At 53.5% G+C, this 62,705-nt stretch overlaps 3 protein-coding genes across 15 annotated transcripts; all 3 read right to left on the bottom strand.

Moving 5' to 3' along the window:
- Positions 1-2,828: 2,828 nt before the first annotated feature.
- tmem82 (transmembrane protein 82) lies at positions 2,829-6,301 on the bottom strand. 9 transcript variants are annotated; one of them, XR_013657144.1, is made up of 7 exons: positions 5,801-6,301; positions 5,538-5,724; positions 5,168-5,344; positions 4,930-5,069; positions 4,619-4,806; positions 3,032-3,128; positions 2,829-2,953 (listed from the first exon to the last, which is right to left on the bottom strand). XR_013657144.1 is itself a non-coding variant. In XM_078949749.1 (7 exons), the coding sequence occupies exons 1-6, from the start codon at positions 6,040-6,042 to the stop codon at positions 3,066-3,068; spliced, it is 1,017 nt and encodes a 338-aa protein (XP_078805875.1). In that variant the 5' UTR covers positions 6,043-6,133; the 3' UTR covers positions 2,829-2,953; positions 3,032-3,065. The 9 variants fall into 9 exon arrangements, 6 of the variants coding, with proteins under 6 accessions (XP_078805875.1, XP_078805876.1, XP_078805872.1 ...); XR_013657145.1 differs by having other exon boundaries at positions 3,053-3,128; XM_078949749.1 differs by having other exon boundaries at positions 4,930-5,344; positions 5,801-5,870; positions 5,949-6,133.
- A 43-nt stretch (positions 6,302-6,344) lies between these two features.
- Positions 6,345-9,455, bottom strand: mad2l2 (mitotic arrest deficient 2 like 2). Of its 3 annotated transcripts, XR_013657146.1 has the most exons (9): positions 9,155-9,455; positions 8,959-9,077; positions 8,800-8,871; positions 8,628-8,728; positions 8,458-8,552; positions 7,524-7,857; positions 6,789-6,862; positions 6,614-6,706; positions 6,345-6,534 (listed from the first exon to the last, which is right to left on the bottom strand). XR_013657146.1 is itself a non-coding variant. In XM_078949751.1 (8 exons), exons 1-8 carry the CDS (start codon positions 9,192-9,194, stop codon positions 6,469-6,471), a joined length of 660 nt encoding a protein of 219 aa, XP_078805877.1. In that variant the 5' UTR covers positions 9,195-9,455; the 3' UTR covers positions 6,345-6,468. The 3 variants fall into 3 exon arrangements, 2 of the variants coding, with proteins under 2 accessions (XP_078805877.1, XP_078805878.1); XM_078949751.1 differs by lacking the exon at positions 7,524-7,857; XM_078949752.1 differs by lacking the exons at positions 6,345-6,534; positions 6,614-6,706; positions 6,789-6,862 and having other exon boundaries at positions 7,576-7,854.
- A 4,845-nt stretch (positions 9,456-14,300) lies between these two features.
- Positions 14,301-27,877, bottom strand: LOC144993860 (solute carrier family 35 member E2A). Of its 3 annotated transcripts, none has more exons than XM_078949742.1 (8): positions 27,037-27,877; positions 23,181-23,316; positions 22,983-23,110; positions 22,677-22,797; positions 22,559-22,612; positions 22,418-22,490; positions 22,077-22,222; positions 14,301-15,663 (listed from the first exon to the last, which is right to left on the bottom strand). In XM_078949742.1, exons 1-8 carry the CDS (start codon positions 27,308-27,310, stop codon positions 15,435-15,437), a joined length of 1,161 nt encoding a protein of 386 aa, XP_078805868.1. In that variant the 5' UTR covers positions 27,311-27,877; the 3' UTR covers positions 14,301-15,434. The 3 variants fall into 3 exon arrangements, with proteins under 3 accessions (XP_078805868.1, XP_078805869.1, XP_078805870.1); XM_078949743.1 differs by having other exon boundaries at positions 22,077-22,126; XM_078949744.1 differs by lacking the exon at positions 22,077-22,222.
- Positions 27,878-62,705: the final 34,828 nt, after the last annotated feature.

Genomic DNA, 62,705 nt, shown 5'->3' with positions numbered 1-62,705 from the left:
ATCTTTCATGTCTGTCTTGTTACCTGGATGTCTGATGTAAGTTCAGATCTAACCCAAGATCTTCAGAACAGTAGAAACCTGCACAGAAAAACTCAAAAACATTTTTCAGATGTGATTGGTGAAAAAGTATGGGATGAATTGTAATGTTATATAATCGAGCAATGCTTAGAATACAAGATAACTGCACATGAGCAAACATTAAGCTAGGAAAAAACATGTTTGTAGAATTCCCCACTAAACGTTTTGGGTTCACCAAACAGCAGAAATACGCTGTTAGAATTTTTACATTTCTGAAATTCTGCAGGTTCTTGGGGTGAACCGTGTAAAATCACGTGTTGTTTTTCTTCTGTGGCCCTGAATGAACAGTTTGATTAAGTCTCCCGTGTCCCAGTAGAAAGCCAAAGAACATTAGCCAAGAACTTTGGACTATTTCAAATTCCACTGTAGGTTAATGAGTAACAAAAGATGTCCAAAGGTCAACAGAACAGTGATGAAAAGCGCTGGAGGGAGATGACCTGTGAGGAAATTTTAAATAACGTTTTTTCTAACAGTTATGTCCATTTTCTCTGTGTGAATTAAATATGTTTAACTGGGATTGAGTGAAAAGTAAAGTCAAACTGAGAACGTTACATTTTATTCCAATACACTGACTTCTCATAATAGCAGGAAGAGCGGTTGAATGTCACCAAATGCCACGTTTTTACATGAAAAACATCATAAATACAAATGTTCTGGAAAAGCTCTGTTTCCAAGGCGCGCAGTTACTCTGCTTTTGTTACTATAAATGGAACTTCCAAGTTAGAAGTGCGCCTGCGCTGAGATGCGGTCTCGGGGGAAGTGAAGTATTGTGCGCATGCTCGTCGGGCAGCTAATGTGCCTAGAGGGGGAGGGATGCGGTCGGTTCGTCCGCGGGCTCAGACCGGAGAACAGCCGCGCTGCAGCGGATCGATGCGCCCGGACGTGGAAGACTTTCTATGAAAATCTCTTAATCCAGTAGAAAAAGATTTTAATATTTGATGGATCAACAAAATACTGACCTAGATGTCGTCATCCGTGGTTGTCGGCGTTGGATTACGACGCAGTGGCCGGGTTTCTGAGAAATGTTGGGGATTAAATAAGGCATCATGGGTAATGTTCCGTCTGAAGATGCGTCTGGGTTTCAAACAGCATCAAACATGGACATTTGCGGTGTGGATGTCGTCGCATTAAAGCCCAGAAACTGATGATCATGCAGGATTTCTAACGTTTTAGGACTCAGTTGGTAAAATGTCATCCGAGCGGCAGAACTCTCGTCTTTCTCCGTCGCCATTTTGTATGAAAACTCCGTCCGCCATTTGCTTCAGCTCCAAAACGATGGCCGCCTGAATTCCTTCTACTGCTTGGAGCGACAGCAATGTTGAACAGAAAGTCTTTGTGTTTAGGAAATTGGTTGGAAAAGGGACTTCGGGCTTTTTCTCATTTAATGGACGAACATGATAATTATGTTCATCGGATTTTTTATGCAAATATAATTTGGTCTGCCCATTAAAAGAAGACATACAAACCTAAAATCCATTCTAATTAATTCCCACTGAAACTCGAACTCAGCAAATAATGTTGCAAGAACATTCTTCAGAAGGGACGCCTCTCTGTGGAAGGTTATGTTTGGGAACAATAAACTAACAAATACTTTCTTGTGAGAGATTTTAAATAATTTATACAACCCTTCCCCGATAAAAAGAAAATATATTATGCAGAATTACACCACTACAGATGCTAAAAGGATATAAAGATATTTATCATGTCCCGTCTCTCACAAAGCAAAAGACGTGACCTTTAAAACATTGAATATTTACTCTTCCAATCACGTCAGACGTCCTCGCTGGAACTGGAACAGTGATGTCCGTCTTCTGTGGACACTGGAACATCTTTTCTTTGAATGTTTGCATGTGAAACAGTTTTGGTCTCCTTTTCATAATTGGCTGAAAACATAAACCATTTAAAATGGAATGCCATTAACATTAGATTACAATTAATTGATACAAATCTGGACTTTCTGATCAACGTATTGATTGAGATTTCCAAGCATTTTGTACATAATTGTAAATTCTTAAAGCTCACATTAATGTATGATGAAATCGTCTCAAACTATTCTCCAAATCTTTAAATGAAACACCAGAATGCCCAGACAGTCTAATTCAAACGTTTGAAGTTGGGTTTTTTCCGTCTGCCTTTATCGTTGACATTGACGGATACGCTGGGATTGTTTGTGAAATATTTGCTTCAATAAAAAAAAGTGCACTGTATGGGGCGTTTGCCATTTTGTGGTGCTGTCGAATCCACAATTCCAAAATTCAGTCCCCTACAAATTTCCCAGAAATCTCTGCAAAAAACCAGTGTGCACCAATGATCACTAGATTGGGGAATATAGACCACAATGCATTTGGTTTCAACAATTTCTGTCATTAAACCTGTTTAAATGTATTTTTAAATAAACCATCAAAGTTTCCATCAACATAAAATGCCTGTATTGATTAGATTGTCACTTTGTGAAATCAGTGGCATCACATTTCCTGTTGAAAAACAATGAAAAAGGTAGTGAGCACGCTTTTCAAATCCAGCCCATTGGATGGTCCCACACCATATAGTTCTTTAGTAGTTTGGGATGGAATTCGGACATCACAGCCCGCCGACATCAGGCGAGACCGCATGGAACCTGGTCCCGTTTAGGTAACCATTCAGTTAACTGTTTCACTTATCACTTGGAAATGCTAACATCTTGGTTGGACTTTAGTCTCAGAGATTTTAAATGTCCGTCAGCGTAACTCCACTATAAATTATGCAGTCAGTAGAGTGAAAAAAGTACATTTAATGCAGAAGCTGATGGAAACATGAAGGAACCCTGAGTGTGAGGAACCTCCCTCACAGCAGAACCATTCTTGTAGGAACTGACAGAACCTACATCCATCCAGAACTGCAAATGACAACCAGAGATGATGTGACAGTTCACAAAACACACTTTTTCACAGGACAAGGTCAAAATATTTCATACTTTCAGCAAAGTTTTCCTGACATTTTTGAAGATGCTACTTGTGACGTCTCTGTGGTCTTCGTCGATGGTCTTTCTCGACACAGAACTCTTCTCCATTCTGCACAGACACAACAGAGAAGATGTGACCGTTTGATAAATATGTATCCGTTAGAACGTTTCCTTTTCAAATATATTCCTTCATGACCCGCTAACAGCTGTTTATTACACTGATGGCATTCTTCATGTTTGGGACCAAACCTGAACACGGGAAGACAATTCTTTACACACATTCACTCTTTGAATGAAATAGCCCCCACCCAAAGAGAGCAGCGCTCGCCAGGGTCCCGGCACAATGCGGGGTTCAGGGTCTGACCCAAGGACACGTACGGGTAAACAGAAGCAAGTGGAGGTCTGACACTGAACCTCTGGGCCACGCCCTTTAACCCCATGACGCCTGAGTTTGTTTCCAAATCCCTCCTGTTTGTCTTTCAAGTAGAAGCTAAGTGCAGGTCATTTTGGAGCCAAAGAGTGTTGATCTACATGACCCTTGACCCCTTCATGCCCATTGATGCAGATGTGCATCTCACATGACCTTTGACCCCTTGATGCCTGTTGGAGGGGTTAAATTTTCCCTCCGGTCAAAGTGCTAAAAATGCTTTCAGGAGTTTTTTCTAGCCTGAACACTTTATTGATTGACTAATTTGGTTTATTTAAACAGTTCCAGCGATAAAAGCAAAGAAAAAAAGACAATAAAAAGACGTAGATAGAATAAATCCATTGAAGAAATGAATTCATAAAGCAGCTGGAAACCCCAGAGTGAGCTTTGAGCTTCATCCAGGGGTGGTCCACAGTTACTGCCAAAGTATGTCGGCACCGGCCTGTGCCCGTCCCCAGCCCGGATAAAATAGTGTTTTCAGGAAGGGCATCCGGCGTTAAAACCTCTGCTGAAGCACCCGTGCGACGCGGTGAAAGCTGATTGGCTGGGGCGACCCCTGGAGGGAATGCCGCCAGGTGAGCAACAACATATGAATTCATAAATTATAGACATATTTGCACTTTTATATTCAGTACACATACCTGTAATTTATGAAATGTAATGACAGGAGAAGGGAAGTGATGCATTTCCACCCACATTATGTTTAACTCATCTTTTTTACATCATTACTTTCATTTGATTCTTAACATATCAGACTTATTGATACTTTTTCAGTCCACGTTTGTTTCAATGATCTTCCAGTTTGTTGGCATTCCTGCTCACAGCTTTCCACTTCCAGCTGACGTTGCTTTAAAATGTCTAAATAACATCAAGCAAGCCCGCGTCATGATGCTGCCGCCCCTGTGCTCTCCTTAAGATTCAGAGTTTTAACAAACCAAGCCGTCTTTCTGGTTAATTCCTTTAAATCTAATCTCAGATAGAGAAAGGCCACTCGTGAAGCAGGAGAACATGCAAACTCAGCCAGGATTTGAACCGGGACCTTCCCACTGTGAGCCCCTGCAGCCGACTAGAAGCAGCGACTGTTTTTTCTGTTCATTCTAATTTAGATGGTTTCAACCTGAACCGATCAGAAGGTAAGAAGTCCTCTGTCATCTGCTGACAAGGTCACCAACCTCTGATGAAGCTGCATCCAGCAGGTCCATGGTGGGAATTAGACAGCTAGCTTCACCCAGAAAACACAGACTGATGTGAAGCACGTCTGCCCACCGTCCCACAGTCAGCATCAGGACCATCAAACCCCCGAGACGCACCACCACCGTGTTGAGAAGAGCCTGGCTGCCCGGCAGACGGTGCTGCTCCTCTGCAGGACCAAGACATGAGAGGCTGAACATCAGGCCTTCAGTTCAAGACCATTTCCTGTTACTTTGGGACGTTAGAGGGATTTCGTACAAATGTGCTGCAGTGAACGCACGGCGCTTCTCACCCTGCATGTACACAACCAGCAGTGTGTAGCAGATGGTCAACGGTGTCCAAAACCTGAGCGCCTCGGTCGCAGACAGAAACTGCTGGTTGATGATGGACACCGCGGCCAGCACAGCCACAAAGAAGGTGATGGATACAGCCCTGGCCAGCAGGGGCAGCAGAGAGCCGCCTGAGGTGAGCAGGCCGATGCAGACGCCGCAGTATCCCTGCGAGCTGTGCAGGTCGTACAACGCACTTACATGATGCAAAAGCTTTGTGGCCTGCCGGGACAGAAACCAGCTGAGAGCTGCAGCCAGGAGGAGGCACAGCCAGCGCTGGGCTGCCCCCTCATGGAGGAAGTGCAAACTACAGGTCAGAGCGCAGCCCACAGAGAACTGGCTTTGCGGGAGTAACTGCTGCAGAAAAGTCCTGGGCTCCTGCAGAGAAACAGGGGTCGTCCCGGGCAAATGTCAGACGCATGTGGAGGAAATAACCCAGAATCAGACACTGCCGAGCCACTTCACACCTTAAAAACGTTCAGATGGATGAGACTCCTTCAAAATTCTGCACTTCCTTAAACGTCCAGCAGAGCTCTTCCTAAAAGCTCCACCGTGACGTCATACGTCTCACCTGTCCAGCAGTAACCAATCCAGAAACGGCTCGAAGGCTGAACTCAAGCACCACCAGCGCCGCCACGCGGGACCCCACCACAGCCAGGACGCTGGTCACCAAAGAAAACCTGAACAGTCCAGGAAGTCCACTCTGACCCGTCCTCAGACGAGCAGCGGGCGAGCTTCCCCCCTCCTTTGCTCTCCAGCTGAGAACATTGAACCAATGAGAGAGAACCACAAAGAACAAACACCACACGTTCAGATCAAAGGAAACATCCTCACGTCTCCTCTAACAGGAAGTGGACTCTCAGCAGGGAGACCAGCACTGAGGTCCCGCATGCGCCCACCAGCCCTGCAGGACACAACGTCAGACCTTTAGAGCCCATGAAGGACATCCTGGCATCAGGACCAACAATCCAGGGACCCCAACCTTGAAGAAAGCCGTCCAGGGGATTCGTGTCCAGAGTCAGCCAGCGTGGCAGGAAGTAGGAAGTTGGAAGAAGCGACGTAAGAAAGGAAAACATCTTCTGTTTCAGAAGGTAGCAGCTTCAAAGCCGCCGGTCATCGTGTTCTCCGTTCTCACGCTCCTCTGCTCTGCTTTCAGGAAAGCTGCTCTTACTCTGCAGCAGGAGTCCAAAGGTCAGAGCTGAGTCTGGTAGCAGAGGTCACTGCACTGTGGCAGCGGCTGACGCTGTCGCACAGCTGCAGTCTGAAGCTTGATCAGTTCTCTTCAAAGCCTCTGCAGCTCCAACATCAAGAAGGTCCTTCAGGCCCACACATGCAGAAGAATGTGAATCCTCTGGTAATGAAAGTGAAAACGAACCAAAAATGTCTCATTACTTTATTGGAACATTAGTCTCTGATGCAGCCGTCATGTCCGCCATGACTGTGACATCATCCATCCCAGCAGATGTGTCACATGCTGGAGGGTCTGCAAACGTCTCCATCCGTCACAGAACATCCCTGGTTCCAGACTGCTCCGTCTTCTGGGCTCGTTCTTCCACGTAGAGCTGCATCTGTAAGAGACAAACAGCAGGAGGCGCTGAAGGCCCGTTTCCCACCAGCTGTTCACTGCAACTGGACTGAACGTCTCACTTTGACGATGTCTGAGGTCATGGACTTGAGAGGAACGAGTCTCGGCTCCTTCATGTGGACTTCCTGCTCATCAGCAACGATCCACGGGAAATCCTGGCGGGACAATTCCACCCATCAGCCATTGCAAGCGGGCGCCACAGCCAACGGATCAGAGTTCACACAGCTTCTCACTGACCTTCATGACTTGGACCTTCTCCATGTTGCGCGTCGCAGCATCTCTGGTGTGCACGAGCACGGAGAACGAACACCCTGCCACAAAAAGCACAGCTTCCAATCAGTCACGCTGTGACGCTAAAGAACCGCAGCCCGGTCCAAACCCCCACCACTCTGAAACCACCGAGTCTAGAAACAGAGACGTTAAGGATGAGAGAACAACCAGGGAGACCCGGCCAGCATCACACCGGCTGCAAAGACAAACAGCAGATCTTTAAGAATGATAATTATGATAATAAGTTCATTCATACGTGGTGATGGTAGCTACTGATGCAGCCTCTGACAGAGGCGTGGCTGCCAGTTTACAGGGACATTCATGCACATTCACACACCAGTGGAGGGAGGGGGGATCGAACCGCCGACCCTTTAGATCATTGGCCGACTGGCTCAACCGCATGAGCCGCCGCCTTCATCATCTGGACCATCGTCTCCTAGGAAACGCCGTTTTTAAACCATCACAGCTATAACACAGAAAATGAATGTGGGGATCCGCTCCCATCCATCCATTTTCTTAGCCCGCCGGGGGCCAGGGCCCGTCCAGCTGTTGGGCGGGCCGGGGGCCAGGGCCCGTCCAGCTGTTGGGCGGGCCGGGGGCCAGGGCCCGTCCAGCTGTTGGGCGGGCCGGGGGCCAGGGCCCGTCCAGCTGTAGGGCGGGGAACGCCCCAGACAGGTCGCCGGTCGGTTGTAGGTCACTCACCCCGGTAACCGATGAACCGGTTTCTGGAGTGTGGGAGGACGCTGGAGAGTGCCCACGCATGCACAGGGGGACCCTGATGGTATTTGAACCAGGGCTGACCGCTGCACCACCGTGCAGCCCATCAAATTGTTGGTAAACAGAAGCAAACGTGTTTGAAAAGTTTTAAAGTAAAGGAGTCAGATAGGAAACTACAGAACCTTCCCTTTCAAAATAAAAGCCATGTGCCGTGTCCAAAACTCAGGCGTGTTCAAATCCACATGGATTGATGGTGACAGCTGCTCGCACACGTCAACGCCGCTCTGCAGGAGGCGACTGAACCGCTGCCAGACAGCTGCTGATTAAAAACAGGAGGAATTCAGCTTTCTGACTTTATTTAGAAAAGAGCCGTTTCCTGTCGTGTTTATCCGCCGCGGTGCTGGACGGCGTCTGCTTTTGACCTTTGGCCTTTAAGGAACAGTTTGAAGTTTCTGACTGGACTAACGTTGGCTTAAACTTCATCCTTATGTGTTAAAGCCACAGAAGTTTGGGGTCTTCATGGAGAACCAGCAGTTCACCTCTCCCTGAACCCCTCACCCGGACACGGGCCTCCGGGCGGAGGCTCCTCTGCCGCGGCGTGGTCGTGTCCACCTGGTGCTCGTCCTGTGAGGACCTGAGCTTTTTCCATCCATGTGTTTCTATGGGATCTTCCTGACTTCACAGCAGTATTTAGTCAGGAATGTTCTACACTGGTTCTTTTAAATGTATATTTTTCCTTTTTGTAATGTTTAGAAATCTGTTTGAGGAGTCCAGAGGAAATCTGGATCCTAAATGTCTTCCTTAGTTTCTTTAACGTTTGTTCTCCAGCTTGTGAGAGAGCATGGTGGGATTTTTAGTAGGATTATGAGATTATAATCCACCAACACGATGCTTTTTCAGCTGCCTGTAGGAATCTGACCTGGGGGGTTGCTGCTCAGAACGGCGTCGCACACGCTGATCTTCAGGATGAAGGCCCTCAGCAGCTGCTCCACGTGCGACAGCAGACAGTCCGAGCTGCGGCGAGCAAACGCAGGCGTCACCATCAGAGACGGCGGCTTAGCCACAGTCAGAGGAAAAGGTCAAAGAAACCTGATGGAGAGGAGCGGCGGCTGCGAGATCTCGAAGACGAATCTCTCAACGGGACGGTGGTCTTTGTCCATGATGACCACCACCACTTTCTCGGCATCGTTCTGGAAGGACAGCAGAACGTCACGCCTCCTGCAGGGCGCCTCCTCTGCGGCTGCAGCCGGACCGAGCCTACCTTCTCGATGAGCGGCTTGATGCAGAGCAGAGTGTCCTGGATGTACTGGTTCAGGTCCGGATGGCAGGACATCTGGAGGGGGGGGGGGGGGGGGGACAGAGAACCTCCCTGAGGTCAGAGGACAGACGTCCTGAAGCTGCCGGCCGGCCGGCGTCCTACCTGGACAGGAACGTTGTACTTCTTTCTCTTCTGGAAGATCCCAGAGGGATAAACTTCACGGACGTAAAGGATGAGATGAACAGCAACCTCCAGGAACTCACACAGAACATCAGCAACCACTGAAGAGAGGCAGAGCCTGTGAGACCCACTACTATGCCCCCCACCCACGTCCACGGAGGGGCGGTGTGGACCTTACCTCGTCCAAAGTTCAGGTCCTGGCGCGTTAAAGTCGTCATGGTTGGTTTAAAAAAAACGACGGTGTTTCTTCTTCTTCTTCGGCTCCGGTACCGGGGTTTAATGCTGACAATCAATGCTCTGTGTCCAATCCACAAAACTAAAGTAAAATGATCGCTTCAACAACTATTTCTGGAAGTTAAAAAAACACAAAAATGTGCTGAAAGTAACGACATTTGTACAATTTAATCAGTATAAAATTCGCCACATTTTTTCGGCTAGACTCTTCACTCCTCGCGCACAATACTGACGTCACTCTCGGCGCGCGAAGGTTGCGTCACTAAGCACAATAGACGCATTATGATTGTGAAAGCTTTGTTTTAAGTTCGAGATGCTCCAGTTTTATGAATATATAAAAAAAATTAATACACCCAAAGCAAGTAACACTGAAATAATTTGTGCTTTTTTGGTTTGATAGGTAATCCCCTCCTCTAAGAAAACTTTGTATTATAAATATTATTATTATCATTATTTTGTAATCCCCTTTTATATATTTTAAGATAATTTATTTTTCTATCAGCATATTCTATTTTGGATATATTTCTGATTATTTTATTATTATTTTTTTTTTCTTCTTGAAATGATTCAATAAGTTTGGATTGATGACATTGACTATCACTGCTGATGCTCTTTCTGTGTCTTTGATGCTGGATTTTGTATGCTTATGCTTTGTTCAATAAAATTGTTTAAAAAAAAAAAAAAAAAAAAGATTGTGAAAGCTTTGTTATCCATCTTTTCTGGTATTGTCCCAAAGTTCAGGTGTTTTGGCAGAAGATGTGTGATTTTATTAATGTTAAAAGTGATTCTTGTTTTGTCTTATTTTGGAAAGATGTCTTGTTGGGTCTAATATCAAAAAATATGCAAAAGGACTCTTGTTTACTTTTAAATCTTTTACTCATTTTGGCCAAATTCCATGTTCATAAATGTAAATTTTCTGGTAAAAAAAACCTTGTTTCACTGTAGTCCTTTCTGAATTAAATCAGTATATCAACAGTATTCTAAATTCAGAGAAGCAAAAAGCAATCATAACATTGTCTGTATGTGATTCAGTATTTTCTCGTAGAGTTTAACCCCCTGGCTTATTTCTATTTCTATTCTTGTTCTTATGTTTGTTACAGATGTGTATTTGATATTTGCAGTTGTGTTTTTTATTGCATACCTAAAAGTACATTCCTGTTAAATGGCATAATGTGCAATAAAGTTGAGTTAAAAAAATAAAAGATTGTGAGAGCTTATTCAGCTGATGACCTCTCACCTTAAATATCAAGACGCCTCTAAAATTGACTCTCCTTTAATAATTAATGGTATTGATATTCTCAATAAAAAGTGCAACAACAAACATATTCGTAATACTTTAAGTGAAAAAAGAAACATAACACCGAAAGGAGAAATCTTTTGGAACAATCTTTTAAATGATATAAATTGAAAAAAAGCACGGCTACTGCCAGATACATTTTGTATAAATAACAAAATTAAAGAAATACACAAAAGAATTCTACATTACATTTACCCCAAAAATATGTTTATATCCAAATTCTCAAATATAGAAAATAATTGTAGTTTTTGTATTGATTTCCCTGAATCAGTTCCTCACCTTTTCTACTTTTGTAAATTTTCCCGTGTATTTTGGAACCAATTAGAACGCTTTGTAAACATCAAATTTAATTGTAACATTATTATAAATTTAAAACAAATCCTCACATATTTCAATTCTGGTGATAAAAAAGTAGAAAATAGTATTAATTTGTTACTTCTCCAATCCAAATTTTACATACATAAGTGCAGAATAAATAAAACAACTCCCAATTTTACTATTTTTTATTACTATTTAAGATCGAGATGCTTCAGTTTAAAGAATACGTTGAAAAAATGAACACACCCAAAGCAGGTTACACTGGAATTTGTGCATCTTTGCTTGATATGTAATCCCTTCCTCTAAGAAAACTTAGTATTGTAAACATTATTTTTTTTTGTAGTCTCTTTTATATATTATAAGATACTTTATTTTCTTATCGGCAAGTTCAATTTTTGATATATTTCTGATACGATGATTACTTGAGGTAATTTAATAAGTTCGGAAGGATGGCATTGATAATTACTGCTGATGATCGGTCTGATTCCTTGATGATGATTGATTTTGATGATGATTTTGTATGTTAACACTTTGTTCAATAAAGTTGGGGGAAAAAATTGTGAAAGCTGAAACCGAAAAACAATTCGAACTAATTTGATTTTTGAAAAATTTAAAATGTATTAAACCCCAAAGGTTTTTGAATTGATGTTTCCTTTTCTCCTATGTTGTATATGCATGTGTGTGTATATATATTTACACATTTATTTAATATTTACACATTTCATATTTAATATTTAGACATTCACATTGTTGTTGTACTATGTTGTTTGTCAATAAAGCATGAAAAAAAGATTGTGAAAGCTCAATTTTATTGTAAAAACGTCGTCTTTGGTTTTCATAGTTTTGAACATAAATATCGTGATGCTCTCTGTTTTATGAATATGATGCTATTCATGGATAATCTTCATATTCACAAAAGAAAAAACCTGAATTCTTCTTACTGAAATTTAAACTGCAGTAATATTTAAAATTAATTTCTGCTTCAAAAATACAAAGGCTCAAAAAAAGATAAATCTGTTGGATTAGTGACATAAATTAACCCGCTTTTCTGTGTCAGTTTGTATTTTTTTTTTAGTTATTTGTTTCCTTCTGTGGTTGATTTATTTGGTTATTATTGAAACACCAGTTTCTTTAAAATAATTATTTTACTTTCTATTTTGTTCTTAATAGTTAAGATTTCAAAAGGTCAAAATATTGTTGTTTTGTATTCAGAGATGTGTTTTATTCATATATTCTATTGTTATAGATATTGTATTGTATTATGCAAATGTTCAATAAAAGAATTCTGGAAGCTCGTGGCCTTTGCTGTAGTTATTTTGTCTTATAAGAATGATTGTTATAAGCATTGCTGTGTGTGGGCTGCACATGTCTACATGTTCTGGTAACCCTTGTGCTATCTTAGATGACCCCCCCCCCCACCCTTCCATTGAGGTGTTCTCCCTACCATGACAAAGGTGGATAAAGGTGGAAAGATTTCATGTAATCCATGGACACCAGTGAAGATCACAAATCATTGAAGAAAAAAGGTTCAGAGCTCTGTCTAGTGGGTCTAGATGACCCCACTCCCAATGTTAAAGTGCCTAGGATAGAACAAGGGTTAATGTGTTTATAATCTTTCTTTTTCTTTTTCTATCTTGTTCTGTCCAACAACTGAGCAAACAGATTAGAGCTGAAGGCCTTCTAAAAACCAGAGTGTATATTGGTATAAACCCCTTTTTGTCACTTTATTATTTTTTATTTCTCTGTTACATTTAGTGTGTGTGGGGAGGGAGAGGGGAAGAATGTGAGGGGGGTGGGGTGGAAGAGAGTAAAGGGAACAGAGTTGGAGAAAGTGGGGGATAGAATCACTGATTTGAACAAGTTATTATTTTAAGCTGTAACAATTATGCTGAGACTACAAATATTAGTTCAAGGGTGAAATTCTGAAGACATCTGTCCATCAATACACTGTGGGTTAGGAGGGGGGATGAAGCAGGGAGGGAGCAGTGTGGCAGTGTACACGTGCACGTGGGGGTGGAGATACATGCATGCTGCCAGAGTGAACCGTGTGTTCATAAGGGGGACCAGATCCTACCCAGCCCAACCAGCCAGACCAGGAGGGGGGGGGCAGGCCAGGAGCGCCCCGGGCGACGGGACCCAAGCAGCCCAGGAGGGGGGTAGGAAGGGACCGCCCACCCACCCAGCCAGGCGCAGAGGGTACCCCCTACAGGGGCCGAGAGGCCGAGAGGCATAGGTGAACCCGGCGACTGGGCCCCCAGGCCACAGGACAGGAGCGCTTAGCCATACCAGGCGACAGCCATGGGGGCCACCGGGCGCCGGACACTGAGACAAGGGCCAAGGACGAGGCCAGGGCCCCTGAGAACCCATGGGCCACCCACCACCCAACCGGCGCCACGTCTCCGCAAGCCAGCCCCGGCACCTGACCCCAGCAACCCAGAGATCACTGCACACCCGAAGCTCCAACCCCCCCCCCCCCCCCCCCCCCCCCCCTACAACCTTCCTGACCCGCCATATTTCCCCCCCCCTAATGCCCTCCCCACTGTGTGATGGGGAGGGAGAGCCTCAGAGGATCCCGGCGAGCCAGCCCCAAGTGGATCCCACCCATGCACTCTGGCCCACATACTCACAATCTTCTAGTTGCCCCCCACCCCCCGTCCCCACACAGTAACCCCTTCCGGCCGATCGACCCCCAGCGCCACACGCCCGACCACCACTGCCGCCGACAGGATCCCCACAAGCCTGGCCGCCCTGAGAGGACCAGGCGGGAAAAGACCGGCCGCCCCTCCCCGACCCCACCCGTGTACGGTGGTGTGGGTGAACTGTGTGTGTGCTGCAGGTAAAATAGGAGGTCTCCAGTGTGGGGGGCCCCACCGCTGCCAAGCAGTAGAGCCCCCCGACTCCGGGGTCCCTCTGTGTGTGGTGTGTATTTGCTGTGTGTGTGTCTAAAGTGGAAGTTAAAATTGTGGGGTCTGAATGACCCCATGCTGATGGGGGGGGGGGGGGGGGGGGGGGGGGGGGGTCATCTTCCTCCCTGTAGACTCCTCCTCGGTCTGCTCTCATAACACCGACTCCTTTGTCCTGAAACACGTTCTTCTGTTGTCCTCTGCAGTGGCCTATAGATCAATTCTGTATGCATTAGATAATTGTACAGATTATCTAATGTATATAATCTATACAGATTCTATTCTAGGATTCTGCTGAGAGGAAGATCATTTGGTTTTTCAAAGGATGCAGAAGAAAATGAACCCAGAGAATTCTAAAGCTGCGTTGACACCTAACCCGTCAAATTCCTATCGGCCGCCCTTATTTGGCCGTGTGGCTAACTGGTTGCCTGTCCACATACGTGTTCATAAACCTGACGCCCCAGATGCGTGTGGGTGGAGCTACATACCTACACTGGAGAAGCCTGGTCGCTACACGGACGAGCGTCTATATATCATTTACAAAACACGGAACGATGCTCCGAATACACGGATGATAATCAGTTTGATTTATTTTTGCAGAGTTCTACAAAAACATCGGAATGATGTCAGGTTCATGACATCATTCAGAGACTCTCCCGGTACGGCGAGCTTCACTGTCGGCTGCAGCAGAATGACGGCGCTGTCAGCGGTTCTTCTGTCCCTGATTGGTTGACGTGACATGGCGTCCTCGCCGGGACACTACAATTGCAGCGTGACGTGATGAGACGGCTAAATCGCACCGCAGGACCTCAGATGGCGTCTGTACACAGACCGAACTTTGAAACTGCCGTGTGAAGCACGTTCAGCTGTGGCGTTAACGCCGTCTGGAGTGGCGCCCTGGTCTTCATAAAGGAACGGCGGCAGATCCACTCTGTTCTGTTGAACGTTAAAGAATCAATAAAAAAGAATGATCAACCTTTGCAGCCCGATCGATTCCTCCAGTCGCTTATTTCACACATGAAATCCTCCAAATGTAAAACACATTTTATTCAGACAAACATCTTCATCAGCAGCTCGTCCTCTTCACTCGCAGGGGCATCATCTTCTGGGATGTGGCCAAGTGGTAGAGTGTCCACCCTGAGACTGGAATTTTGTGGGTTCAAATCCATCGCGCCCCTCCCATACATTAACAGGACGGACTTTTATCAGGAGTGAAACAGGAACACAAAGGTTCTGGTTCATCACATGATTGTTGCCCCCCTTCAGATCCTTGTTGTAGGGCGGTTGTGTGTGTGTGTGGGTGGGGTGGGGGTGGGGGGGTCCTTTAACAGCATCCATTATTCAGGTGAAAAAAGTGCTTTGAAGGAACATTTATTGTGAAACAGTTTTTAAAAGGAAAAACTGCAGTTTGGTCTCTGACGGACTCTGGGCTCCTTTAGTCCAGCTGACCCCCCCCATTCATGATTATTGCAGACGATCATGGGGGGGCCACCAACGTTAAATTCAGTGATCTTTGTTCCCCAAAGGCTGGACACGCCCCCACGCATTCCCGGAATGCAGTAAGACCCCCCCCATTCATGTTTTGAATTCACAAGAACCCCCCCCCCTCCAGTTGGGACGCCAAGGACAGAAAGATACTTCAGTTTTCCTTAGAGGGTGGGTGGCAGCGCAGGACTTGGGGTGGGGGCTCTGTGTAGAACGTGTTGTCAGTGAGGCTGGGGGGCCTTAAAGTCCTGGTCCTGCAGCCCGGATTTGAGGTTCTGCTCTGCGATAAGAGCCAGCAAAGTTCTCCTCTGGTTCTGCCGGGCTTTGGTGTAGAGAAAGACACCAATGAAGACCAGGACGGTCCCGGTGGCGCCCAGGACCGTGATGCGGTTGCTGAAGATGAGGACGCTGAGCCACACCGACAGGGCGTGCTTCACCGTACTGGCAACACTGAGGAAGAGGAGGGAGGGGTCAGTTCTCAGGTCCAAACATCAAAGTTTGAATAAATGTCACAGGAAATTCTCTGCAGCCGATCTCCAGGTGACGAAGCAGCAGCTCCTCAGACGCCGCTCGCCAGTCTGGGGAGCCACTGGAAACAGGAAGTGATCGTCATGCAGCGATGCAGCCTCCTTCCTGCTGGCAGCTGCATTCACCCCCCCAGAAAGGCTGTGACACCAAGTCTTCTTTCAGACGACCTCCAAGTCAACCCGAAGCCTGTCAGGACTTCAGGAAGCCAAAGCGACGCTCAGCAACATTTACAGGCTGATGCAGAGAAAGTCTGTGGGACCTTCTGATCATCAGAACCCAGGAGAACGTCAGCAAACGTCCAAGTCTGAGATCTTCAAGTTTAGTCCGTCAGGATCAAACAGGATTTTAGTTTGCTTCTGTGATTTCATAAATTTTAGGAAGAGACGGACTCAACACAAGAACTCTGACAGAAACTGACGTTCCACGTCATCCTCTGGACCTTTACAGGTCCGTAAGAAACACTGGAACCTTTACAGGTCCGTACGAAACACTGGAACCTTTACAGGTCCGTACAAAACACTAGAACCTTTACAGGTCCGTACGGAACACTAGAACCTTTACAGGTCACTACGGAACACTAGAACCGTTACAGGTCACTACAGAACACTAGAACCTTTACAGGTCACTACAGAACACTAGAACCTTTACAGGTCACTACAGAACACTAGAACCTTTACAGGTCACTACGGAACACTAGAACCTTTACAGATCACTACAGAAAAATAGAACCTTTACAGATCACTACAGAAAAATAGAACCTTTACAGGTCACTACAGAACACTAGAACCTTTACAGGTCACTACGGAACACTAGAACCGTTACAGGTCACTACAGAAAAATAGAACTTTTACAGGTCACTACAGGACACTAGAACCTTTACAGGTCACTACAGAACACTAGAACCTTTACAGGTCACTACAGAACACTAGAACCTTTACAGGTCACTACGGAACACTAGAACCTTTACAGATCACTACAGAAAAATAAAACCTTTACAGATCACTACAGAAAAATAGAACCTTTACAGGTCACTACAGAACACTAGAACCTTTACAGGTCACTACAGAACACTAGAACCTTTACAGGTCACTACAGAACACTAGAACCTTTACAGGTCCGTACGGAACACTAGAACCTTTACAGGTCCGTACGGAACACTAGAACCTTTACAGGTCACTACGGAACACTAGAACCGTTACAGGTCACTACAGAACACTAGAACCTTTACAGGTCACTACAGAACACTAGAACCTTTACAGGTCACTACAGAACACTAGAACCTTTACAGGTCACTACGGAACACTAGAACCTTTACAGATCACTACAGAAAAATAGAACCTTTACAGATCACTACAGAAAAATAGAACCTTTACAGGTCACTACAGAACACTAGAACCTTTACAGGTCACTACGGAACACTAGAACCGTTACAGGTCACTACAGAAAAATAGAACTTTTACAGGTCACTACAGGACACTAGAACCTTTACAGGTCACTACAGAACACTAGAACCTTTACAGGTCACTACAGAACACTAGAACCTTTACAGGTCACTACGGAACACTAGAACCTTTACAGATCACTACAGAAAAATAAAACCTTTACAGATCACTACAGAAAAATAGAACCTTTACAGGTCACTACAGAACACTAGAACCTTTACAGGTCACTACAGAACACTAGAACCTTTACAGGTCACTACAGAACACTAGAACCTTTACAGGTCACTACGGAACACTAGAACCTTTACAGGTCTGTACAGAACAATAGAACCTTAACAGGTCACTACGGAACACTAGAACCTTTACAGATCACTACAGAAAAATAGAACCTTTACAGATCACTACAGAAAAATAAAACCTTTACAGGTCACTACTGAACACTAGAACCTTTACAGGTCTGTACAGAACACTAGAACCTTTACAGGTCCCTACGGAACACTGGAACCTTTACAGGTCCCTACGGAACACTGGAACCTTTACAGGTCACTACGGAACACTAGAACCTTTACAGGTCACTACTGAACACTAGAACCTTTACAGGTCTGTACAGAACACTAGAACCTTTACAGGTCACTACGGAACACTGGAACCTTTACAGGTCCCTACGGAACACTGGAACGTTTACAGGTCCCTACGGAACACTGGAACCTTTACAGGTCCCTACGGAACACTGGAACCTTTACAGGTCCCTACGGAACACTGGAACCTTTACAGGTCCCTACGGAACACTAGAACCTTTACAGGTCCCTACGGAACACTGGAACCTTTACAGGTCCGTACAGAACACTAGAACCTTTACAGGTCACTACGGAAGACTAGAACCTTTACAGGTCCCTACGGAACACTGGAACCTTTACAGGTCCGTACAGAACACTAGAACCTTTACAGGTCACTACGGAACACTGGAACCTTTACAGGTCCCTACGGAACACTGGAACCTTTACAGGTCCCTACGGAACACTGGAACCTTTACAGGTCCCTACGGAACACTGGAACCTTTACAGGTCCCTACGGAACACTGGAACCTTTACAGGTCCCTACGGAACACTGGAACCTTTACAGGTCCCTACGGAACACTAGAACCTTTACAGGTCCGTACAGAACACTAGAACCTTTACAGGTCACTACGGAAGACTAGAACCTTTACAGGTCCCTACGGAACACTGGAACCTTTACAGGTCACTACGGAACACTAGAACCTTTACAGGTCCGTACAGAACACTAGAACCTTTACAGGTCACTACGGAACACTGGAACCTTTACAGGTCCGTACAGAACAATAGAACCTTTACAGGTCACTACAGAACACTAGAACCTTTACAGGTCCGTACAGAACACTAGAACCTTTACAGGTCACTACGGAACACTAGAACCTATACAGGTCCGTTAAGAACACTAGAACCTTTACAGGTCCGTACAGAACACTAGAACCTTTACAGGTCACTACAGAACACTAAAACCTTTACAGGTCATCACGGAACACTAGAACCTTTACAGGTCCGTACAGAACACTAGAACCTTTACAGGTCACTACGGAACACTAAAACCTTTACAGGTCCCTACGGAACACTGGAACCTTTACAGGTCACTACAGAACACTAGAACCGTTACAGGTCACTACAGAAAAATTGAACTTTTACAGGTCACTACAGAACACTAAAACCTTTACAGGTCACTACAGAACACTAGAACCTTTACAGGTCACTATAGAACACTAGAATCTTTACAGGTCACTACAGAACACTAGAACCTTTACAGGTCACTACGGAACACTGGAACCTTTACACGTCCGTACAGAACACTAGAACCTTTACAGGTCACTACGGAACACTGGAACCTTTACAGGTCCCTACGGAACACTGGAACCTTTACAGGTCCGTACAGAACACTAGAACCTTCACAGGTCACTACGGAACACTAGAACCTTTACAGATCACTACAGAAAAATAGAACCTTTACAGGTCACTACAGAACACTAGAACCTTTACAGGTCACTACAGAACACAAGAACCTTTACAGGTCACTACAGAACACTAGAATCTTTACAGGTCCATACAGAACACCATAACCTTTACAGGTCACTACGGAACACTGGAACCTTTACAGGTCCGTACAGAACACTAGAACCTTCACAGGTCACTACGGAACACTAGAACCTTTACAGATCACTACAGAAAAATAGAACCTTTACAGGTCACTACAGAAGACAAGAACCTTTACAGGTCACTACAGAACACTAGAATCTTTACAGGTCCGTACAGAACACCATAACCTTTACAGGTCACTATGGAACACTGGAACCTTTACAGGTCCGTACAGAACACTAGAACCTTCACAGGTCACTACGGAACACTAGAACCTTCACAGGTCACTACGGAACACTAGAACCTTTACAGATCACTACAGAAAAATAGAACCTTTACAGGTCACTACAGAAGACAAGAACCTTTACAGGTCACTACAGAACACTAGAATCTTTACAGGTCCGTACAGAACACCATAACCTTTACAGGTCACTATGGAACACTGGAACCTTTACAGGTCCGTACAGAACACTAGAACCTTCACAGGTCACTACGGAACACTAGAACCTTTACAGATCACTACAGAAAAATAGAACCTTTACAGGTCCGTACAGAACACTAGAACCTTTACAGGTCCGTACAGAACACCATAACCTTTACAGGTCACTATGGAACACTGGAACCTTTACAGGTCCGTACAGAACACTAGAACCTTCACAGGTCACTACGGAACACTAGAACCTTCACAGGTCACTACGGAACACTAGAACCTTTACAGATCACTACAGAAAAATAGAACCTTTACAGGTCACTACAGAAGACAAGAACCTTTACAGGTCACTACAGAACACTAGAATCTTTACAGGTCCGTACAGAACACCATAACCTTTACAGGTCACTATGGAACACTGGAACCTTTACAGGTCCGTACAGAACACTAGAACCTTCACAGGTCACTACGGAACACTAGAACCTTTACGGATCACTACAGAAAAATAGAACCTTTACAGGTCCGTACAGAACACTAGAACCTTTACAGGTCCGTACAGAACACTAGAACCTTTACAGGTCACTACGGAACACTAGAACCGTTACAGGTCACTACAGAAAACTAGAACTTTTACAGGTCATTACAGAACACTAGAACCTTTACAGGTCACCACAGAACACTAGAACCTTTACAGGTCACTACAGAACACTACAATCTTTACAGGTCCGTACAGAACACTAGAACCTTTACAGGTCACTACAGAACACTAGAACCTTTACAGGTCATTACGGAACACTAGAACCTTTACAGGTCCGTACAGAACAGTAGAACCTTTACAGGTCACTACGGAACACTAAAACCTTTACAGGTCCGTACAGAACACTAGAACCTTTACAGGTCACTACGGAACACTAGAACCGTTACAGGTCACTACAGAAAAATTGAACTTTTACAGGTCACTACAGAACACTAGAACCTTTACAGGTCACTACAGAACACTAGAACCTTTACAGGTCACTACAGAACACTAGAATCTTTACAGGTCACTACAGAACACTAAAACCTTTACAGGTCACTACGGAACACTGGAACCTTTACACGTCCGTACAGAACACTAGAACCTTTACAAGTCACTACGGAACACTGGAACCTTTACAGGTCCGTACAGAACACTAGAACCTTTACAGGTCACTATGGAACACTAGAACCTTTACAGGTCCCTACGGAACACTGGAACCTTTACAGGTCCGTACAGAACACTAGAACCTTTACAGGTCACTACGGAACACTAGAACCTTTACAGGTCCCTACGGAACACTGGAACCTTTACAGGTCACTACGGAACACTGGAACCTTTACAGGTCACTACGGAACACTAGAACCTTTACAGGTCCCTACGGAACACTGGAACCTTTACAGGTCACTACGGAACACTGGAACCTTTACAGGTCCGTACAGAACACTAGAACCTTCACAGGTCACTACGGAACACTAGAACCTTTACAGATCACTACAGAACACTAGAACCTTTACAGGTCACTACAGAACACAAGAACCTTTACAGGTCACTACGGAACACTAGAACCTTTACAGATCACTACAGAAAAATAGAACCTTTACAGATCACTACAGAAAAATAGAACCTTTACAGGTCACTACAGAACACTAGAACCTTTACAGGTCACTACGGAACACTAGAACCGTTACAGGTCACTACAGAAAAATAGAACTTTTACAGGTCACTACAGGACACTAGAACCTTTACAGGTCACTACAGAACACTAGAACCTTTACAGGTCACTACAGAACACTAGAACCTTTACAGGTCACTACGGAACACTAGAACCTTTACAGATCACTACAGAAAAATAAAACCTTTACAGATCACTACAGAAAAATAGAACCTTTACAGGTCACTACAGAACACTAGAACCTTTACAGGTCACTACAGAACACTAGAACCTTTACAGGTCACTACAGAACACTAGAACCTTTACAGGTCACTACAGAACACTAGAACCTTTACAGGTCACTACGGAACACTAGAACCGTTACAGGTCCGTACAGAAAGCTCGGAACTTTATGGTAAAGTTTTACGGTAAAGTTTTACCGTAAACTTTCCGTACGAAGCGCTGAGAACTTAAGGAATAAGGTTCTTTCTGAAAGGAAACGGCGAGGAACGTCTGCACCGAGTCAGCACGTTTTATCAACGGTATCTCGGTAACACGGACTCTGCTGGAGCGACTCGACATGTCGGAGGTCGTTCAAATCCCAAGCCCCCTCCTGCATGAAGGATTGAGTGGGTTTACCACGCCGCACCTGAAGGTCACGGGGGAAATCCGTCCCATCAGCGCGTACGCCGTTACGCTCTGCAGGTGAAACAAACAGCCATCAAACAGCAGCAGCAGGACGATGTCCTGGCTCCAGATAAAGCTCCGCCCACTTTTTCCAATAGATGGAATGTCCTGGAAGCACAAAAACAGGCATCAGCAGCAGCTCATGCTGCAGGAGTGCTTCCTCCAGCCCTCTGAACCAAACGGGCCAGTTTGAGAGCTGCTCCACCGGGTCCGACCAAAACGCTCAGACTGTTGTTCCACGACACACCTCGGACCAGCTGAACATGTTTATTCACAGAACAATGCTTCAGACGGTTGACGTACCAGCAGGAAAGCCCAGGCAGGTACGAGCATGATGACGGCTGCCGCGCTGGTGTAGAACTGCAGCTCTGGAGGACTTCAACCAGAAGTCCAAATGATTTTTTTATAGTTCAGACGAATAGGTCAGAACATGCAGTGCTGTACCTGAACCTGTAGGTGTCTCCACTCAGCAGTTTCTTGGAGAAGACGTTCTGCAGGCTGAGACGACAGCAGCAGTCAGTGAAATGTTAGGCTGTGGACGGAGATGCTGTCAGCTACTGACCAGTCCATGATGTTGGTGGACAGAGCCGCGGAGAAGCCCAGCATGTTGAAGCTCATCTCCGAGGCCGTGCAGAGGGCCAGGCCCGCCATGACGGGGAAGAGGGACAGGTTCACCCACAGGCCTGCAGCAGCAAACGGTGAGTCACACATGAGTAAACACCCAGCCTGATTTCCCTGAGTCGCTCGACCGGTGCGACCAGAATCCTGCATTCTTCGCCAAAGGCTGCAGGGTTTGGAGTTCTCATCCTGGAACCTGATTTATTACAGGCGGGTCTTGCAGAAGACCTTTACAACTGGATTTCCTCACCTGTGTACTCCCCCAGGATTAGCCGGGACATGATGACTGTGAACATGGGGGCGGAGCTTTTCACCGTCTCAGCAAAGGACACGGCCACGTTCTTCAGACTCACTAAACCAAGAACTACCGTGATGAACCTGGGGAACACAACAAAGCTGGTTCTTTGTTCTGCACATGCACACGCTCAGCTCGTGCACTACACCCCACCTCACGAGTCCGACAAACAGCATGATCATGATGAAGTTGGGGGGGTACTCGGCTCTGGACTTGTGTTGGTACAGGCAGCAGGGGACGAACATCTTCAAGCAGCCGATGACGGTGGTGGACAACATCTGCACGGCACCTGAGGAGCAGGAAGGAGACCAATCAGAGAGCAGCCCACAAACATCACCGCGCGGGGGGGGGGGTTGGTGATGTCAGCAACTTGGGTTTGTTAGCCGTCACTCAGTTTAGGAGGAGCAGAGACATTCCAGACATGAGGAGGTGAAACACACACGTGTGCTTCCTCCGCTATGAAGGGATATTTCTGCAACACGATGCAGACAAAGCTTTTTAAGTAGAACATTAAAATATTAAACATTCACCGTACTCGGAACTTAATGTCTCACTAAACTGAAACTGATGAACGCAAAATCAAAGATAGGGAAAGGCGAGATGAGACACGACACACCTGAAAACATTTGTGTTTCAAACACAAAAAAACGTTTTTGAAAGAAGATATTTCATATTTTCTTTTGCTACATAGAAAGTTTGTTTGCATTGCGTTAGCGACACGTGACGCGTGCAGCCAGGATGCGCATTGCTGCGCGTGATGCGCCAGCCAGGCTGCGTGCAGCCAGGATGCGCATCGCGACGCGGGCAGCCAGGATGCGCATTGCCACACGTGATGCACGCAGCCAGGATGCGTATAACTACACGTGATGCGCGCAGCCAGGATGCGTATAACTACACGTGATGCACAGCCAGGATGAGTATAACTACACGTGATGCGTGCAGCCAGGATGCGCATTGCCACACGTGACGCGTGCAGCCAGGATGCACATTGCCACACGTGACGCGTGCAGCCAGGATGCACATTGCTACACGTGATGCGTGCAGCCAGGATGCACATTGCCACACGTGATGCGTGCAGCCAGGATGCACATTGCCACACGTGACGCGTGCAGCCAGGATGCACATTGCCACACGTGACGCGTGCAGCCAGGATGCGTATAACTACACGTGATGCGCAGCCAGGATGCGTATAACTACACGTGATGCGCAGCCAGGATGCGCATTGCTACACGTGATGCGCGCAGCCAGGTTGTGTATAACTACACGTGATGCGCGCAGCCAGGTTGTGTATAACTACACGTGATGCGCGCAGCCAGGATGCGCATTGCTACACGTGATGCGCAGCCAGGATGCGTATAACTACACGTGACGCGTGCAGCCAGGATGCACATTGCTACACGTGATGCGCAGCCAGGATGCACATTGCCACACGTGATGCGTGCAGCCAGGATGCGTATAACTACACGTGATGCGCAGCCAGGATGCGTATAACTACACGTGATGCGCAGCCAGGATGCGTATAACTACACGTGACGCGTGCAGTCAGGATGAGTATAACTACACGTGACGAGTGCAGCCAGGATGCGTATAACTACACGTGACGCGTGCAGTCAGGATGCGTATAACTACACGTGATGCGCAGCCAGGATGCGTATAACTACACGTGATGCGCGCAGCCAAAATGCGCTTTGCTACACGTGATGCGCAGCCAGGATGCGTATAACTACACGTGATGCGCGCAGCCAGGATGCGCATTGCTTCACGTGATGCGTGCAGCCAGGATGCGTATAACTACACGTGATGCGTGCAGCCAGGATGCACATTGCCACACGTGATGCGTGCAGCCAGGATGAGTATAACTACACGTGACGAGTGCAGCCAGGATGCGTATAACTACACGTGACGCGTGCAGCCAGGATGCGTATAACTACACGTGATGCGCAGCCAGGATGCGTATAACTACACGTGATGCGCAGCCAGGTTGCGTATAAATACACGTGACGCGTGCAGTCAGGATGAGTATAACTACACGTGACGAGTGCAGCCAGGATGCGTATAACTACACGTGACGCGTGCAGCCAGGATGCGTATAACTACATGTGATGCGCGCAGCCCAAATGCGCTTTGCTACACGTGATGCGCAGCCAGGATGCGTATAACTACACGTGATGCGCGCAGCCAAGATGCGCATTGCTACACGTGATGCGCGCAGCCAGGATGCGTATAACTACACGTGATGCGTGCAGCCAGGATGCACATTGCTACACGTGATGCGCAACCAGGATGCACATTGCCACACGTGATGCGTGCAGCCAGGATGCGTATAACTACACGTGATGCGCAGCCAGGATGCGTATAACTACATGTGACGCGCAGCCAGGTTGCGTATAACTACACGTGATGCGCAGCCAGGTTGCGTATAACTACACGTGACGCGTGCAGTCAGGATGAGTATAACTACACGTGACGAGTGCAGCCAGGATGCGTATAACTACACGTGTCGCGTGCAGCCAGGATGCGTATAACTACACGTGATGCGCAGCCAGGATGCGTATAACTACACGTGATGCGCGCAGCCAAAATGCACTTTGCTACACGTGATGCGCAGCCAGGATGCGTATAACTACACGTGATGCGCGCAGCCAGGATGCGCATTGCTACACGTGATGCGCGCAGCCAGGATGCGTATAACTACACGTGATGCGTGCAGCCAGGATGCACATTGCCACACGTGATGCGTGCAGCCAGGATGCGTATAACTACATGTGACACGCAGCCAGGTTGCGTATAACTACACGTGATGCGCAGCCAGGTTGCGTATAACTACACGTGACGCGTGCAGTCAGGATGAGTATAACTACACGTGACGAGTGCAGCCAGGATGCGTATAACTACACGTGACGCGTGCAGCCAGGATGCGTATAACTACACGTGATGCGCAGCCAGGATGCGTATAACTACACGTGATGCGCGCAGCCAAAATGCGCTTTGCTACACGTGATGCGCAGCCAGGATGCGTATAACTACACGTGATGCGCGCAGCCAGGATGCGCATTGCTTCACGTGATGCGCGCAGCCAGGATGCGTATAACTACACGTGATGCGTGCAGCCAGGATGCACATTGCCACACGTGATGCGTGCAGCCAGGATGCGTATAACTACACGTGATGCGCAGCCAGGATGCGTATAACTACACGTGACGCGCAGCCAGGTTGCGTATAACTACACGTGACGCGTGCAGTCAGGATGAGTATAACTACACGTGACGAGTGCAGCCAGGATGCGTATAACTACACGTGACGCGTGCAGCCAGGATGCGTATAACTACACGTGATGCGCAGCCAGGATGCGTATAACTACACGTGATGCGCGCAGCCAAAATGCGCTTTGCTACACGTGATGCGCAGCCAGGATGCGTATAACTACACGTGATGCGCGCAGCCAGGATGCGCATTGCTTCACGTGATGCGCGCAGCCAGGATGCGTATAACTACACGTGATGCGTGCAGCCAGGATGCACATTGCCACACGTGATGCGTGCAGCCAGGATGCGTATAACTACACGTGATGCGCAGCCAGGATGCGTATAACTACATGTGACGCGCAGCCAGGTTGCGTATAACTACACGTGATGCGCAGCCAGGTTGCGTATAACTACATGTGACGCGTGCAGTCAGGATGAGTATAACTACACGTGACGAGTGCAGCCAGGATGCGTATAACTACACGTGACGCGTGCAGCCAGGATGCGTATAACTACACGTGATGCGCAGCCAGGATGCGTATAACTACACGTGATGCGCGCAGCCAAAATGCGCTTTGCTACACGTGATGCGCAGCCAGGATGCGTATAACTACACGTGACGCGCGCAGCCAGGATGCGGGTTTCGCGATGCGTGCACCTGATACAAAAGTTTAGGGGTATTTTACCCAGCATGCACTTGACACAGAAGTTTAGGGGTATTTTACCCAGCATGCACCTGACACAAAAGCTTAGGGGGGTCTTACCCAGCATGCTCGGCTCCCCCTCCAGCAGCGACAGGATGTACTTGTTGAGGAACAGGGTGCAGAAGCTGAAGAAGTACCACAGGGCCAAGTAGGTCATGGAGCGCAGGTTCCACGTCCCGGACTCGGCCTCGATCACGGTGGTCTCCGTGACCGTGATCTTCAGCAGCTGCTCCCCGGACAGGCTCTCGCTGCGCGCCAAAACCACCCGCTCCTGCCGGTTCCGGAACGGAGACATGAGGAGCCAGTGGCGGGCGGACTGCCTGCTGCCCGGCATCTCACCGGGAGCTAGGAGGACGGAGGCGGTACGACCGGAGCCCAGAAGGTTGCTTAGTCCATCCTCGGGGGTCCGGCTATGGGTCTGGTTCCGTCTGGAGGACCTTCTCGGATCCCATGCGCTCCGGAAGAACCAGATCAAGAAGACCCAGACTTTACTGAAGTCCCGCCGCGAGCCTTCCGGATCCAGTGGATCGTAGATTTGAGCCCGGTTCTGGTGCGGAGGCGGTTTTAGCGGAGCTACGGGAACCAGAACCCACGGGAGTCCGTGACCCTTGTACAGTTCTGGATCCGGTGAGGATCTCCAGACCGAAAGCCTCCACTGACCCTAGTCCTTTGCAGAGAGAGGCGCTCGGAAAGTAACGTCACCGTGAACGGAACTTCTACCTGTGTCCGTACAGGTGAGACCGCGCCGGTTTGCGTGAGGAGGGGGGCCGCCGCCCTGCCAGCAGCGGAACCGGAACGAACGGACTCCTGAGAACGGTGTGGGTAGCCAACGCTTCTCCGTCTGGTTAAACGTGGAGGCTAAAACAACCGACCGGAAACACCGGAAAACTCCTTTCAAATTAAAAGTCCCGACCGTAGAGTTAGTTTAAAGGAAGCGAATTTAGTCCCACTTTTCCATCAGCCCATCACTGTCAAAAAATCCTCTGACTGAAAACGTTCTAATAAATACTGTTTGTTTAATGTCAGCGGGAAAACGAAAACAGAATGAAAGCTTTTACTTTGTAAACAAAACTGACTTCCGGCAAAGCACATTAGCATTTATTGAACCACTGCATTCTCAAAAAAAAAAAACGTGTAAAAAAAACTCATTGAAATGAAGTTAGTAAAAATCATCTTAATTAAATCTGAGATAGAAAAGTCCAAAAGCAGAAACGGTTCAATTTCCGGAAAAAAAATGGCCACTAGACGGCGGGAGAGGGACGACGTCTGAAGTTAAGATTATTTTTTATTATGTATTTATTTCAAAGGGACAGAACAAAAAGACAACCGGTGCCATGTTCACCAGCCATCCAGTTAAAAGCAACAGAAAGTAAACAAGGACTTGAACATTAACACATGATGCAATACAGAATATTTGTATCCAGACACTGGTAAACATGGCTGTAACGTCCACAGGTTGGACTTGGACTGGACTCAAGCCATTGTTTTACTTTACAAGAAAATACTTTTAGGTCTGGAAGGGCTTTTAATTCGGCAGGTTTGATTTTCCAGCTCTGTGGGCCTTTTATTGTGAAGGAGTTTTGACCCACATTTGGCTGCAGTCCGCGCTGCAGCGCCCCTATTGGCGACACCTTGTGGTTACATCTACTGGCGTTTTGCGAGACCAATAATACATTTAAAAATCATTTAAACAAAGTATATTTAATTTTAAATGTTAAATATTGATAAATTGTGATTTTCTAGAATCCTGAAGTGATGCGTTTCATTGGCTTTTGGACCAAAGCTGGTTTATTGAAAGAGACTCCTCCTTCCATGTCGACTGGCTCCAGATACAGCATGAAACATGGGATCAAACTATTGAAAGTGTAATTTAGCAGCATTTATTGATAGACAATTAATTTATATCCAGGATCTGTCTGTGGGTTTTGGTTAGTAGGAAAAAGCACATTAAACAGTATTGGAACCATTTAAGGATAAACTGTAATCACCACCTGCCTTCAGCCTGAGAGACCCGGACCACCTGCTTTCAGCCTGAGAGACCTGGACCACCTGCTTTCAGCCTGAGAGACCCGGACCACCTGCTTTCAGCCTGAGAGACCCGGACCACCTGCCTTCAGCCTGAGAGACGTGGACCACCTGCCTTCAGCCTGAGAGACCCGGACCACCTGCCTTCAGCCTGAGAGACCTGGACCACCTGCTTTCAGCCTGAGAGACCCGGACCACCTGCCTTCAGCCTGAGAGACCTGGACCACCTGCTTTCAGCCTGAGAGACCCGGACCACCTGCTTTCAGCCTGAGAGACCCGGACCACCTGCCTTCAGCCTGAGAGACCCGGACCACCTGCCTTCAGCCTGAGAGAACTGGACCACCTGCCTTCAACAGCTCTGCAGCCTCATTTACTGAGACATAGATGACAGCGTCATCGGCGTACAGCTGGCACTCGGCCCCTGTGCAGATGTTTGGGAGGTCAGCTGACTTGGGACTGAACCTTGTGGTTCAGACTACAAGCTTTATATTCACAAAAATGTGGAGCTGTTTTCTTCTCATTTGGAGCGCATCCCTTTCCCAAACTCGTCCAACCCTGATGATCTGGTTTCTTTTTATAATAACTGCCTTTTAGATGTTCTTAACAATTTCGCTCCTGTAAAAACCCGGTCTGTTTTATTTGTTAAATCTTCCCCCTGGTTCACCCCTGAACTCCATAAAATGAAAGCCAAATGCCACCAGTTGGAGCGGCTCTGCAAAAAAACTGGCTCTCCCGCTCACAGGGAAATCTACAATGAACAGATTCTACAATACAAGGACTTGGTTTCTATCACTAAAACGAACTACTTCACTGAACTGATTGATGCAAATAAGGGAAATTCCAAAATGCTGTTTTCTCTAATGGATAATGTCTTTCAACCCCGTAACAGTTTTCCCCCTCATTTTTATTCAGATGAGCACTGTAATTCTCTTCTGTTATTCTTTAACCAGAAAATTTTAGATATCCATCAGCATCTCCATTCCTCCACCTCTCCTCCCACCCCGTCTGACTCATTTTCTGTAACTCATATATTCACTTCCTTTTTCCTCCCTGATCCCAGTGAAATTTCCCGCCTCATCCATAAGTCCAAACCATCCACATGTTTGCTCGATCCCCTTCCAACATCCCTGGTTAAATCCTGCCTTCCTTCTCTTCTTCCTTTCATTTGTGCCATTATCCACTCCTCATTGACATCAGGTATTGTCCCCTCACTCCTTAAGATCGCTGCCGTCAGACCCATACTAAAAAAACCCGGCTCAGACCCCAACTCCTTTCATAATCTTCGTCCTATTTCTAACCTCCCCTTCATTTCAAAAATTCTTGAAAAAATAGTCGCCTCCCAACTTTCCCATCATCTCACCCAAAATGATCTTTTTGAACCCTTTCAATCTGGTTTCCGTCCCCTTCATAGCACAGAAACTGCCCTACTAAAAATCACCAATGACCTTCTCCTAGCAGCTGATTCTGGACTCATCACCATCCTCATCTTCCTCGACTTGAGCGCAGCATTTGACACCATATCTCACTCCATCCTCCTCCACAGACTTTCAGCCCTCGGTATCGAGTCCACCCCCCTCCTCTGGTTTCATTCTTATTTTTCAAGCCGCACTCAGTTTATTCAACTGAATTCTTTCAAATCCCAACCCTCACTTATTTCATCTGGTGTTCCTCAAGGTTCTGTTCTCGGTCCCCTCCTCTTCATTACCTACCTGCTACCCCTTGGCAATATATTTCGTAAATTCAATATTGATTTTCATTGTTTGGCGGATGACACTCAGCTCTATCTGTCCAGTAAACCCAACTCTTGTATTCCACCTGCCTCCCTCTCCTCCTGCCTGTCTGAAATAAAAACCTGGTTCACCCTAAACTTCCTCAAACTTAACAGTGATAAAACCGAATTACTCCTCGTAGGTTCCAAATCCACCCTTTCCAAAGTTTCTAATTTTAACCTTTCCATCGATTCCTCTCCAGTTTTCCCCTCCCCTCAAGTAAAGAGTCTGGGTGTCATCCTTGATAGTACATTATCATTTCAATCCCACATCAATAGCATTACTCGGTCAGCCTACTATCATCTACGTAATATTAATCGACTCCGCCCCTCCCTCACCATCCACTCCGCCTCCATTTTAGTTCATAGTCTGGTCACTTCTCGTCTCGACTATTGTAATGCTCTTCTCTATGGTCTTCCCAACAAAACTCTAAATAAGCTTCAGTTAGTCCAGAATTCAGCTGCCCGCATCATCACCAGAACCCCCTCCTTCCATCACATCACTCCCGTTCTCCAGCAGCTGCACTGGCTTCCAGTAGCCTTTAGGATTAAGTTCAAGCTCCTTCTCTCCACTTTCAAAGCCCTCCATAGCCTGGCTCCCTCCTATCTCTCTAATCTCCTCCATGTTAACACTCCCTCTCGCTCTCTTCGGTCTTCTTCCTCCCTTCAGCTCTCTGTCCCTCCGGCCCGTATGGTCACCATGGGGAGCCGTGCCTTCAGTCGCTCTGCTCCCCAACTCTGGAACTCTCTCCCCCCAGACCTCCGTAACACTGACTCCTTTCTGATCTTTAAATCCAGACTCAAAACATATCTGTTTAAGCTCGCATTTCCGGAACACAGTTTCTCATTTTCTGTCAGCTGATTTTACTAATGAATCCAATTTATTTATTGTTTTTAACTTGTGATTTTATTGTGTTTTACCTCTAACTTTGTACAGTGACCTTGGGTGTTTTGAAAGGCGCTTTTAAATAAAATGTATTATTATTATTATTACAAGGAGGTGCCATAGATTTTTACACTCCATCCCAGACTTCAGATATGATGCAAACGTGTTGACAAAAGTGTAATGTTTTAAGCTTAAATGCAAAATTATGTCATGGTTGACAGGATCAAAGGCCTGCCTTAGGTCCAAATTACAGCACCAACCACATTCCCCCTGTCCAAATAATTGGATGTGTCTGTTAAGTAACAGGTGTCCATTTCAAATGAATATTTTGGTCTGAAATCAAACTATTTAGGATGTAAAATGTTGTTCTCCATCCATCCATCCATCCATCCATCCATCCATCCATCCATCCATCCATCCATCTTCCTTCACTCATCTGGGGCCGGATCAGGAGCAGCAGTGTAAGTCTAAAATGTCGTACTGCTCCAAATAATGAATTAATTGTGTTGCTCTGGTTTTTACATTACCGTTGACATTATTGGGAGGACTGAGCACGGCCTGTAGTTACAGGGTCGGTCGGGCCTCCAGAGTCAAAAATTAGGCTTATAAGACCTTGTTTAAACTTTGGAGGAAATGCTTCACTGGTAATTGACAGATTCACCGACGGGGCCTGTTGGTGCGTCTTTAAGGTCCTTTATAATGTCAGAGTCTGATCCAAATACATCTTTGACCTGAGAAGTTTTCAGGTTTTTGTTTATCTGTTTCATGCTGATTCCATCTTCTTGATTAGCTTCTTGTTTGGTCGATCTATGGATGTGTTTCCAAAGATAAGAACTTTTCCATCAAATGCATGAAAAAAGCAGTTTTAGCTTTTCTTATGCCACTCTAGGGTTGTGCCGATGGACGATGTGATGGCTGACTGGCCTCACGATGGACGACACCATGGTGAGGCCACACCCCCACCACGCTGAGAGTCGACACCATAAGCCGTGGTTACATGTGCAAAATATCTTGATGGGATCAATGGTCGGATTAGAATCCAACCGTGTTCATGGGCCCAGAAAAACTTTTACCGATTATAACAAACGTGCACATGGTCCCACTTTAGGTCAGAATAAATCATTCACACATGCACAGTAGTGTTGGAAATACTGGAAGAGGAAACGAGTTCCACTGAGAGGCTACATACATAGATATCTGGCAGCTCCGTAATAAACGAGATGATCTTCTAAACGTGCTTTTATTAATGTTATTATGAAGCGCCTGTTCGCTCATCATTTTCATTTTAATCCGTGCTTTTTCTGTGGAAGAACGGAGCTGGAAGAAGGCAGGGCTAGGAGAGGCTAACACGGGCTAACAACATTTAGCCTTTGATGGACATAAATCCATGCAGAAATGCTGCAATCTGCATCTTGGCTGCACATAAATATGTGGAATAACATCAGCATTTATTTTGTCGGGACACAACTGGAAACACAAATCCACGTGATTGTTTGAACAGTTTCTAAAAACTGAGCCACATTTCTGCTTTGAACAGCTCACACACCGCCCCAAAGCCGCTGTGTGAGCTGACGGTCCGAGCTCTGCCCGGACACACACTTTTACCGGGAGACCCGGTTCTCCTGAGTCCGGTAGCTCGTTCCCCTACAGCTGCAGGACGGATGGCAGTCCTAAATCTCCCACACATAGCGCACACGTAACGAAGCATCCTCCCTTCCCCTCAAACACAAAGCTGTAAGTCCGCGCTCAACCGGTCCACTTGAGTAATCAGGTGCAGGACCGACTACTTCTTTTCTATTTTGTTATTTTTTGTTAAAGTCACTTCTCTGAGCTTATACTGGATCATCGAGGATGAGTCATTAGTTGGGAAATAAAATTAATAAAGTAATAAAGGAAAATAACGAATAATAATTATATAGGATAAGATAAGATAGGACTTTATTGATCCCTGGAGGGAAATTCGGTTGTCACAGCAGCCAAAAACAAGAAATATAGCAGTTGGAAAAGTATGAAAATGAGTAAGAATAGAATAGTAATAATACAAAGTGGAAGTAAAAGTAAACGTCATAAATAACGAGTTAAATAAGGCAAGAAATAACTAACAGCTGCGGTTTCTGCAGTTCTAGACCGTGTTGTTGAATAGTCTGACTGCTGTTGGGACGGAGGACCTCCGGTAACGTTCTTTTTTGCAGTGGGGGTGCAGCAGTCTCTGGCTGAACGAGCTATAATAACGGACATTTACAAATACCCCACCCCCGACGATATCATCGTCCATCCCGATGGTTTACTGCAAACATCGTCAACTGACAATTTAAGGGACATCGTCCGACCCTAATCCCTACTTTATTTCTAAGACTTTACAAAATGTTGTCATTATTTAGTTTGGTTGAAATTTCTTAAAAACAAAATCTCTTTTTTCATCAGTTGATGTATTTCATGATGAATCCAAGGCGCCTATAGCTGCTGTTGTGTATTTCTGAATGACTTGATGGAAACATGGATTCAGGTTTTGTGAGACTGATTCCCATTTGATGGTAGAACATTTTCTAAAAGAGGCAAATCTTTTCAGATTGAACAAACGTTTTTTGTCTCAAAAAGCTTAACAGAAAATGAAAAAACAAACGATTTTTTAAGAAAGAATTTAAAAAATAATCGCTAAAACCAAATTCAGGAGTGAGAGAAGAAGGAAACGCCTGTGAGGTGCTGTCCTCTGAAAAAGGACATTTCTGCATGAGCGCATGTCTGGAATGTCGTCTAGATCGACTGTCCTGATGCTGGGATGTCAGGCCCCACCTGTCTGCTGCTTCACCTGCAACAGGCCCCACCTGTCTGCTGCTTCACCTGCAACAGGCCCCACCTGTCTGCTGCTTCACCTGAGAAGGCCCCACCTGTCTGCTGCTTCACCTGAGAAGGCCCCACCTGTCTGCTGCTTCACCTGCAGCAGGCCCCACCTGTCTACTTCTTCACCCGCAGCAGGCCCCACCTGTCTGCTGCTTCACCTGAGAAGGCCCCACCTGTCTGCTGCTTCACCTGCAAGGGCCCCAACTGTCTGCTGCTTCACCTGCAGCAGGCCCCACCTGTCTGCTGCTTCACCTGAGAAGGCCCCACCTGTCTGCTGCGTCACCTGCAGGAGGCCCCACCTGTCTGCTGCTTCACCTGCAGCAGGCCCCACCTGTCTACTTCTTCACCCGCAGCAGGCCCCACCTGTCTGCTGCTTCACCTGAGAAGGCCCCACCTGTCTGCTGCTTCACCTGCAGGAGGCCCCACCTGTCTTCTGCTTCACCTGCAGCAGGCTCCACCTGTCTACTTCTTCACCTGAGAAGGCTCCACCTGTCTGCTGCTTCACCTGCAGCAGGCCCCACCTGTCTTCTGCTTCACCTGCAGCAGGCCCCACCTGTCTGCTGCTTCACCTGAGAAGGCCCCACCTGTCTGCTGCTTCACCTGCAGCAGGCCCCACCTGTCTGCTGCTTCACCTGCAGCAGGGCCCACCTGTCTGCTTCTTCACCTGAGAAGGCCCCACCTGTCTGCTGCTTCACCTGCAGCAGGCCCCACCTGTCTGCTGCTTCACCTGCAGCAGGCCCCACCTGTCTTCTGCTTCACCTGCAGCAGGGCCCACCTGTCTGCTTCTTCACCTGAGAAGGCCCCACCTGTCTGCTGCTTCACCTGCAGCAGGCCCCACCTGTCTGCTTCTTCACCTGAGCGGGCCCCACCTGTCTGCTGCTTCACCTGAGAAGGCCCCACCTGTCTGCTGCTTCACCTGCAGCAGGCCCCACCTGTCTGCTGCTTTGTCTGCTGCTTCACCTGCAGCAGGCCCCACCTGTCTGCTGCTTCACCTGCAGCAGGCCCCACCTGTCTGCTGCTTCACCTGCAGCAGGCCCCACCTGTCTGCTGCTTCACCTGCAGGAGGCCCCACCTGTCTGCTGCTTCACCTGAGAAGGCCCCACCTGTCTGCTGCTTCACCTGCAGGAGGCCCCATCTGTCTGCTGCTTCACCTGCAGCAGGCCCCACCTGTCTGCTGCTTCACCTGAGAAGGCCCCACCTGTCTGCTGCTTCACCTGCAGGAGGCCCCACCTGTCTGCTGCTTCACCTGCAGCAGGCCCCACCTGTCTGCTTCTTCACCTGCAGCAGGCCCCACCTGTCTGCTGTTTCACCTGAGAAGGCCCCACCTGTCTTTTGCTTCACCTGCAGCAGGCCCCACCTGTCTGCTGCTTCACCTGAGAAGGCCCCACCTGTCTGCTGCTTCACCTGCAGGAGGCCCCACCTGTCTGCTGCTTCACCTGCAGCAGGCCCCACCTGTCTGCTTCTTCACCTGCAGGAGGCCCCACCTGTCTGCTGCTTCACCTGCAGCAGGCCCCACCTGTCTTCTGCTTCACCTGCAGCAGGCCCCACCTGTCTGCTGCTTCACCAGAGAAGGCCCCACCTGTCTGCTGCTTCACCTGCAGCAGGCCCCACCTGTCTACTTCTTCACCCGCAGCAGGCCCCACCTGTCTGCTGCTTCACCTGAGAAGGCCCCACCTGTCTGCTGCTTCACCTGCAAGAGGCCCCAACTGTCTGCTGCTTCACCTGCAGCAGGCCCCACCTGTCTGCTGCTTCACCTGAGAAGGCCCCACCTGTCTGCTGCGTCACCTGCAGGAGGCCCCACCTGTCTGCTGCTTCACCTGCAGCAGGCCCCACCTGTCTACTTCTTCACCCGCAGCAGGCCCCACCTGTCTGCTGCTTCACCTGAGAAGGCCCCACCTGTCTGCTGCTTCACCTGCAGGAGGCCCCACCTGTCTTCTGCTTCACCTGCAGCAGGCTCCACCTGTCTGCTTCTTCACCTGAGAAGGCTCCACCTGTCTGCTGCTTCACCTGCAGCAGGCCCCACCTGTCTTCTGCTTCACCTGCAGCAGGCCCCACCTGTCTGCTGCTTCACCTGAGAAGGCCCCACCTGTCTGCTGCTTCACCTGCAGCAGGCCCCACCTGTCTGCTGCTTCACCTGCATCAGGCCCCACCTGTCTGCTTCTTCACCTGCAGCAGGCCCCACCTGTCTGCTGCTTCACCTGCAGCAGGCCCCACCTGTCTTCTGTTTCACCTGCAGCAGGCCCCACCTGTCTGCTTCTTCACCTGAGAAGGCCCCACCTGTCTGCTGCTTCACCTGCAGCAGGGCCCACCTGTCTTCTGCTTCACCTGCAGCAGGGCCCATCTGTCTGCTTCTTCACCTGAGAAGGCCCCACCTGTCTGCTGCTTCACCTGCAGCAGGCTCCACCTGTCTGCTGCTTCACCTGAGAAGGCCCCACCTGTCTGCTGTTTCACCTGAGAAGGCCCCACCTGTCTGCTGCTTCACCTGCAGCAGGCCCCACCTGTCTGCTGCTCCACCTGCAGCAGGCCCCACCTGTCTGCTTCTTCACCTGCAGCAGGCCCCACCTGTCTGCTGCTTTACCTGAGAAGGCCCCACCTGTCTGCTGCTTCACCTGCAGCAGGCCCCACCTGTCTGCTGCTTCACCTGAGAAGGCCCCACCTGTCTGCTTCTTCACCTGAGAAGGCCCCACCTGTCTGCTGCTTCACCTGCAGTAGGCCCCACCTGTCTGCTTCTTCACCTGAGCAGGCCCCACCTGTCTGCTGCTTCACCTGAAGCAGGCCCCACCTGTCTGCTGCTTCACCTGCAGCAGGCCCCACCTGTCTGCTGCTTCACCTGAGAAGGCCCCACCTGTCTGCTGCTTCACCTGATGCAGGCCCCACCTGTCTGCTGCTTCACTTGCAGCAGGCCCCACCTGTCTGCTGCTTCACCTGCAGCAGGCCCCACCTGTCTGCTGCTTCACCTGCAGCAGGCCCCACCTGTCTGCTGCTTCACCTGAGAAGGCCCCACCTGTCTGCTGCTTCACCTGCAGGAGGCCCCACCTGTCTTCTGCTTCACCTGCAGCAGGCTCCACCTGTCTGCTTCTTCACCTGAGAAGGCTCCACCTGTCTGCTGCGTCACCTGCAGCAGGCCCCACCTGTCTTCTGCTTCACCTGCAGCAGGCCCCACCTGTCTGCTGCTTCACCTGAGAAGGCCCCACCTGTCTGCTGCTTCACCTGCAGCAGGCCCCACCTGTCAGCTGCTTCACCTGAGAAGGCCCCACCTGTCTGCTGCTTCACCTGCAGGAGGCCCTACCTGTCTTCTGCTTCACCTGCAGCAGGCCCCACCTGTCTGCTTCTTCACCTGAGAAGGCCCCACCTATCTGCTGCTTCACCTGCAGGAGGCCCCACCTGTCTTCTGCTTCACCTGAGAAGGCCCCACCTATCTGCTGCTTCACCTGATAAGGCCCCACCTATCTGCTGCTTCACCTGCAGGAGGCCCCACCTGTCCTCTGCCTCACCTGCAGCAGGCCCCACCTGTCTGCTTCTTCACCTGCAGCAGGCCCCACCTGTCTGCTGCTTCACCTGCAGCAGGCCCCACCTGTCTGCTTCTTCACCTGAGCAGGCCCCACCTGTCTGCTGCTTCACCTGCAACAGGCTCCACCTGTCTGCTTCTTCACCTGAGAAGGCTCCACCTGTCTGCTGCTTCACCTGCAGCAGGCCCCACCTGTCTTCTGCTTCACCTGCAGCAGGCCCCACCTGTCTGCTGCTTCACCTGAGAAGGCCCCACCTGTCTGCTGCTTCAACTGAGAAGGCCCCACCTGTCTGCTGCTTCACCTGCAGGAGGCCCCACCTGTCTGCTGCTTCACCTGCAGCAGGCCCCACCTGTCTGCTTCTTCACCTGAGAAGGCCCCACCTGTCTGCTGCTTCACCTGAGAAGGCCCCACCTGTCTGCTGCTTCACCTGCAGCAGGCCCCACCTGTCTGCTGCTTCACCTGAGAAGGCCCCACCTGTCTGCCTCTTCACCTGCAGCAGGCCCCACCTGTCTGCTTCTTCACCTGAGCAGGCCCCACCTGTCTGCTGCTTCACCTGAGAAGGCCCCACCTGTCTGCTGCTTCACCTGAGAAGGCCCCACCTGTCTGCTGCTTTGTCTGCTGCTTCACCTGCAGCAGGCCCCACCTGTCTGCTGCTTCACCTGCAGCAGGCCCCACCTGTCTGCTGCTTCACCTGCAGCAGGCCCCACCTGTCTGCTGCTTCACCTGCAGGAGGCCCCACCTGTCTGCTGCTTCACCTGAGAAGGCCCCACCTGTCTGCTGCTTCACCTGCAGGAGGCCCCACCTGTCTGCTGCTTCACCTGCAGCAGGCCCCACCTGTCTGCTGCTTCACCTGAGAAGGCCCCACCTGTCTGCTGCTTCACCTGCAGGAGGCCCCACCTTTCTACTGCTTCACCTGCAGCAGGCCCCACCTGTCTGCTTCTTCACCTGCAGCAGGCCCCACCTGTCTGCTGTTTCACCTGAGAAGGCCCCACCTGTCTTTTGCTTCACCTGCAGCAGGCCCCACTTGTCTGCTGCTTCACCTGAGAAGGCCCCACCTGTCTGCTGCTTTACCTGCAGGAGGCCCCACCTGTCTGCTGCTTCACCTGCAGCAGGCCCCACCTGTCTGCTTTTTCACCTGCAGGAGGCCCCACCTGTCTGCTGCTTCACCTGCAGCAGGCCCCACCTGTCTTCTGCTTCACCTGCAGCAGGCCCCACCTGTCTGCTGCTTCACCTGCAGCAGGCCCCACCTGTCTTCTGTTTCACCTGCAGCAGGCCCCACCTGTCTGCTTCTTCACCTGAGAAGGCCCCACCTGTCTGCTGCTTCACCTGCAGCAGGCCCCACCTGTCTGCTGCTTCACCTGCAGCAGGCCCCACCTGTCTTCTGTTTCACCTGCAGCAGGCCCCACCTGTCTGCTTCTTCACCTGAGAAGGCCCCACCTGTCTGCTGCTTCACCTGCAGCAGGCCCCACCTGTCTTCTGCTTCACCTGCAGCAGGCCCCACCTGTCTGCTTCTTCACCTGAGAAGGCCCCACCTGTCTGCTGCTTCACCTGCAGCAGGCCCCACCTGTCTGCTGCTTCACCTGAGAAGGCCCCACCTGTCTGCTGCTTCACCTGAGAAGGCCCCACCTGTCTGCTGCTTCACCTGCAGCAGGCCCCACCTGTCTGCTGCTTCACCTGCAGCAGGCCCCACCTGTCTGCTTCTTCACCTGCAGCAGGCCCCACCTGTCTGCTGCTTTACCTGAGAAGGCCCCACCTGTCTGCTGCTTCACCTGCAGCAGGCCCCACCTGTCTGCTGCTTCACCTGAGAAGGCCCCACCTGTCTGCTTCTTCACCTGCAGCAGGCCCCACCTGTCTGCTTCTTCACCTGAGCAGGCCCCACCTGTCTGCTGCTTCACCTGAAGCAGGCCCCACCTGTCTGCTGCTTCACCTGCAGCAGGCCCCACCTGTCTGCTGCTTCACTTGAGAAGGCCCCACCTGTCTGCTGCTTCACCTGCAGCAGGCCCCACCTGTCTGCTGCTTCACTTGCAGCAGGCCCCACCTGTCTGCTGCTTCTCCTGCAGCAGGCCCCACCTGTCTGCTGCTTCACCTGCAGCAGGCCCCACCTGTCTGCTGCTTCACCTGAGAAGGCCCCACCTGTCTGCTGCTTCACCTGCAGGAGGCCCCACCTGTCTTCTGCTTCACCTGCAGCAGGCTCCACCTGTCTGCTTCTTCACCTGAGAAGGCTCCACCTGTCTGCTGCTTCACCTGCAGCAGGCCCCACCTGTCTTCTGCTTCACCTGCAGCAGGCCCCACCTGTCTGCTGCTTCACCTGAGAAGGCCCCACCTGTCTGCTGCTTCACCTGCAGCAGGCCCCACCTGTCAGCTGCTTCACCTGAGAAGGCCCCACCTGTCTGCTGCTTCACCTGCAGGAGGCCCCACCTGTCTTCTGCTTCACCTGCAGCAGGCCCCACCTGTCTGCTTCTTCACCTGAGAAGGCCCCACCTATCTGCTGCTTCACCTGCAGGAGGCCCCACCTGTCTTCTGCTTCACCTGAGAAGGCCCCACCTGTCTGCTGCTTCACCAGAGAAGGCCCCACCTGTCTGCTGCTTCACCTGCAGCAGGCCCCACCTGTCTACTTCTTCACCCGGAGCAGGCCCCACCTGTCTGTTGCTTCACCTGAGAAGGCCCCACCTGTCTGCTGCTTCACCTGCAAGAGGCCCCAACTGTCTGCTGCTTCACCTGCAGCAGGCCCCACCTGTCTGCTGCTTCACCTGAGAAGGCCCCACCTGTCTGCTGCGTCACCTGCAGGAGGCCCCACCTGTCTGCTGCTTCACCTGCAGCAGGCCCCACCTGTCTACTTCTTCACCCGCAGCAGGCCCCACCTGTCTGCTGCTTCACCTGAGAAGGCCCCACCTGTCTGCTGCTTCACCTGCAGGAGGCCCCACCTGTCTTCTGCTTCACCTGCAGCAGGCTCCACCTGTCTGCTTCTTCACCTGAGAAGGCTCCACCTGTCTGCTGCTTCACCTGCAGCAGGCCCCACCTGTCTTCTGCTTCACCTGCAGCAGGCCCCACCTGTCTGCTGCTTCACCTGAGAAGGCCCCACCTGTCTGCTGCTTCACCTGCAGCAGGCCCCACCTGTCTGCTGCTTCACCTGCATCAGGCCCCACCTGTCTGCTTCTTCACCTGCAGCAGGCCCCACCTGTCTGCTGCTTCACCTGCAGCAGGCCCCACCTGTCTTCTGTTTCACCTGCAGCAGGCCCCACCTGTCTGCTTCTTCACCTGAGAAGGCCCCACCTGTCTGCTGCTTCACCTGCAGCAGGGCCCACCTGTCTTCTGCTTCACCTGCAGCAGGGCCCACCTGTCTGCTTCTTCACCTGAGAAGGCCCCACCTGTCTGCTGCTTCACCTGCAGCAGGCTCCACCTGTCTGCTGCTTCACCTGAGAAGGCCCCACCTGTCTGCTGCTTCACCTGAGAAGGCCCCACCTGTCTGCTGCTTCACCTGCAGCAGGCCCCACCTGTCTGCTGCTTCACCTGCAGCAGGCCCCACCTGTCTGCTTCTTCACCTGCAGCAGGCCCCACCTGTCTGCTGCTTTACCTGAGAAGGCCCCACCTGTCTGCTGCTTCACCTGCAGCAGGCCCCACCTGTCTGCTGCTTCACCTGAGAAGGCCCCACCTGTCTGCTTCCTTCACCTGAGAAGGCCCCACCTGTCTGCTGCTTCACCTGCAGCAGGCCCCACCTGTCTGCTTCTTCACCTGAGCAGGCCCCACCTGTCTGCTGCTTCACCTGAAGCAGGCCCCACCTGTCATGCTGCTTCACCTGCAGCAGGCCCCACCTGTCTGCTGCTTCACCTGAGAAGGCCCCACCTGTCTGCTGCTTCACCTGCAGCAGGCCCCACCTGTCTGCTGCTTCACTTGCAGCAGGCCCCACCTGTCTGCTGCTTCACCTGCAGCAGGCCCCACCTGTCTGCTGCTTCACCTGCAGCAGGCCCCACCTGTCTGCTGCTTCACCTGAGAAGGCCCCACCTGTCTGCTGCTTCACCTGCAGGAGGCCCCACCTGTCTTCTGCTTCACCTGCAGCAGGCTCCACCTGTCTGCTTCTTCACCTGAGAAGGCTCCACCTGTCTGCTGCGTCACCTGCAGCAGGCCCCACCTGTCTTCTGCTTCACCTGAAGCAGGCCCCACCTGTCTGCTGCTTCACCTGAGAAGGCCCCACCTGTCTGCTGCTTCACCTGCAGCAGGCCCCACCTGTCAGCTGCTTCACCTGAGAAGGCCCCACCTGTCTGCTGCTTCACCTGCAGGAGGCCCTACCTGTCTTCTGCTTCACCTGCAGCAGGCCCCACCTGTCTGCTTCTTCACCTGAGAAGGCCCCACCTATCTGCTGCTTCACCTGCAGGAGGCCCCACCTGTCTTCTGCTTCACCTGAGAAGGCCCCACCTATCTGCTGCTTCACCTGATAAGGCCCCACCTATCTGCTGCTTCACCTGCAGGAGGCCCCACCTGTCCTCTGCCTCACCTGCAGCAGGCCCCACCTGTCTGCTTCTTCACCTGCAGCAGGCCCCACCTGTCTGCTGCTTCACCTGCAGCAGGCCCCACCTGTCTGCTTCTTCACCTGAGCAGGCCCCACCTGTCTGCTGCTTCACCTGCAACAGGCTCCACCTGTCTGCTTCTTCACCTGAGAAGGCTCCACCTGTCTGCTGCTTCACCTGCAGCAGGCCCCACCTGTCTTCTGCTTCACCTGCAGCAGGCCCCACCTGTCTGCTGCTTCACCTGAGAAGGCCCCACCTGTCTGCTGCTTCAACTGAGAAAGCCCCACCTGTCTGCTGCTTCACCTGCAGGAGGCCCCACCTGTCTGCTGCTTCACCTGCAGCAGGCCCCACCTGTCTGCTTCTTCACCTGCAGCAGGCCCCACCTGTCTGCTGCTTCACCTGAGAAGGCCCCACCTGTCTGCTGCTTCACCTGCAGCAGGCCCCACCTGTCTGCTGCTTCACCTGAGAAGGCCCCACCTGTCTGCCTCTTCACCTGCAGCAGGCCCCACCTGTCTGCCTCTTCACCTGAGCAGGCCCCACCTGTCTGCTGCTTCACCTGAGAAGGCCCCACCTGTCTGCTGCTTCACCTGAGAAGGCCCCACCTGTCTGCTGCTTTGTCTGCTGCTTCACCTGCAGCAGGCCCCACCTGTCTGCTGCTTCACCTGCAGCAGGCCCCACCTGTCTGCTGCTTCACCTGCAGCAGGCCCCACCTGTCTGCTGCTTCACCTGCAGGAGGCCCCACCTGTCTGCTGCTTCACCTGAGAAGGCCCCACCTGTCTGCTGCTTCACCTGCAGGAGGCCCCACCTGTCTGCTGCTTCACCTGCAGCAGGCCCCACCTGTCTGCTGCTTCACCTGAGAAGGCCCCACCTGTCTGCTGCTTCACCTGCAGGAGGCCCCACCTTTCTACTGCTTCACCTGCAGCAGGCCCCACCTGTCTGCTTCTTCACCTGCAGCAGGCCCCACCTGTCTGCTGTTTCACCTGAGAAGGCCCCACCTGTCTTTTGCTTTACCTGCAGCAGGCCCCACCTGTCTGCTGCTTCACCTGAGAAGGCCCCACCTGTCTGCTGCTTTACCTGCAGGAGGCCCCACCTGTCTGCTGCTTCACCTGCAGCAGGCCCCACCTGTCTGCTTTTTCACCTGCAGGAGGCCCCACCTGTCTGCTGCTTCACCTGCAGCAGGCCCCACCTGTCTTCTGCTTCACCTGCAGCAGGCCCCACCTGTCTGCTGCTTCACCTGCAGCAGGCCCCACCTGTCTTCTGTTTCACCTGCAGCAGGCCCCACCTGTCTGCTTCTTCACCTGAGAAGGCCCCACCTGTCTGCTGCTTCACCTGCAGCAGGCCCCACCTGTCTGCTGCTTCACCTGCAGCAGGCCCCACCTGTCTTCTGTTTCACCTGCAGCAGGCCCCACCTGTCTGCTTCTTCACCTGAGAAGGCCCCACCTGTCTGCTGCTTCACCTGCAGCAGGCCCCACCTGTCTTCTGCTTCACCTGCAGCAGGCCCCACCTGTCTGCTTCTTCACCTGAGAAGGCCCCACCTGTCTGCTGCTTCACCTGCAGCAGGCCCCACCTGTCTGCTGCTTCACCTGAAAAGGCCCCACCTGTCTGCTGCTTCACCTGAGAAGGCCCCACCTGTCTGCTGCTTCACCTGCAGCAGGCCCCACCTGTCTGCTGCTTCACCTGCAGCAGGCCCCACCTGTCTGCTTCTTCACCTGCAGCAGGCCCCACCTGTCTGCTGCTTTACCTGAGAAGGCCCCACCTGTCTGCTGCTTCACCTGCAGCAGGCCCCACCTGTCTGCTGCTTCACCTGAGAAGGCCCCACCTGTCTGCTTCTTCACCTGAGAAGGCCCCACCTGTCTGCTGCTTCACCTGCAGCAGGCCCCACCTGTCTGCTTCTTCACCTGAGCAGGCCCCACCTGTCTGCTGCTTCACCTGAAGCAGGCCCCACCTGTCTGCTGCTTCACCTGCAGCAGGCCCCACCTGTCTGCTGCTTCACCTGAGAAGGCCCCACCTGTCTGCTGCTTCACCTGCAGCAGGCCCCACCTGTCTGCTGCTTCACTTGCAGCAGGCCCCACCTGTCTGCTGCTTCTCCTGCAGCAGGCCCCACCTGTCTGCTGCTTCACCTGCAGCAGGCCCCACCTGTCTGCTGCTTCACCTGAGAAGGCCCCACCTGTCTGCTGCTTCACCTGCAGGGGGCCCCACCTGTCTTCTGCTTCACCTGCAGCAGGCTCCACCTGTCTGCTTCTTCACCTGAGAAGGCTCCACCTGTCTGCTGCTTCACCTGCAGCAGGCCCCACCTGTCTTCTGCTTCACCTGCAGCAGGCCCCACCTGTCTGCTGCTTCACCTGAGAAGGCCCCACCTGTCTGCTGCTTCACCTGCAGCAGGCCCCACCTGTCAGCTGCTTCACCTGAGAAGGCCCCACCTGTCTGCTGCTTCACCTGCAGGAGGCCCCACCTGTCTTCTGCTTCACCTGCAGCAGGCCCCACCTGTCTGCTTCTTCACCTGAGAAGGCCCCACCTATCTGCTGCTTCACCTGCAGGAGGCCCCACCTGTCTTCTGCTTCACCTGAGAAGGCCCCACCTGTCTGTTGCTTCACCTGATAAGGCCCCACCTATCTGCTGCTTCACCTGCAGGAGGCCCCACCTGTCTTCTGCTTCACCTGCAGCAGGCCCCACCTGTCTGCTTCTTCACCTGCAGCAGGCCCCACCTGTCTGCTGCTTCACCTGCAGCAGGCCCCACCTGTCTGCTTCTTCACCTGTCTGCTGCTTCACCTGAGCAGGCCCCACCTGTCTGCTGCTTCACCTGCAGCAGGCCCCACCTGTCTGCTGCTTCACCTGCAGCAGGCCCCACCTGTCTGCTTCTTTACCTGAGAAGGCCCCACCTATCTGCTGCATCACCTGCAGCAGGCCCCACCTGTCTGCTGCTTCACCTGCAGCAGGCCCCACCTGTCTGCTGCTTCACCTGAGAAGGCCCCATTTGTCTGCTGCTTCACCTGCAGGAGGCCCCACCTGTCTGCTGCTTCACCTGAGAAGGCCCCACCTGTCTGCTGCTTCACCTGCAGGAGGCCCCACCTGTCTGCTGCTTCACCTGCAGCAGGCCCCACCTGTCTGCTGCTTCACCTGAGAAGGCCCCACCTGTCTGCTGCTTCACCTGCATCAGGCCCCACCTTTCTGCTGCTTCACCTGCAGCAGGCCCCACCTGTCTGCTTCTTCACCTGCAGCAGGCCCCACCTGTCTGCTGTTTCACCTGAGAAGGCCCCACCTGTCTTTTGCTTCACCTGCAGCAGGCCCCACCTGTCTGCTGCTTCACCTGAGAAGGCCCCACCTGTCTGCTGCTTTACCTGCAGGAGGCCCCACCTGTCTGCTGCTTCACCTGCAGCAGGCCCCACCTGTCTGCTTTTTCACCTGCAGGAGGCCCCACCTGTCTGCTGCTTCACCTGCAGCAGGCCCCACCTGTCTTCTGCTTCACCTGCAGCAGGCCCCACCTGTCTGCTGCTTCACCTGCAGCAGGCCCCACCTGTCTTCTGTTTCACCTGCAGCAGGCCCCACCTGTCTGCTTCTTCACCTGAGAAGGCCCCACCTGTCTGCTGCTTCACCTGCAGCAGGCCCCACCTGTCTGCTGCTTCACCTGCAGCAGGCCCCACCTGTCTTCTGTTTCACCTGCAGTGGCCCCACCTGTCTGCTTCTTCACCTGAGAAGGCCCCACCTGTCTGCTGCTTCACCTGCAGCAGGCCCCACCTGTCTTCTGCTTCACCTGCAGCAGGCCCCACCTGTCTGCTTCTTCACCTGAGAAGGCCCCACCTGTCTGCTGCTTCACCTGCAGCAGGCCCCACCTGTCTGCTGCTTCACCTGAGAAGGCCCCACCTGTCTGCTGCTTCACCTGAGAAGGCCCCACCTGTCTGCTGCTTCACCTGCAGCAGGCCCCACCTGTCTGCTGCTTCACCTGCAGCAGGCCCCACCTGTCTGCTTCTTCACCTGCAGCAGGTCCCACCTGTCTGCTGCTTTACCTGAGAAGGCCCCACCTGTCTGCTGCTTCACCTGCAGCAGGCCCCACCTGTCTGCTGCTTCACCTGAGAAGGCCCCACCTGTCTGCTTCTTCACCTGAGAAGGCCCCACCTGTCTGCTGCTTCACCTGCAGCAGGCCCCACCTGTCTGCTTCTTCACCTGAGCAGGCCCCACCTGTCTGCTGCTTCACCTGAAGCAGGCCCCACCTGTCTGCTGCTTCACCTGCAGCAGGCCCCACCTGTCTGCTGCTTCACCTGAGAAGGCCCCACCTGTCTGCTGCTTCACCTGCAGCAGGCCCCACCTGTCTGCTGCTTCACTTGCAGCAGGCCCCACCTGTCTGCTGCTTCTCCTGCAGCAGGCCCCACCTGTCTGCTGCTTCACCTGCAGCAGGCCCCACCTGTCTGCTGCTTCACCTGAGAAGGCCCCACCTGTCTGCTGCTTCACCTGCAGGAGGCCCCACCTGTCTTCTGCTTCACCTGCAGCAGGCTCCACCTGTCTGCTTCTTCACCTGAGAAGGCTCCACCTGTCTGCTGCTTCACCTGCAGCAGGCCCCACCTGTCTTCTGCTTCACCTGCAGCAGGCCCCACCTGTCTGCTGCTTCACCTGAGAAGGCCCCACCTGTCTGCTGCTTCACCTGCAGCAGGCCCCACCTGTCAGCTGTTTCACCTGAGAAGGCCCCACCTGTCTGCTGCTTCACCTGCAGGAGGCCCCACCTGTCTTCTGCTTCACCTGCAGCAGGCCCCACCTGTCTGCTTCTTCACCTGAGAACGCCCCACCTATCTGCTGCTTCACCTGCAGGAGGCCCCACCTGTCTTCTGCTTCACCTGAGAAGGCCCCACCTGTCTGCTGCTTCACCTGAGAAGGCCCCACCTATCTGCTGCTTCACCTGCAGGAGGCCCCACCTGTCTTCTGCTTCACCTGCAGCAGGCCCCACCTGTCTGCTTCTTCACCTGCAGCAGGCCCCACCTGTCTGCTGCTTCACCTGCAGCAGGCCCCACCTGTCTGCTTCTTCACCTGACCAGGCCCCACCTGTCTGCTGCTTCACCTGAGCAGGCCCCACCTGTCTGCTGCTTCACCTGCAGCAGGCCCCACCTGTCTGCTGCTTCACCTGCAGCAGGCCCCACCTGTCTGCTTCTTCACCTGAGAAGGCCCCACCTATCTGCTGCATCACCTGTAGCAGGCCCCACCTGTCTGCTGCTTCACCTGCAGCAGGCCCCACCTGTCTGCTGCTTCACCTGAGAAGGCCCCACCTGTCTGCTGCTTCACCTGCAGGAGGCCCCACCTGTCTTCTGCTTCACCTGCAGCAGGCTCCACCTGTCTGCTGCTTCACCTGAGAAGGCCCCACCTGTCTGCTGCTTCACCTGAGAAGGCCCCACCTGTCTGCTGCTTCACCTGCAGCAGGCCCCACCTGTCTGCTGCTTCACCTGCAGCAGGCCCCACCTGTCTGCTTCTTCACCTGCAGCAGGTCCCACCTGTCTGCTGCTTTACCTGAGAAGGCCCCACCTGTCTGCTGCTTCACCTGCAGCAGGCCCCACCTGTCTGCTGCTTCACCTGAGAAGGCCCCACCTGTCTGCTTCTTCACCTGAGAAGGCCCCACCTGTCTGCTTCTTCACCTGAGCAGGCCCCACCTGTCTGCTGCTTCACCTGAAGCAGGCCCCACCTGTCTGCTGCTTCACCTGCAGCAGGCCCCACCTGTCTGCTGCTTCACCTGAGAAGGCCCCACCTGTCTGCTGCTTCACCTGCAGCAGGCCCCACCTGTCTGCTGATTCACTTGCAGCAGGCCCCACCTGTCTGCTGCTTCTCCTGCAGCAGGCCCCACCTGTCTGCTGCTTCACCTGCAGCAGGCCCCACCTGTCTGCTGCTTCACCTGAGAAGGCCCCACCTGTCTGCTGCTTCACCTGCAGGAGGCCCCACCTGTCTTCTGCTTCACCTGCAGCAGGCTCCACCTGTCTGCTTCTTCACCTGAGAAGGCTCCACCTGTCTGCTGCTTCACCTGCAGCAGGCCCCACCTGTCTTCTGCTTCACCTGCAGCAGGCCCCACCTGTCTGCTGCTTCACCTGAGAAGGCCCCACCTGTCTGCTGCTTCACCTGCAGGAGGCCCCACCTGTCAGCTGTTTCACCTGAGAAGGCCCCACCTGTCTGCTGCTTCACCTGCAGGAGGCCCCACCTGTCTTCTGCTTCACCTGCAGCAGGCCCCACCTTTCTGCTTCTTCACCTGAGAAGGCCCCACCTATCTGCTGCTTCACCTGCAGGAGGCCCCACCTGTCTTCTGCTTCACCTGAGAAGGCCCCACCTGTCTGCTGCTTCACCTGAGAAGGCCCCACCTATCTGCTGCTTCACCTGCAGGAGGCCCCACCTGTCTTCTGCTTCACCTGCAGCAGGCCCCACCTGTCTGCTTCTTCACCTGCAGCAGGCCCCACCTGTCTGCTGCTTCACCTGCAGCAGGCCCCACCTGTCTGCTTCTTCACCTGACCAGGCCCCACCTGTCTGCTGCTTCACCTGAGCAGGCCCCACCTGTCTGCTACTTCACCTGCAGCAGGCCCCACCTGTCTGCTGCTTCACCTGCAGGAGGCCCCACCTGTCTGCTGCTTCACCTGAGAAGGCCCCACCTGTCTGCTGCTTCACCTGCAGCAGGCCCCACCTGTCTTCTGCTTCACCTGCAGCAGGCCCCACCTGTCTGCTGCTTCACATGAGAAGGCCCCACCTGTCTGCTGCTTCACCTGCAGGAAGCCCCACCTGTCTTCTGCTTCCTCCTTACCTGAGAAGGCCCCACCTGTCTGCTTCTTCACCTGAGAAGGCCCCACCTATCTGCTGCTTCACCTGCAGGGGCCCCACCTGTCTTCTGCTTCACCTGATAAGGCCCCACCTATCTGCTGCTTCACCTGCAGGAGGCCCCACCTGTCTGCTGCTTCACCTGCAGCAGGCCCCACCTGTCTGCTTCTTCACCTGCAGCAGACCCCACCTGTCTGCTGCTTCACCTGAGAAGGCCCCACCTGTCTGCTGCTTCACCTGCAGCAGGCTCCACCTGTCTGCTGCTTCACCTGCAGCAGGCCCCACCTGTCTGCTGCTTCACCTGCAGGAGGCCCCACCTGTCTGCTGCTTCACCTGCAGCAGGCCCCACCTGTCTGCTGCTTCACCTGCAGCAGGCCCCACCTGTCTGCTGCTTCACCTGAGAAGGCCCCACCTGTCTGCTGCTTCACCTGCAGGATGCCCCACCTGTCTTCTGCTTCACCTGCAACAGGCTCCACCTGTCTGCTTCTTCACCTGAGAAGGCTCCACCTGTCTGCTGCTTCACCTGCAGCAGGCCCCACCTGTCTTCTGCTTCACCTGCAGCAGGCCCCACCTGTCTGCTGCTTCACCTGAGAAGGCCCCACCTGTCTGCTGCTTCACCTGCAGCAGGCCCCACCTGTCTTCTGCTTCACCTGCAGCAGGCCCCACCTGTCTGCTGCTTCACCTGAGAAGGCCCCACCTGTCTGCTGCTTCACCTGCAGGAAGCCCCACCTGTCTTCTGCTTCACCTGCAGCAGGCCCCACCTGTCTGCTTCTTCACCTGAGAAGGCCCCACCTATCTGCTGCTTCACCTGCAGGGGCCCCACCTGTCTTCTGCTTCACCTGATAAGGCCCCACCTATCTGCTGCTTCACCTGCAGCAGGCCCCACCTGTCTGCTGCTTCACCTGAGAAGGCCCCACCTGTCTGCTGCTTCACCTGCAGCAGGCCCCACCTGTCAGCTGCTTCACCTGAGAAGGCCCCACCTGTCTGCTGCTTCACCTGCAGGAGGCCCCACCTGTCTTCTGCTTCACCTGCAGCAGGCCCCACCTGTCTGCTTCTTCACCTGCAGCAGGCCCCACCTGTCTGCTGCTTCACCTGCAGCAGGCCCCACCTGTCTGCTTCTTCACCTGACCAGGCCCCACCTGTCTGCTGCTTCACCTGAGCAGGCCCCACCTGTCTGCTGCTTCACCTGCAGGAGGCCCCACCTGTCTGCTGCTTCACCTGAGAAGGCCCCACCTGTCTGCTGCTTCACCTGCAGCAGGCCCCACCTGTCTTCTGCTTCACCTGCAGCAGGCCCCACCTGTCTGCTGCTTCACATGAGAAGGCCCCACCTGTCTGCTGCTTCACCTGCAGGAAGCCCCACCTGTCTTCTGCTTCCTCCTTACCTGAGAAGGCCCCACCTGTCTGCTTCTTCACCTGAGAAGGCCCCACCTATCTGCTGCTTCACCTGCAGGGGCCCCACCTGTCTTCTGCTTCACCTGATAAGGCCCCACCTATCTGCTGCTTCACCTGCAGGAGGCCCCACCTGTCTGCTGCTTCACCTGCAGCAGGCCCCACCTGTCTGCTTCTTCACCTGCAGCAGACCCCACCTGTCTGCTGCTTCACCTGAGAAGGCCCCACCTGTCTGCTGCTTCACCTGCAGCAGGCTCCACCTGTCTGCTGCTTCACCTGCAGCAGGCCCCACCTGTCTGCTGCTTCACCTGCAGGAGGCCCCACCTGTCTGCTGCTTCACCTGCAGCAGGCCCCACCTGTCTGCTGCTTCACCTGCAGCAGGCCCCACCTGTCTGCTGCTTCACCTGAGAAGGCCCCACCTGTCTGCTGCTTCACCTGCAGCAGGCCCCACCTGTCTTCTGCTTCACCTGCAGCAGGCCCCACCTGTCTGCTTCTTCACCTGAGAAGGCCCCACCTGTCTGCTGCTTCACCTGCAGCAGGCCCCACCTGTCTGCTGCTTCACCTGAGAAGGCCCCACCTGTCTGCTGCTTCACCTGAGAAGGCCCCACCTGTCTGCTGCTTCACCTGAGAAGGCCCCACCTGTCTGCTGCTTCACCTGCAGCAGGCCCCACCTGTCTGCTTCTTCACCTGCAGCAGGTCCCACCTGTCTGCTGCTTTACCTGAGAAGGCCCCACCTGTCTGCTGCTTCACCTGCAGCAGGCCCCACCTGTCTGCTGCTTCACCTGAGAAGGCCCCACCTGTCTGCTTCTTCACCTGAGAAGGCCCCACCTGTCTGCTGCTTCACCTGCAGCAGGCCCCACCTGTCTGCTTCTTCACCTGAGCAGGCCCCACCTGTCTGCTGCTTCACCTGAAGCAGGCCCCACCTGTCTGCTGCTTCACCTGCAGCAGGCCCCACCTGTCTGCTGCTTCACCTGAGAAGGCCCCACCTGTCTGCTGCTTCACCTGCAGCAGGCCCCACCTGTCTGCTGCTTCACTTGCAGCAGGCCCCACCTGTCTGCTGCTTCTCCTGCAGCAGGCCCCACCTGTCTGCTGCTTCACCTGCAGCAGGCCCCACCTGTCTGCTGCTTCACCTGAGAAGGCCCCACCTGTCTGCTGCTTCACCTGCAGGAGGCCCCACCTGTCTTCTGCTTCACCTGCAGCAGGCTCCACCTGTCTGCTTCTTCACCTGAGAAGGCTCCACCTGTCTGCTGCTTCACCTGCAGCAGGCCCCACCTGTCTTCTGCTTCACCTGCAGCAGGCCCCACCTGTCTGCTGCTTCACCTGAGAAGGCCCCACCTGTCTGCTGCTTCACCTGCAGCAGGCCCCACCTGTCAGCTGTTTCACCTGAGAAGGCCCCACCTGTCTGCTGCTTCACCTGCAGGAGGCCCCACCTGTCTTCTGCTTCACCTGCAGCAGGCCCCACCTGTCTGCTTCTTCACCTGAGAACGCCCCACCTATCTGCTGCTTCACCTGCAGGAGGCCCCACCTGTCTTCTGCTTCACCTGAGAAGGCCCCACCTGTCTGCTGCTTCACCTGAGAAGGCCCCACCTATCTGCTGCTTCACCTGCAGGAGGCCCCACCTGTCTTCTGCTTCACCTGCAGCAGGCCCCACCTGTCTGCTTCTTCACCTGCAGCAGGCCCCACCTGTCTGCTGCTTCACCTGCAGCAGGCCCCACCTGTCTGCTTCTTCACCTGACCAGGCCCCACCTGTCTGCTGCTTCACCTGAGCAGGCCCCACCTGTCTGCTGCTTCACCTGCAGCAGGCCCCACCTGTCTGCTGCTTCACCTGCAGCAGGCCCCACCTGTCTGCTTCTTCACCTGAGAAGGCCCCACCTATCTGCTGCATCACCTGTAGCAGGCCCCACCTGTCTGCTGCTTCACCTGCAGCAGGCCCCACCTGTCTGCTGCTTCACCTGAGAAGGCCCCACCTGTCTGCTGCTTCACCTGCAGGAGGCCCCACCTGTCTTCTGCTTCACCTGCAGCAGGCTCCACCTGTCTGCTGCTTCACCTGAGAAGGCCCCACCTGTCTGCTGCTTCACCTGAGAAGGCCCCACCTGTCTGCTGCTTCACCTGCAGCAGGCCCCACCTGTCTGCTGCTTCACCTGCAGCAGGCCCCACCTGTCTGCTTCTTCACCTGCAGCAGGTCCCACCTGTCTGCTGCTTTACCTGAGAAGACCCCACCTGTCTGCTGCTTCACCTGCAGCAGGCCCCACCTGTCTGCTGCTTCACCTGAGAAGGCCCCACCTGTCTGCTTCTTCACCTGAGAAGGCCCCACCTGTCTGCTTCTTCACCTGAGCAGGCCCCACCTGTCTGCTGCTTCACCTGAAGCAGGCCCCACCTGTCTGCTGCTTCACCTGCAGCAGGCCCCACCTGTCTGCTGCTTCACCTGAGAAGGCCCCACCTGTCTGCTGCTTCACCTGCAGCAGGCCCCACCTGTCTGCTGCTTCACTTGCAGCAGGCCCCACCTGTCTGCTGCTTCTCCTGCAGCAGGCCCCACCTGTCTGCTGCTTCACCTGCAGCAGGCCCCACCTGTCTGCTGCTTCACCTGAGAAGGCCCCACCTGTCTGCTGCTTCACCTGCAGGAGGCCCCACCTGTCTTCTGCTTCACCTGCAGCAGGCTCCACCTGTCTGCTTCTTCACCTGAGAAGGCTCCACCTGTCTGCTGCTTCACCTGCAGCAGGCCCCACCTGTCTTCTGCTTCACCTGCAGCAGGCCCCACCTGTCTGCTGCTTCACCTGAGAAGGCCCCACCTGTCTGCTGCTTCACCTGCAGCAGGCCCCACCTGTCAGCTGTTTCACCTGAGAAGGCCCCACCTGTCTGCTGCTTCACCTGCAGGAGGCCCCACCTGTCTTCTGCTTCACCTGCAGCAGGCCCCACCTTTCTGCTTCTTCACCTGAGAAGGCCCCACCTATCTGCTGCTTCACCTGCAGGAGGCCCCACCTGTCTTCTGCTTCACCTGAGAAGGCCCCACCTGTCTGCTGCTTCACCTGAGAAGGCCCCACCTATCTGCTGCTTCACCTGCAGGAGGCCCCACCTGTCTTCTGCTTCACCTGCAGCAGGCCCCACCTGTCTGCTTCTTCACCTGCAGCAGGCCCCACCTGTCTGCTGCTTCACCTGCAGCAGGCCCCACCTGTCTGCTTCTTCACCTGACCAGGCCCCACCTGTCTGCTGCTTCACCTGAGCAGGCCCCACCTGTCTGCTGCTTCACCTGCAGCAGGCCCCACCTGTCTGCTGCTTCACCTGCAGGAGGCCCCACCTGTCTGCTGCTTCACCTGAGAAGGCCCCACCTGTCTGCTGCTTCACCTGCAGCAGGCCCCACCTGTCTTCTGCTTCACCTGCAGCAGGCCCCACCTGTCTGCTGCTTCACATGAGAAGGCCCCACCTGTCTGCTGCTTCACCTGCAGGAAGCCCCACCTGTCTTCTGCTTCCTCCTTACCTGAGAAGGCCCCACCTGTCTGCTTCTTCACCTGAGAAGGCCCCACCTATCTGCTGCTTCACCTGCAGGGGCCCCACCTGTCTTCTGCTTCACCTGATAAAGCCCCACCTATCTGCTGCTTCACCTGCAGGAGGCCCCACCTGTCTGCTGCTTCACCTGCAGCAGGCCCCACCTGTCTGCTTCTTCACCTGCAGCAGACCCCACCTGTCTGCTGCTTCACCTGAGAAGGCCCCACCTGTCTGCTGCTTCACCTGCAGCAGGCTCCACCTGTCTGCTGCTTCACCTGCAGCAGGCCCCACCTGTCTGCTGCTTCACCTGCAGGAGGCCCCACCTGTCTGCTGCTTCACCTGCAGCAGGCCCCACCTGTCTGCTGCTTCACCTGCAGCAGGCCCCACCTGTCTGCTGCTTCACCTGAGAAGGCCCCACCTGTCTGCTGCTTCACCTGCAGGAGGCCCCACCTGTCTTCTGCTTCACCTGCAACAGGCTCCACCTGTCTGCTTCTTCACCTGAGAAGGCTCCACCTGTCTGCTGCTTCACCTGCAGCAGGCCCCACCTGTCTTCTGCTTCACCTGCAGCAGGCCCCACCTGTCTGCTGCTTCACCTGAGAAGGCCCCACCTGTCTGCTGCTTCACCTGCAGCAGGCCCCACCTGTCTTCTGCTTCACCTGCAGCAGGCCCCACCTGTCTGTTGCTTCACCTGAGAAGGCCCCACCTGTCTGCTGCTTCACCTGCAGGAAGCCCCACCTGTCTTCTGCTTCACCTGCAGCAGGCCCCACCTGTCTGCTTCTTCACCTGAGAAGGCCCCACCTATCTGCTGCTTCACCTGCAGGGGCCCCACCTGTCTTCTGCTTCACCTGATAAGGCCCCACCTATCTGCTGCTTCACATGCAGCAGGCCCCACCTGTCTGCTGCTTCACCTGAGAAGGCCCCACCTGTCTGCTGCTTCACCTGCAGCAGGCCCCACCTGTCAGCTGCTTCACCTGAGAAGGCCCCACCTGTCTGCTGCTTCACCTGCAGGAGGCCCCACCTGTCTTCTGCTTCACCTGCAGCAGGCCCCACCTGTCTGCTTCTTCACCTGCAGCAGGCCCCACCTGTCTGCTGCTTCAACTGCAGCAGGCCCCACCTGTCTGCTTCTTCACCTGACCAGGCCCCACCTGTCTGCTGCTTCACCTGAGCAGGCCCCACCTGTCTGCTGCTTCACCTGCAGGAGGCCCCACCTGTCTGCTGCTTCACCTGAGAAGGCCCCACCTGTCTGCTGCTTCACCTGCAGCAGGCCCCACCTGTCTTCTGCTTCACCTGCAGCAGGCCCCACCTGTCTGCTGCTTCACATGAGAAGGCCCCACCTGTCTGCTGCTTCACCTGCAGGAAGCCCCACCTGTCTTCTGCTTCCTCCTTACCTGAGAAGGCCCCACCTGTCTGCTTCTTCACCTGAGAAGGCCCCACCTATCTGCTGCTTCACCTGCAGGGGCCCCACCTGTCTTCTGCTTCACCTGATAAGGCCCCACCTATCTGCTGCTTCACCTGCAGGAGGCCCCACCTGTCTGCTGCTTCACCTGCAGCAGGCCCCACCTGTCTGCTTCTTCACCTGCAGCAGACCCCACCTGTCTGCTGCTTCACCTGAGAAGGCCCCACCTGTCTGCTGCTTCACCTGCAGCAGGCTCCACCTGTCTGCTGCTTCACCTGCAGCAGGCCCCACCTGTCTGCTGCTTCACCTGCAGGAGGCCCCACCTGTCTGCTGCTTCACCTGCAGCAGGCCCCACCTGTCTGCTGCTTCACCTGCAGCAGGCCCCACCTGTCTGCTGCTTCACCTGAGAAGGCCCCACCTGTCTGCTGCTTCACCTGCAGGAGGCCCCACCTGTCTTCTGCTTCACCTGCAACAGGCTCCACCTGTCTGCTTCTTCACCTGAGAAGGCTCCACCTGTCTGCTGCTTCACCTGCAGCAGGCCCCACCTGTCTTCTGCTTCACCTGCAGCAGGCCCCACCTGTCTGCTGCTTCACCTGAGAAGGCCCCACCTGTCTGCTGCTTCACCTGCAGCAGGCCCCACCTGTCTTCTGCTTCACCTGCAGCAGGCCCCACCTGTCTGCTGCTTCACCTGAGAAGGCCCCACCTGTCTGCTGCTTCACCTGCAGGAAGCCCCACCTGTCTTCTGCTTCACCTGCAGCAGGCCCCACCTGTCTGCTTCTTCACCTGAGAAGGCCCCACCTATCTGCTGCTTCACCTGCAGGGGCCCCACCTGTCTTCTGCTTCACCTGATAAGGCCCCACCTATCTGCTGCTTCACCTGCAGCAGGCCCCACCTGTCTGCTGCTTCACCTGAGAAGGCCCCACCTGTCTGCTGCTTCACCTGCAGCAGGCCCCACCTGTCAGCTGCTTCACCTGAGAAGGCCCCACCTGTCTGCTGTTTCACCTGCAGGAGGCCCCACCTGTCTTCTGCTTCACCTGAGCAGGCCCCACCTGTCTGCTTCTTCACCTGAGAAGGCCCCACCTATCTGCTGCTTCACCTGCAGGAGGCCCCACCTGTCTTCTGCTTCACCTGAGAAGGCCCCACCTGTCTGCTGCTTCACCTGATAAGGCCCCACCTATCTGCTGCTTCACCTGCAGGAGGCCCCACCTGTCTTCTGCTTCACCTGCAGCAGGCCCCACCTGTCTGCTTCTTCACCTGCAGCAGGCCCCACCTGTCTGCTGCTTCACCTGCAGCAGGCCCCACCTGTCTGCTGCTTCACCTGCAGCAGGCCCCACCTGTCTTCTTCTTCACCTGACCAGGCCCCACCTGTCTGCTGCTTCACCTGAGCAGGCCCCACCTGTGTGCTGCTTCACCTGCAGCAGGCCTCACCTGTCTGCTGCTTCACCTGCAGCAGGCCCCACCTGTCTGCTGCTTCACCTGCAGGAAGCCCCACCTGTCTTCTGCTTCACCTGCAGCAGGCCCCACCTGTCTGCTTCTTCACCTGAGAAGGCCCCACCTATCTGCTGCTTCACCTGCAGGGGCCCCACCTGTCTTCTGCTTCACCTGATAAGGCCCCACCTATCTGCTGCTTCACCTGCAGCAGGCCCCACCTGTCTGCTGCTTCACCTGAGAAGGCCCCACCTGTCTGCTGCTTCACCTGCAGCAGGCCCCACCTGTCAGCTGCTTCACCTGAGAAGGCCCCACCTGTCTGCTGTTTCACCTGCAGGAGGCCCCACCTGTCTTCTGCTTCACCTGCAGCAGGCCCCACCTGTCTGCTTCTTCACCTGAGAAGGCCCCACCTATCTGCTGCTTCACCTGCAGGAGGCCCCACCTGTCTTCTGCTTCACCTGAGAAGGCCCCACCTGTCTGCTGCTTCACCTGATAAGGCCCCACCTATCTGCTGCTTCACCTGCAGGAGGCCCCACCTGTCTTCTGCTTCACCTGCAGCAGGCCCCACCTGTCTGCTTCTTCACCTGCAGCAGGCCCCACCTGTCTGCTGCTTCACCTGCAGCAGGCCCCACCTGTCTGCTGCTTCACCTGCAGCAGGCCCCACCTGTCTGCTTCTTCACCTGACCAGGCCCCACCTGTCTGCTGCTTCACCTGAGCAGGCCCCACCTGTCTGCTGCTTCACCTGCAGCAGGCCCCACCTGTCTGCTGCTTCACCTGCAGCAGGCCCCACCTGTCTGCTTCTTCACCTGAGAAGGCCCCACCTATCTGCTGCATCACCTGCAGCAGGCCCCACCTGTCTGCTGCTTCACCTGCAGCAGGCCCCACCTGTCTGCTGCTTCACCTGAGAAGGCCCCACCTGTCTGCTGCTTCACCTGCAGGAGGCCCCACCTGTCTTCTGCTTCACCTGCAGCAGGCTCCACCTGTCTGCTTCTTCACCTGAGAAGGCTCCACCTGTCTGCTGCTTCACCTGCAGCAGGCCCCACCTGTCTTCTGCTTCACCTGCAGCAGGCCCCACCTGTCTGCTGCTTCACCTGAGAAGGCCCCACCTGTCTGCTGCTTCACCTGCAGCAGGCCCCACCTGTCAGCTGCTTCACCTGAGAAGGCCCCACCTGTCTGCTGCTTCACCGGCAGGAGGCCCCACCTGTCTTCTGCTTCACCTGCAGCAGGCCCCACCTGTCTGCTACTTCACCTGAGAAGGCCCCACCTATCTGCTGCTTCACCTGCAGGAGGCCCCACCTGTCTTCTGCTTCACCTGAGAAGGCCCCACCTGTCTGCTTCTTCACCTGATAAGGCCCCACCTATCTGCTGCTTCACCTGCAGGAGGCCCCACCTGTCTTCTGCTTCACCTGCAGCAGGCCCCACCTGTCTGCTTCTTCACCTGCAGCAGGCCCCACCTGTCTGCTGCTTCACCTGCAGCAGGCCCCACCTGTCTGCTTCTTCACCTGACCAGGCCCCACCTGTCTGATGCTTCACCTGAGCAGGCCCCACCTGTCTGCTGCTTCACCTGCAGCAGGCCCCACCTGTCTGCTGCTTCACCTGCAGCAGGCCCCACCTGTCTGCTTCTTCACCTGAGAAGGCCCCACCTATCTGCTGCATCACCTGCAGCAGGCCCCACCTGTCTGCTGCTTCACCTGAGCAGGCCCCACCTGTCTGCTGCTCACCTGAGAAGGCCCCACCTGTCTGCTGCTTCACCTGCAGGAGGCCCCACCTGTCTGCTGCTTCACCTGCAGCAGGCCACACCTGTCTGCTTCTTCACCTGCAGCAGACCCCACCTGTCTGCTGCTTCACCTGAGAAGGCCCCACCTGTCTGCTGCTTCACCTGCAGCAGGCCCCACCTGTCTGCTGCTTCACCTGCAGCAGGCCCCACCTGTCTGCTGCTTCACCTAAGAAGGCCCCACCTGTCTGGTGCTTCACCTGCAGCAGGCCCCACCTGTCTGCTTCTTCACCTGCAGCAGGCCCCACCTGTCTGCTGCTTCACCTGCAGCAGGCCCCACCTGTCTGCTGCTTCACCTGCAGCAGGCCCCACCTGTCTGCTGCTTCACCTGAGAAAGCCCCACCTGTCTGCTGCTTCACCTGCAGCAGGCCCCACCTGTCTGCTGCTTCACCTGAGAAAGCCCCACCTGTCTGCTGCTTCACCTGCAGCAGGCCCCACCTGTCTGCTGCTTCACCTGCAGCAGGCCCCACCTGTCTGCTGCTTCACCTGAGAAGGCCCCACCTGTCTGCTGCTTCACCTGCAGGAGGCCCCACCTGTCTGCTGCTTCACCTGCAGCAGGCCCCACCTGTCTGCTGCTTCACCTGAGAAGGCCCCACCTGTCTGCTGCGTCACCTGCAGGAGGCCCCACCTGTCTGCTGCTTCACCTGCAGCAGGCCCCACCTGTCTTCTGCTTCACCTGCAGCAGAACCCACCTGTCTGCTTCCTCCTTACCTGAGAAGGCCCCACCTGTCTGCTGCTTCACCTGCAGCAGGCCCCACCTGTCTTCTGCTTCACCTGCAGCAGGCCCCACCTGTCTGCTTCTTCACCTGAGAAGGCCCCACCTGTCTGCTGCTTCACCTGCAGCAGGCCCCACCTGTTTGTTGCTTCACCTGCAGCAGGCCCCACCTGTCTGCTGCTTCACCTGAGATGGCCCCACCTGTCTGCTGCTTCACCTGCAGCAGGCCCCACCTGTCTGCTGCTTCACCTGAGAAGGCCCCTCCTGTCTGCTTCTTCACCTGAGAAGGCTCCACCTGTCTGCTGCTTCACCTGCAGCAGGCCCCACCTGTCTGCTGCTTCACCTGCAGGAGGCCCCACCTGTCTGCTGCTTCACTTGCAGCAGGCCCCACCTGTCTGCTGCTTCACCTGCAGCAGGCCCCACCTGTCTGCTGCTTCACCTGCAGCAGGCCCCACCTGTCTGCTGCTTCACCTGAGAAGGCCCCACCTGTCTGCTGCTTCACCTGCAGGAGGCCCCACCTGTCTGCTGCTTCACCTGCAACAGGCTCCACCTGTCTGCTTCTTCACCTGAGAAGGCTCCACCTGTCTGCTGCTTCACCTGCAGCAGGCCCCACCTGTCTTCTGCTACACCTGCAGCAGGCCCCACCTGTCTGCTGCTTCACCTGAGAAGGCCCCACCTGTCTGCTGCTTCACCTGCAGCAGGCCCCACCTGTCTTCTGCTTCACCTGCAGCAGGCCCCACCTGTCTGCTGCTTCACCTGAGAAGGCCCCACCTGTCTGCTGTTTCACCTGCAGGAAGCCCCACCTGTCTTCTGCTTCACCTGCAGCAGGCCCCACCTGTCTGCTTCTTCACCTGAGAAGGCCCCACCTATCTGCTGCTTCACCTGCAGGGGCCCCACCTGTCTTCTGCTTCACCTGATAAGGCCCCACCTATCTGCTGCTTCACCTGCAGGAGGCCCCACCTATCTGCTGCTTCACCTGCAGGAGGCCCCACCTGTCTTCTGCTTCACCTGCAGCAGGCCCCACCTGTCTGCTTCTTCACCTGAGAAGGCCCCACCTGTCTTCTGCTTCACCTGCAGCAGGCCCCACCTGTCTGCTTCTTCACCTGCAGGAGGCCCCACCTGTCTGCTGCTTCACCTGCAGCAGGCCCCACCTGTCTGCTTCTTCACCTGCAGCAGGCCCCACCTGTCTGCTGCTTCACCTGAGAAGGCCCCACCTGTTTGCTGCTTCACCTGCAGCAGGCCCCACCTGTCTGCTGCTTCACCTGCAGCAGGCCCCACCTGTCTGCTGCTTCACCTACAGGAGGCCCCACCTGTCTGCTGCTTCACCTGCAGCAGGCCCCACCTGTCTGCTTCTTCACCTGCAGCAGGCCCCACCTGTCTGCTGCTTCACCTGAGAAGGCCCCTCCTGTCTGCTTCTTCACCTGAGAAGGCTCCACCTGTCTGCTGCTTCACCTGCAGCAGGCCCCACCTGTCTGCTGCTTCACCTGCAGGAGGCCCCACCTGTCTGCTGCTTCACTTGCAGCAGGCCCCACCTGTCTGCTGCTTCACCTGAGAAGGCCCCACCTGTCTGCTGCTTCACCTGCAGGAAGCCCCACCTGTCTTCTGCTTCACCTGCAGCAGGCCCCACCTGTCTGCTTCTTCACCTGAGAAGGCCCCACCTATCTGCTGCTTCACCTGCAGGGGCCCCACCTGTCTTCTGCTTCACCTGATAAGGCCCCACCTATCTGCTGCTTCACCTGCAGGAGGCCCCACCTATCTGCTGCTTCACCTGCAGGAGGCCCCACCTGTCTTCTGCTTCACCTGCAGCAGGCCCCACCTGTCTGCTGCTTCACCTGAGAAGGCCCCACCTGTCTTCTGCTTCACCTGCAGCAGGCCCCACCTGTCTGCTTCTTCACCTGAGAAGGCCCCACCTATCTGCTGCTTCACCTGCAGCAGGCCCCACCTGTCTGCTGCTTCACCTGAGAAGGCCCCACCTGTCTGCTGCTTCACCTGCAGGAGGCCCCACCTGTCTGCTGCTTCACCTGCAGCAGGCCCCACCTGTCTGCTTCTTCACCTGCAGCAGGCCCCACCTGTCTGCTGCTTCACCTGAGAAGGCCCCACCTGTCTGCTGCTTCACCTGCAGCAGGCCCCACCTGTCTGCTGCTTCACCTGCAGCAGGCCCCACCTGTCTGCTGCTTCACCTGAGAAGGCCCCACCTGTCTTCTGCTTCACCTGCAGCAGGCCCCACCTGTCTGCTGCATCACCTGAGAAGGCCCCACCTGTCTGCTGCTTCACCTGCAGCAGGCCCCACTTGTCTGCTGCTTCACCTGAGAAGGCCCCACCTGTCTGCTGCGTCACCTGCAGGAGGCCCCACCTGTATGCTGCTTCACCTGAAAAAGCCCCACCTGTCTGCTTCTTCACCTGCAGCAGGCCTCACCTGTCTGCTGCTTCACCTGCAGCAGGCCCCACCTGTCTTCTGCTTCACCTGCAGCAGAACCCACCTGTCTGCTTCTTCACCTGAGAAGGCCCCACCTGTCTGCTGCTTCACCTGCAGCAGGCCCCACCTGTCTTCTGCTTCACCTGCAGCAGGCCCCACCTGTCTGCTTCTTCACCTGAGAAGGCCCCACCTGTCTGCTGCTTCACCTGCAGCAGGCCCCACCTGTCTGTTGCTTCACCTGCAGCAGGCCCCACCTGTCTGCTGCTTCACCTGAGATGGCCCCACCTGTCTGCTGCTTCACCTGCAGCAGGCCCCACCTGTCTGCTGCTTCACCTGCAGCAGGCCCCACCTGTCTGCTGCTTCACCTGAGAAGGCCCCACCTGTCTGCTGCTTCACCTACAGGACGCCCCACCTGTCTGCTGCTTCACCTGCAGCAGGCCCCACCTGTCTGCTTCTTCACCTGCAGCAGGCCCCACCTGTCTGCTGCTTCACCTGCAGCAGGCCCCACCTGTCTTCTGCTTCACCTGCAGCAGGCCCCACCTGTCTTCTGCTTCACCTGCAGCAGGCCCCACCTGTCTGCTGCTTCACCTGAGAAGGCCCCACCTGTCTGCTGCTTCACCTGCAGGAAGCCCCACCTGTCTTCTGCTTCACCTGCAGCAGGCCCCACCTGTCTGCTTCTTCACCTGAGAAGGCCCCACCTATCTGCTGCTTCACCTGCAGGAGGCCCCACCTGTCTTCTGCTTCACCTGATAAGGCCCCACCTATCTGCTGCTTCACCTGCAGGAGGCCCCACCTATCTGCTTCACCTGCAGGAGGCCCC

Source organism: Oryzias latipes, chromosome 7 (assembly GCF_053564925.1).
Source record: "Oryzias latipes strain Hd-rR chromosome 7, Olatipes_Hd-rR_3.1".
NCBI lineage: Eukaryota > Metazoa > Chordata > Actinopteri > Beloniformes > Adrianichthyidae > Oryzias > Oryzias latipes.
Note: the sequence above shows the minus strand (reverse complement) of the source record. Positions and strands in the feature narration are given on the sequence as shown.

What these genes read in the sequence shown, in the direction of transcription:
- tmem82 (XM_078949745.1), bottom strand. Translation starts at nt 6,042, where the DNA reads ATGTTTTCCTTTCTTACGTCGCTTCTTCCAACTTCCTACTTCCTGCCA. An exon ending in CACTTCCTGTTAGAGGAGAC is followed by an intron (nt 5,725 to 5,800) that starts GTGAGGATGTTT and finishes CAATGTTCTCAG; the next exon opens with CTGGAGAGCAAAGGAGGGGG. An exon ending in GCTGGTTGTGTACATGCAGG is followed by an intron (nt 4,807 to 4,929) that starts GTGAGAAGCGCC and finishes TTGGTCCTGCAG; the next exon opens with AGGAGCAGCACCGTCTGCCG.
- mad2l2 (XM_078949751.1), bottom strand. Translation starts at nt 9,194, where the DNA reads ATGACGACTTTAACGCGCCAGGACCTGAACTTTGGACGAG. An exon ending in GGACCTGAACTTTGGACGAG is followed by an intron (nt 9,078 to 9,154) that starts GTAAGGTCCACA and finishes GCCTCTCTTCAG; the next exon opens with TGGTTGCTGATGTTCTGTGT. An exon ending in AGAAGGTCCAAGTCATGAAG is followed by an intron (nt 6,707 to 6,788) that starts GTCAGTGAGAAG and finishes TTGTCCCGCCAG; the next exon opens with GATTTCCCGTGGATCGTTGC.
- LOC144993860 (XM_078949742.1), bottom strand. Translation starts at nt 27,310, where the DNA reads ATGCCGGGCAGCAGGCAGTCCGCCCGCCACTGGCTCCTCATGTCTCCG. An exon ending in GGGGGAGCCGAGCATGCTGG is followed by an intron (nt 23,317 to 27,036) that starts GTAAGACCCCCC and finishes CCTGCTCCTCAG; the next exon opens with GTGCCGTGCAGATGTTGTCC. An exon ending in ATTTCCCCCGTGACCTTCAG is followed by an intron (nt 15,664 to 22,076) that starts GTGCGGCGTGGT and finishes CCTCTTCCTCAG; the next exon opens with TGTTGCCAGTACGGTGAAGC.